This window comes from Rutidosis leptorrhynchoides, chromosome 2 (assembly GCF_046630445.1).
Source record: "Rutidosis leptorrhynchoides isolate AG116_Rl617_1_P2 chromosome 2, CSIRO_AGI_Rlap_v1, whole genome shotgun sequence".
In the NCBI taxonomy this organism is placed as follows: domain Eukaryota; kingdom Viridiplantae; phylum Streptophyta; class Magnoliopsida; order Asterales; family Asteraceae; genus Rutidosis; species Rutidosis leptorrhynchoides.
The window spans coordinates 674,855,498-674,927,586 of NC_092334.1; the positions used below are offsets into that span (position 1 = coordinate 674,855,498).

A 72,089-nucleotide genomic window follows, 5' to 3' on the forward strand; every position below is an offset into this window, starting at 1 on the left:
TATAAACTGTATATGAATTAATGAATTAGTAACTGTGGACTGCTAACTGTGGACTACCAATATTGGACAATTAAAATGAATTAAAATATTGATTATACCATATAAAACTAAACAATTCTTCAAGTTTGCCACTTGATTTCATCTTAAACCTCATTTGTATCTTGACGATTATAATCTGCGTTCAAACCTTTCATGATTCTTGAAAACACCTTAATCAAGAGGATGGACCAACCGCACTTCATCTACGGAAAAAAAGATTGATGCATATAGTTATGCACCTGAAAACACTCAGAACTTGAGTAAATGTTCAACACGTATCTGTACTAGCTCCTTTGACATTGTTATTACCACAAATAACTTTGCAATCCCTTTTCAAATTAGCCAATTTTGTCACAGCTCCAGCAAATCAACTTCAAGTTTTCATTCGGATTAGCCCTATTATAACCGTGATATATAAGTTTCCTTTCGTTATCATTATCGGGGAACCGTTTATATTCCACCACATTAGCAGTAAACTTACCCGCAACTTCATTACTCATCGGCTTAAGTCTCTCTGGAGAACCATTATATTCGTTCATCAAAACCCTATCATATACTCATCCGCATCTTGTAACGAGAATTTCCATGCCAAATACAGGAAATCAGCAATCAATATTTTGAATTTCGCAGCATTTCTATATCAACAGTTATATGTATACATATAATATTTATCTCTTAGAATTATGATATTCCATTCTAACATTCTGAAAAGCACTCTAGTCTATGAATTAGTTCTTTGAATTTTGAGAAAGCTGATAAAGCAGCGAAAAATTGTTGATGACTTTAACAGTCAAAAGTACGATGATAAAGAATGGAGTGTTGGAAACGCTCAATAGAAAATTTAGTACCGAAAAGCGAATTTATGTGAAACTATGAAGGAGGCTGTGGACAAATCACAAGGACTAAATCTGCCTTCAAGGAATCCAAATGATTCAATATCTGCTGAAGTCATTAACGAATGCCTTACTCCTAAAATCTACACTTTTACGAACAAATCTTCATCATCATCCATCGATATTAGAAATCCTAAGATATCATCGTATCTGTTATTATAAATATCCTCGATATTTTTGAAGATATTTTCATAATTATTCTTATCTGAAATCATTTATCTCTTCAAGATATCAGTGTTATAACAGAAAGGAAACTGGTTTTAGTTTCTAAATTCTGAAATATTCGAATCTCAATATGAATGTTATTGAAGTAATGTTAGGGACTGATGCATGAGTTAGTATAATATAATGACACTTGATCAATGTGATTATATTACAGTAAGTCATGCTGAGTTTCTAATGAAACGTGATGATTCACATACCATAACGTCATTAGGTGCCATGTTACACGACTCTTACATTCTATCTAACTTATAAACATATCAAGAACATATTTCTTGATAGTTCTATCTTTTTCCTTAACTTCTGGTAATTTAACCAATCAAGATCGTGCTATTATGTCCCTTTCTACTTAGAACATTAGGATTATTTGAAACTCCATACCTATGAATTCTGGACTATTACTTGCTTGATTTAAAGTCGAGAAGAGAATAAAAAGGGAAAGAGCTCCAAAATATAAGAGAAAATATAAAGCCCAATAACAACACGAATGTTACAAACCGTGGATATTAATACGAATAGCAATATAAAGACACGGTATAATTAAGAATAGTGTCACCCCAAGGTAATAGTAAAAGTAAACAGATTTTTCTGGTGGAAGGTTGAAAAGAAGGATGACAGAAATGAAAATTAGAAAAATATCAAGGATTAGAACGGGATTAAGCATTTTCACAATCTTTTAGATGTATGAACTAAGAAAGAAAGTATATGAATGGTGAGAATAATGGAACGGAAGAGCTTAATTTTTAATGAAAATATCGGACAGAGTAATCGAGGCAGATCACCGTATTTAATTATAGAGATTGTAATTTCCTTATTTGCCGAAGAATCAGATCTTATAGATTTCGAAGATTTCCTTTATATCCCTTGAAATTCCGAAATTCAACCGTGACTACGTCACCGGTTAAGACGAATCTGCATTTACTCATTTCACTCTTTTGTGATATCTTCAATCGTGCTCTTCAAATAATCGAATTGTTTTATCCATATTACTCAATAATGATAAAACTCTATTTATCAACTCATATTCGTCATGAAAACATTTTTATTGTTAACTATGACAACCACGTTCAAATTTCGGGACGAAATTTCTTAAACGGGTAGGTACTGTGACGACCCGAAAATTTCCGACCAAATTTAAACTTAATCCTTATATGAATTCGACAAGATAAGCAAAGTCTGTAATGTTGAGTCACAAAATTTTTGGAAACTATTTACATGAATACAGTTCACCTTTGACTATCCCGACGATTCACGAACAATTGTTTGTAAATAACTAAATGTATATAAATATGTATATGTATATGTATATATATAAAAACAAAAGTATATATAATAATATGAATTAGTATAATATCAATTAATCATTTGAATTAAATAGATAGTGTAATGTACAAAATAAATAAGATGTTATTAAATAAATATATAAATATATATATGTATACATAAGTAACATTATATATATATTGTAATATATAAAATTGATAAATAGTAAATATCCAAGATATGTTATTGTATAATATATCATTAGTAAAGATGATTAACAAGTTGTAATAATACGATATTAAATATAATTACGAGTTGAAAATATAGTTGTTAAAGTAGTTTTATTATTACTTTCATTAACATTAATATTAATATTTGTATCATTACTATTATTATATAATAAAGTGTGTATATATAGATAAGTATATATTGTTAATATTATTATTATCAATAAAATTAATGTTATTATAACTAATAATATTATGAGTACCATTAATAATAAAAATATCATTATTAAAATCAATGTTAGATATATTATTAATACCAATAGAAAATACATAAATGTGTAACTATGAAAATGGATATATATAAATAGATATATTATTATCATTAGTATTAAGGTTATTATTAATAATATTAGTATAATTAGTATTATTGCTATAAATAATATTAATGTTCTATATTTCATAATAATAATTATTATTATCATTAATAATAATATTAACATTATACTTGTATTACTACTAGATAAAATATTAAGGATATTATTATTATTATTATTATATTTTTTAAAAGATTAAATATAATCTATAAATATAAATACATAAGTATATAAAATACAAATAAAGATATAAGTATAGATATATATATATATATACTAATATGCAATTAGATATACAATATATACATAGATACGTATAGATTACATATACATATACAGGTGTATATATATATATATATATATATATATATATATATATATATATATATATATATATATATATATATATATATATATATACCTTATACGTATACAAATACAGATTTGGAAAGGGGTTCAGTTCATTTTCATACTATAGGTAATGTTGAATTCTGTCTAAAACCAGTAAAGATTTATTCCAAACAAATCACAAGAAACAATTTCAGTTAGTAAGTTCGTACGCCTTTTAAATTCTTTATTTTTCTTCTGCTTCTGATTTCAAACGTATCAAATCAATTAGGCTATCAAACAAAATCCAATTGGGTCAAATGATCTGTAATATTATCATGTATCCTCTATACAACTGTCTACTATCACAATTTCAATAAAAACAATGAAATTAAAAATCAGTTTTTAAGAAACAGAAAGAACGTGCCATATTCTTCAACCTTACAGCCATATCTTAAAATCGAATCATAATTCAAAAAGTAAAAATGCAAAAAGGCTAGAAATCTTTTATTGAATCTTTCTGCAAAGATTCAAATCTCAATTCTTTATATCAAGCTCTAATTTTGAAGTCAAAATTAATTTTTTTTGGTCAAACGATGAGTTATCTGTAAAATTCGAGCTTGTTCAAGTGTTTTGTTTTATAATTTTGAGTCAGATAGTTTATAGAGAAGATTTCAGACTTATTTCATGTTATAAGTTTTTTTTAAAACAAGCTAGAATTCAAATATGGATCTTGAGTTCATAACGAGTTCTTACAGTGTATATTTTTATTTTTTTTATTTTTTTATTTTCTTTCCCTATCTATATTATTCCAATCATCAACCACCAAATGATTTTTCTATTTCGTTGATAAGCCAAAAGCTAAAATGATTAAAAACTGGAGTCGATTACACCTCTGTGGAATTTAATAAAAGGGAAGAAGAAGAAGGAGATGAAATCATAAAGGTCAATATATGCAGTTAGTGAATGGGTTTAAAATCAGAAAAACGAGATTGGTGCATTGGTTAAGTGTGTTAGCGTGTGAGCGGGAGGTCGTGGGTTCAAGTCTCGTCTGAGGCAATTTTTTTGGGGGAAAAGCTTAAGGTAATTTCATTTATTATTATTATTATTATTATTATTGTTACTATTATTATTATTATTATTATTATTATTATTATTATAAATTATTATTATTGTTATTATTATTGTTATTATTATTATTATTAAGTATTAGTATTATTGTTATTATTATCAACATTATTATTATAAAGTATTAGGAATATTATTGTTATTATTATTATTATTATTATCATTAGTATTAATATAAGTATTATTTATATAAGTATTATTATTATTTTTTAGTATTATTATCATTGTTAGGATTATGATTATCATTATTAATTAAGGTTATTACTACAAGTATTATAACTATTAATACTATTATTACCATTAATATAAGTGATATGAAAAAATTTTCATTTATTATGATTATAAATACAAGTATGAATGAATATTATTATTACTATCACTAACAGTTGTATTATTATTATTATTATGATTAGGATCATTATTTATTATTATCATTATTATGAAAATAATATAAGTTATCTTTATTTTCATTAATATTAGTATTAGTAAAACTTTTGTAACTATTAGTATTATTATTAACAATATCAATATTATTATTATCATTAATATTATCATAAAGTTATTATTATTATTATTATTATTGGTAAATCATTAATATCAACACTATTATTTTTAAGCGGATAAATATTTTGTACATAAAATATACTTATTATATATACTATATTTATATTAAAATTTCACATAACTATATATATTAAACCTACTAAGATTATTTATATAAATACTTATAAATAACAAACTATCGATTTTTAAATATAATATTAAACAAGTATGTATATAAATATATTAATATAACTATATAAATATTAACCATTTTGAATATATACACAAATTAAATATACATAAGATATAAATTAAGGATATAATAAATAAATTGGTTAAGTTACGATTAAATGTTTTAATATATATATATATATATATATATATATATATATATATATATATATATATATATATATATATATATACAAATGATATAGGTTCGTGAATCCGAGGCCAAACCCACACTTGTTCAATGTCGTCATAGGTATTTTTACTACAAAATACAGTATGGTGAGTTTTATTTGCTCTCTTTTTAAATGCTTTTGCAATATATATTTTTGGGACTGAGAATACATGCGCTGCTTTTATAATTGTTTAACGAAATAGACACAAGTAATCGAAACTACATTCTATGGTTGAATTATTAAACCAAATATCTCCCCTTCAAGTCTGGTAACCTAAGAATTAGGAAAATGGCCCCTAATTGACGCGAATCCTAAAGGTAGATCTATCGGGCCCAACGAGCCCCATCCAGGGTATGGATGCTTTAGTACTTCGAGGTATTATTTAGTATATTAGCTGCGCGCTGTATACTGGGGGATATTCTATATGCATCTTGTTAAGGTCGGTTACCAGGTGTTCAATCCATATGAATGATTTTTATCTCTATGCAGTTTGCGAAATGCCTGATACGAGATTATGTTTATGAAAGATGGAATTTAAATCTTGTGGTCTATTAAAAATATGAAATTGATGGATTATGATAAACTAATGAACTCACCAACCTTTTGGTTGACACTTGAAAGCATGTTTATTCTCATGTAGGAAAGAAATCTTCCGCTATGAATTTGCTCATTTTAGAGATATTACTTGGAGTCATTCATGACATATTTCAAAAGATGTTGCATTCGAGTCATTGATTTCATCAAGATTATTATTAAGTCAATTATAGTTGGATATATTATGAAATGGTATGCATGTCGTCAACTTTCTATGTAATGAAAGTTTGTCTTTTAAAAACGAATGCAATGTTTGTAAAATGTATCATATAGAGGTCAAGTACCTCGTGATGTAACCAAATGTAATGTATTCGTTGAGATGGATTAGGACGGGTCATTAGACCTGTTGCTACCATTATTTTTGTTGTTACTATTACGAATGTAAAAGGCGATAATGGAGATGATCATGTGAAAATAATGATGATGATAAAGGTAATTGGTGTTGAATAATTGAGGTTAACTAGTGGCCGTATTTTTTTATTATTCCAAACGAACCCCACAAATCAAGAATATATCGAGCAGTTTGATTAAAATGTGTTGATGGGCTTGTGGATCCATCGTATTCACTGTTGGGCCGTGAGCCGCTGTTGGACAAAATTGTTTATAGGGCCGAGTTAAATAGTTGGGCTGCTATTAGGCTAGTGATAATATAAACCGTGAACTTATATAATCTTTCGGATGTTATAATTAAGTTGGGCTGAAAACCATTTAGATGATGAGGATAACGATTTGAAGAAGGATGATGGTACGTACAAAAATGATTATGATTATGATCATATTGTTATAAGATGATGATGATGATAATATGATTAGCGAATGATACATAAAATAACACGAGATTATGATGTATGATTTTTGATGAATAATGATAAAGCCTAGATTATGGTTATGGTTATAATGATGATGTGCGTAAAAATAATGAAGAATGATATAAAATAGACATGATAATGATTCATAATCGACGATAATAATGTTAGTCACGATGATGAGGTGATGAAGAAGATGGAATAGAAAATCGGATTAAGTAACTTAAGTCCTTGATATAATCAGAAAAGTTGAGACAAAGGAGTGGTTTGGAAGTGTTATCGGGTTAGCGGGAGGTCGCGGGTTCAAACCCGAACTTGGGCATTTTTTTAGCACTACTTCTTTGAGTTAGTTTACTTACTACTCAATTTTGTTGTTATTATTATTATTATTATTATTATTATTATTATTATTATTATTATTATTATTATTATTATTATTATTATTATTATTATTGTTATTATTGTTATTATTATTATTGTTATTATTATTATTATTATTATTATTATTATTATTATTATTATTATTATTATTATTATTATTATTATTATTATTATTATTATGATTATTATGATTAATGATTAAAATTACAATTAAGTTACAATTTAATGAATTACTAATATTATTATTATCATTACTATATTATTATTATAATAACAAATAAATATTTTTTTTATATATATAAATAACTATATTTATACATATATCATATCTATAATAATATTAAATACTATTATATAATATTGATTAAGTTATATATAATACATATTTTAATATAATCACATATATATATATATATATATATATATATATATATATATATATATATATATATATATATATATATATATATATATATTTAAGTATAAATTTTAATACATTATATGATATTTTTTGAACATTAATATATAATAATTATCATAAATGACATACATTATATTAAACACTTTTATATAAATCTAATATAAATATTAAGTATTTATTTAAAAGATATAAAAAATATAATTAAATTATTTATTAATATAACATATAAATTAATTGTTTAAATATTATTACATGTTTTAATATATATAACTGGTATAGGTTCGTGAATCTGAGGCCAACCTTGCATTGTTCAGTTCCGTAGTATGCATATTTTTACTATAAAATATCGTATTGCGAGTTTCATTTGCTCCCCTTTTAAATGCTTTTGCAATATATATTTTTGGGACTGAGAATACATGCGCTTTTATAAATGTTTGACGAAATAGACACAAGTAATTAAAAACTACATTCTATGGTTGAATTGTTATACCGGATATCACCCTTGTTGAACTTGGTAGCCTAAGAATTGGTGTTTATTATAATTGCCACCAATTGACGCGAATCCTAAAGATAGATCTATGGGCCTTGACAAGCCCCAATCAGAGAATTTGAACTGCTTTAGTACTTCGATGTTTATATGTTTGGGGATATTCTAGATGCATTTTGTTAATGTCGGTTACCAGGTATTCAATCCATATGAATGAATTTTAAAAACTTACGAGTGTATGATTAATTGATTATTGATTAAATGAAATCTTGTGGTCTATTAAAATTATGAAAATGATTGATTACGATAAACTAATGAACTCACCAACCTTTTGGTTGACACTTGAAAGCATGTTTATTCTCAGGTTTGAAAGAAATCTTTCGCTGTGCATTTGCTCATTTTAGAGATATTACTTGGAGTCATTCATGACATATTTCAAAAGACGTTGCATTCGAGTAGTTGATTTCATCATGATTATTATTAAGTCAATTATACTTGGATATATTATGAAATGGTATGCATGCCGTCAACTTTCGATGTAAAGAAAGTTTGTCTTTTAAAAATGAATGCAATGTTTGTAAAATGTATCATATAGAGGTCAAATACCTCGCGACGTAACCAAATGTAATGTATTCGTCCAGATGGATTAGGACGGGTCGTTATATAACCAACGTCAAAGTATTGGTGTAGTGAGTGAGTATAACCTAGTTTCTCAATAGTGGGTGTGTTGGGCTCGTCAAAGCTAACAACAATTGGTATCAGAGCGGGTCGTTCGGGACCATTGCTAGTGGAGGTACTCATCGATAAACGTTGGACGTTTACATCGTCTTGTTAGCACCAAGGCCCTAAGGGAGATTCTGTCGGAGCACAATTAGGAACTGTGAAAGCTCATCGGTTTGGGACCAAGCTTATTGGACGATGGACGTCATGATGGCAGATCTTGCAAGTACGAGCAGTGAAATCCAGAGTCTCAATAACCACAACTATGGTTATTGGCGGACTTGCATAGAATCCTACCTACAAGGACATGATTTATTGGAAATAGTTGTTGGTAGTGACACAATGCCTCCACCGAAAGAAAATGCCGAAGCCTTGAGAAAATGGAACATCAAGGCCGGGAAGGCTTTATTTATATTGAAGACTACAATCGAGGAGGATCTATTGGAGCACATCCGTGATGAGAAAACACCAAAGGCAGCTTGGGAAACTTTTGAAAAATTATTTTCAAAGAAGAATGAAGCATGCCTCCAGCTCTTGGAAAATGAGCTTGCGGGTATCACACAAGGAAGTCTATCTATTTCTCAATATTTCACCAAGGTAAAATCTATTTGTCATGAGATATCTCAACTTTCTCCTGAAGAGAAAGTGAGTGATGCAAGGATGAAGAGAATTATCATCCATGGCTTAAGATCCGAGTATAATGGATTTATAGCCGCTGTGAGAGGATGGCCTACTCAACCATCATTAATAGAGCTGAAGAATTTATTGGCTAATCAAGAGGCATTAGCCAAGCAGTTGAATGAAGTAACCATAGAAGAAGGAGAAGATGCACTCTTCACCAATAAGAAGAAAGCAACATCTCAAAGACAGGAGGCAATGAAAGAAAGTAAGACATATGGGTGGAAGGGTCACCCAAAATCAAAAGGCAACGCTTCAGGGGGAGCTCAACAAGGAAGAAGAGATCATCTCCAACAATACGGAGAAAATGATAAGAGAAAGAATGGTGAATGCTTCAATTGTGGCAAGAAGGGTCATTTTGCTCGAGATTGTAGATTCCCCAGAAGGCGAACTTTCGAAGGAAATGTGGCCGCCGCAAGAGATGAGAAGAAAGAGGTCACATTCGAAGAAACCATTAATGAGGAAACATGGGATGCAGAAGCTGGACTCTCTGTTGAAGCTGACATAGATGATCAAGCTCTTACAACAACTTTAAAGTCAAAAATAAACTACAAAGATGATTGGATCATCGATTCTGGGTGCTCAAATCATATGACCAACGATGGGACAAAGCTGCAAGAAATGGAGGATTACAAAGGAAAGAGAGTCGTGTTGACAGCCAACAATTCAAGGTTATCTATTTCTCACATTGGAAAGACAATAATTCCAAATGAAGGCGACTCTCATAAGCTCCAACTCGAGAAGGTGTATCTTGTCCCTGGCCTAAAGAAGAATTTACTGTCAGTACCACAATTAACAGCAGAAGGGAACTATGTGCTCTTTGGACCAGAAGATGTGTCCGTATTCAAGAGAGTAAAGGTGGTTGGCAATCCAGTTATGCATGGAAGAAGAATAGAATCGGTCTATGTACTATCTGCTGAAACAGCATATGTGGATAAGACTCGAAAGAATGAGACGGCTGATCTTTGGCATGAACGTCTTGGGCATGTGGGCTACACAAGTTAAAGGAGATGATGGTGAAACACATAGTAAATGGGCTTCCTCAAATTGATATCCGAACAGATACAATTTGTACTGGATGTCAATTAGGCAAAGCTCACCAATTGCCATTCAAGGAGTCACAACATCAGTCCAAGACACCACTAGAGCTCATACACTCAGACGTCTTTGGCCCAGTGAAACAAACATCACTTGGAGGTATGAAGTATATGGTGACATTCATTGATGACTTCTCAAGGTATGTGTGGGTTTACTTCATGAAAGAAAAGTCAAAGACTTTTCAGAAGTTTAAAGAGTTCAAGAAGAAGATAGAAAGTGAGCTCAATAATAAGATTAGGTGCTTACCCACAGATAATGGAGGAGAATATTTATCGACTGAGTTCAATATCTATCTTGAGAAGCACAAGATTAAAAGACAATTAACTTGTCCCAATACTCCACAACAGAATGGAGTCGCAGAACGCAAGAATCGTCACCTTGCCAAAACTTGTAGAAGTATACTTCAAGGTAAGAATGTGCCAGGAAGATTGTGGGCTGAATGTATGAGAACTGCATCATACGTGATAAATAGGCTTCCACAAACAAAGTTGGGGCATATTTCACCGTATGAAAGATTATGGAAGATCAAGCCAACCGTCAACCATCTCAAGGTTTTTGGATGTGTATGCTACGTCTTCGTACCAGATCATCTACGAAGCAAATTTGATAAGAAGGCAATTTGGTGCATTTTTGTCGGTTATAATGATTCAAGAAAAGGTTGGAGATGTTGTGATCCAAATACTGGAAAGTGCCATACTTCAAGAAATGTGGTATTTGATGAACTTCTTCATGGTGGTCACCAAAAAAGATAGAGCTTCCAGAATCTCATGAATTAGAAGAAGTCCCAAAAGAAAGAGAAGAACGCGAAGAGCACGTATTGGATCCAACTAAAGAAGGAGATGGGTCGTACTCTAAGGAAAAGAGTCCATGGAAAACTGGTGTACATCAATCTATATCTGAGGAGGTTCGTCCAAGCAAAATGGAAGTCGAGGAGCATGCACAAGAATTAAGGAGATCAACAAGGCTGAGACAACCTAATCCAAGGTATGCCAATGCTGCTCATGTGGATGAATCAATACCTATTGAGCCTTCTACTTATGAAGAAGCAGCGCAAAGTCGAGAATGGCAAAAAGCGATGGAAGAAGAAATTAATGCACTAAAAGAAAACCAGACATGGAGTTTAGTTCCAAAGCCAAAAGATGTAAAACCAATATCTTGTAAATGGGTTTACAAGGTGAAGACTCGATCAGATGGCTCCATTGAAAGGTATAAAGCTCGACTTGTTGCTAGAGGTTTTTCTCAATAATATGGGCTGGATTATGAAGAAACATTTAGTCTGGTGGCAAAGATCACAACAATTCGAGTTCTACTAGCTTTAGCTGCTAGCAAATCTTGGAAGCTGTGGCAGATGGATGTCAAGAACGCTTTCTTACATGGATAACTTGACAAAAATATTTATATGGAGCAACCAAGAGCCTTTGAGAACAAGATCCATCCTGAGCAAGTCTGCAAATTAAAGAAAGCACTATACAGCTTGAAGCAGGCTCCAAGAGCTTTGTGCGGTAAGATTGGTGAGTTCTTGGTACAAAGTGGTTTTACAGTTTCTCATTCAGATTCTAGTTTATTTGTGAAACAAGATCAAGGAAAACTGGATGACTTAATCATCACGGGAGATCACTATGAGGAGATCCAAAGAACAAGAGAGAATCTGTCTATCAGATTTCATATGAAGGAGCTTGGAGAACTCAAACATTTTCTTGGACTCGAAATAGAGTAGAAAAGAGAAGGATTATTTCTGGAACAACAGAAATATGCGCGAGATCTTTTACAAAAGTATGGAATGCTTAATTGCAAACCTATCTCAACCCCGATGGATCCGAATACAAAACTACGAGCAGATGAAGGAAAAAGTCTTCAAGATGTTACCATGTATCGAAAGTTGGTCGGAAGTCTTATTTATCTCACACTAAGCTTGCCAGACATATCTTATGCAGTTGGAGTGGTTAGTCGATACATGAGCAATCCGAAGAAGCCTCACCTTGATGTCGTACGACGCATCTTAAGGTATGTTAAAGGCATTATTGACTTTGGTATTTTATACAAGAAAACAAAAGAATGTCACGTGACTGGATATTGTGATGCCGATTATGCTGGAGATTATGATACACGACAGTCAACAACTGGATACATGTTTAGTCTTGGATCGGGAGTAATATCATGGTGCAGCAAGAGACAACCAACAGTATCCTTATCAAGCACTGAAGCAGAATATCGATCGGCAGCATCAGCAACACAAGAAATTACGTGGTTGAAGCAACTAATGGAAGATCTTCATCAATCAACAGATTATCAAGTAAAGCTTTTATGCGATAACCTATCAGCTATTCGTCTAGCAGAGAATCCAATCTTTCATGCAAGAACAAAACATATAGAAGTGCACTATCATTATGTTCGCGAGAAAGTCCTTAAAGGGAAAATCAAGATGATGTCAACAAAGACAGATGAACAAGTTGCAGATATATTCACCAAGAACCTAAGTAAACCGAAGTTTACAAAATTCAGAGAAGCACTTGGAATGGTCTGCAAGACATCGTTGGAAGAAAATTTGCATTGAGGGGGAGTGTTAAAATGCAATGCAAATTTAGATAATATGGAATTAGTAATGTATGTAAATATCTAGATATTAAAATGTAAAGGAAATATCTAGATATTAATATATATATATATGAGAAAAAATCTAGATAAAAATCTAGATATTTTTATGTGGTAAAAATATCTTGATATTTATCCATGGAAAAATCTAGTGTGTAGAAGTTTTCATGGAGTAGTATAAATATGGGTGTTAATTTCATTTGTGAGTAATGTGTGAGAGTTGTGAGGAAGTAAGAAGAGTGTGAGTTAGAGAAGAGAAAACTTATAAGTAAGTAATATTGTAATTGTATTTTGTATTAATAAAAGTGTTCTTTGTTAAGTTTCCCGGTTAAGCCTTAGTTCGTGTTTGAGTTCTTAGTGCACTTGTGTTATTTTTATTATATGGTCGGCTCTGCCGCCTAAGTGATATATGGTCGGTTATACCGCCTGAATGATATATGGTCGACACTGTCGCCTAAGTATTATTGTGCACTAAAGATTTATAAAATTAAAGGCTAACCAACGTCAAAGTGTTGGTGTAGTGAGTGAGTATAACCTAGGTCCTCAATAGTGGGTGTGTTGGGCTCGTCAAAGCTTACAACAATAAGGACTAATTGTGCAGTTAAAAATGACCAATACATGAGTGCAACTTAACGAACAGTTAACTTTTGTTTGGGTTAAAGGATGTAACTGAGAATAAATATAAATAATGACTTTAAAGACTAACTATACATTTAAAAAAATGGGAGGGATGAAATGAGCAAAAACGACTATTTAATCAATTTTGTCTAATTTTTTTCCTGCTCTAAAATACAAGGCCTATACTTACTGCTTATAAAAATATACTCGTGTCTCGAAATTACTCTTCTTTTTATATGTTTCTTCTACAACTTTAACTTTAAGGTGGCGTTTATATATGCGTTTAGAACTGATAAAATTATAAAAAATATACTCCGTACATTGTATGTTCCTACAACGCTAACAAGTACAGAAGTATTATCGCAATTATTATTATTATTATTAGTATAATCATTAATCAAGTCACTAGTTGTCGTTAAGAATAAGAAATACGTGATATGATTCGTTATGACCAATTCAACGATTGTGATATATTATCCACTAAAGTCGCTATTTGTTGTATATTTTATTAAAGTTTTGGAACCTTTGACCATTTCTAGATATATATATAGCCAAAAGATCCACATATTAGGCAAGATTCCAAGAGCTAGGAGTTGAATTAGTACAACAGAAAGAAACAAAAGTTAAAGACTAACTAGTGATTTCTTTGTAGACGTTTGGGATTATTGTTCGGTTATTTTTCTTTTTGGTTGTGGTATGTCTTTTGCTGTTTGTTTCTAGGTTGTGGTTTCCTTCTTGTTCTTTTAATCCTTCTTTGTTTTCGGCATTGTGGTTTAGTGGCTTGGTGCCTCGTTTTTTGTTTGTTTGTGTTGTTTGGCTCGTCCTTAGTTGGTTGGTGTCTAGATTCGGTTTTTAGAGGCGAGGCTTGACGAGTTATTTTCTTGTATCGTTTTATTTTTTTTTACGTCAATTTATGAGAGATCACTGTTCTAAAAGTTATTATTTATTTTTGTTATTTCATCAGTATTTTATATACATCAAAAATACAAATATGTGGAACTTCTTAATAAAGCAATGAAAAGGGTGGTAATATTTTTATTCAGAATAATAAACGTAGTCGTAAGGACTACGTTAAGCATTTATTATGAAATATAAAATTTTCATATTATAACATACTTTTCACGAGATCATTTTATTTATTAAAATATATAATATTATATTGGAAATATTTACTTAGCAATTAACGTTTTACCATAACTCTTAAAGCTATGGATATCGTTTTCGTGTTTTTACTTTGCTTTTTAAACGAATTTTTGAAAAGCGTACATTATTGGTACAACATAAACTTTTAAAAACATTGTGTTGTAACTCATGTGGTAGTGGTCTGCCTCTCTTAGCGAGAGGTCAGGAGTTCGACTCCCATGGGGTGTAGCATTGCACACAATGTTGCCCCTTTACCTTTGAATTTCACCTAAGGGTGCATTTCGCACATCGCGTTGCGGGGGCAGTGGGGGAGAGGGGTTTTACCGCCATGCCCTCGGATTGGGCCGGGTCTCATCTCGGGCAGCAGTTGGGGCTGGTTATGCAATTGCGGGAAGATGAACGCGTGACTAATTAAGTCTCCCTGGATGATCCCGTACTGCTGTTAAAAAAAATATAAACTTTTAAACTCTTGTCAAAAAATATTTCAAATTATGATAAAAATAAAAGAGAAAGTAAATGCATGTTTACATGATTTTTATGTATTTAATATGCAACAAAAATAATAAAAATATTATTTAATGCTCATATAATTGACAAACAAACTTATGTGCACATTAGAACGATAAATTATATATTTGATTATATAATTAAATATAAATTTTTAAAACTATTTTTTTCAATCTTATTTTTTAATCAAAGTTTATATGTGATTTAATCTACTGATATGTTAAAATCCTTGTAATTTAAAATTCTCACAGTTATTATTTTTTTTTGTTCTCATTTAAACTTTTAGGTATTTTATATATATATATATATATATATATATATATATATATATATATATATATATATATATTGGACAGATCCATGATTAAGCAAATTTTGAAGTACAAACTGGATAAGCAAATGTGGACCACAAATAATCATTCATCATGTAGTGATTATCGATAAATTAATCATTCATCGTCGTCTAATGAATGATAAATTATCATTCATCACTATATGATGAACGATCATTTGTGGTCCATATTTGCTTATCTAGTTTGTACTCTTTTTAAGCTTAGCCATGGATTAGTTTATATATATATATATATATATATATATATATATATATATATATATATATTACACCCATCACATCACCATTTCTAAATTTTATAATCCAAAACACTCATAAGCATTCTTAAAGCCCACCACATCCCATTATTTCATTCCATATTCTTCATCAACAACAAAAAAAAAAAAAAATGCTAAACATGAAATGCATTTTGCTCAAGTTCTTCATGTTCATTGCTTTTGAGTCTTCATGCATTAAATCCCAACAACAATACTTAGCAAATGATCAAATCTTTAACTGCACAAACAAATCACTCTACACTTGCAATCACAAACAACAATCTTCTTGCACTTCTTTTCTCATTTTCAAATCGCAACCACCTTACAACTCGGTCCCAACCATCGCAGCCCTGATGTCATCGAACCCATCTCAACTAGCCCGAATCAACAACGCAACGAAAACAACTGTTTTTCCACATAACAAAGAACTCATTGTTCCTGTAAACTGTTCTTGTTCTAGTAACTATTACCAAGCCTACACTAACTTCCTTATCAACTCACAATTAGACACATATTTTAACATAGGAAATAACACTTTCCAAGGTCTTGCGACGTGTGGTTCTTTGGAACGTGCAAATCGTTATGGTGAATTCGATTTGGAGGTTGGGTTTGAGCTCAAAGTCCCTTTACGTTGCGCTTGTCCTACTAAAAAACAGATCTTGAATGGCACAAAGTTTTTACTTACTTATCCTATAAATTCTGGAGATACTTTTTATTTAACCGCTCGAAAGTTTAATGTAACTGTAAAAAGTTTGCTAGAAGCAAATAAGCTGTTTGAAAATAGTTCTCTGTACCCTTTCACTACACTATTGATTCCCTTACCAACAAAACCGTCGATTTCTGAGACTATTGTACAAGTTTTTAAACCAGAAGCAGTCCCGGTTTACACTTCTGCAAAGAGATCGAACGACAAAAAGACGTTAAAACTTAGAATTTTTGCAGTGTGTTCTTTTCTACTATTTTCGTTCGTTCTAGTTACTGTATTAGGGGTACTTTACATGTGGAGAAAACAGAATAAAAGAACGAAAGAGGATGAGAATTTGCCGGAGGATCTTCATGTGCAAATCGCAAGTTTTGAAAAAACTATCAAAGTTTTCAGCTTTAAGGAGCTACAAATAGGTACCGAAAACTTTGCTAGTAAGCGTAGGGTAAAGGGTTCAGTGTATTATGGGGTGTTTGGGACAGAGACTTTAGTTGTTAAAAGATGTGTATTGGTGTATGCAAACAAGTAAACATGTTGAGCAAGATAAATCATATCAATTTGGTCAAGTTATTTGGATTTTGCAAGCATCAAGATTCATGGTACCTTGTTTTCGAGTATATGAAAATGGGTTCGCTTAAAGATTGGATTAGAAGTCAAAGATTACAAAAAAGTTACAATCTTTGTAAACGGGTAGAGATTGCAATGGATGTTGCAACTGGACTTCATTACCTTCATAATTTCACAAAGCCAGGGTATGTTCATAACAACATTAATAGTAGCAACATACTTCTTGATGAAAACCTCAAAGCCAAGATTTCAAGTTTTGGTCTTTCAAGAACGAGGGATGATGGAAATGACGATAATACCCTCAGTTTAAAAGTTGTGGGTACTAGAGGGTATATGGCTCCTGAGTATGTTGGAAGTGGTTGCATTACTTCGAAAGTTGATGTTTTTTCGTTTGGAGTCGTAATGCTTGAACTTATAACGGGAAAGGATGCCGTTTTAAGAAATGGATGTAATGAAGAATTTCTTTTAACCGAAATGGCACGAATTATGGAGGGAGAAGATGCAGAAAGTGAAATTAGATTCATGGTTGGTTTGGAAAATGACGAAAACGGGTTCATGGAGTATGTTGTTCAAGTGGTGAAGTTAAGTCTGATGTGTGTGAAACATGATCCGGGACACAGACCGAGCATAGATGAAGTGGTTTCTTCATTAGTTAAAATTCTTACTGATTTAGAGACCATTGTAAATCCTTGTAAAACCATCACATTTGATGACGAATGAAGTAAAAAATGTCGGATTCTTTCTTTTTATCGTAAAGAGCAGGGTTATCCTGTCAATATTAAGGTTTCTATTCAATAAGTTAAAAGGAGGCCTTTTGTATACTAAATTTTACGTATATATAAGAATAAGTTCTATAAGTTATATATATTCGTTCGCAAATGCCCAAATCTTTAGAACTAACTAGGTTACACATTGGAGGCAAACTGTTAATTAGGAAAGTTCCCTGTCAAACGTATATGGTGTAAGGTGTTTTGAAGCCCATGTTCAAGCACAGCCTTATTGGCAGCTCTAAAACCATCTCCATATATTTTGGACGTATCATATTCAATCTGATATTTAAAGCACTTTGCAAGCTTCTTCTCAAATGGAGACCTTTTACATTGCGTTGATGATGTAGATGTAGCATGACCCCATGTGGAATCAATTTGGGATATTAACCACATGTGAGCTAACACTTGATAGATTCCTTCTTCAACATATTTATCAAGATTTCGGTAGCCTTCAAGGAAGAAAAAATCATAGAAAAATGATAGAAACATTAGATATGCATACAAAAAATAATGTAATTTGCAAGTAAATTATCAATTTAAATGATAAAACTTTGTTAGGTAACAGAAATTCCTATGAACAAAAGTGATGGCCATACCATTAAGCCACAACCACACATGCATCATTTCGTGAGCTAAAACTGATCCAGTAAGCAAACTGTATATATGCAGCATGGTGATTAGTAATCAAAGATTAGATTAATCCGAAATAGTTGCTGAAAACAATACTTAAGCAGGTCTGTTAACACGCTTGGTTCTTCAAAATGTTTTGAATATGTTTGTGCAGCATTACATGTCATTCCATTTAGGTTAATAAAGAATCTTCACTTTCTTTCCATGGTAGCATAATGTTAATGAGAGGTGACAATTTTAACCCATATACTTATAAACTATTTGAATTGGGTCAGGTTTCATTTCTAATGGGCCAAATGGGTTATATACTTATATTTAATGACTAGCTAAAATGAAAAGGGCCAAAAGGGGTTATAAGTCAAAAAAATGTATTTTTGAGATGTATACAACGCTAGAAAATCACATTTTTCTTTCAAAATTATTTATTCTATGAACAATAAGTAACAGAAAAATTATTTATGTAAAATTTTCAAGAAGTTATATAAACTCCGCTTTGTGTCAACCCGGCTGGTACTACTGAAATACCAACTTTTTATCTTGTTACCCAACCCAAGACCCACCCAATTTACTACCTCAGCTATGGACTATATACGTACCATGGAAGGCCATATAATATTAGAATGGCTTTAACCTCACCGCGAGTGAGCACTTTATATGGCTCTATTAAGATGTCCGGGAGCCAGTTTTCTACAAATTTTAGTTGCCTTACAACCTGTCATCATAATAACAAGCAACAAAGCTAATAGCATTATTCGTAAATTCACCAAAAAAGAATTATTTAACTTAAGAAAACCGTACTCTCTGGATAACTAGTTCCTGATAAAGACAGCATCCTCTGATCTCTGACCCATGGTTATGGCCCTGATAAAAAAAAAAGTTAAAGAATTGAACTGTTTATTTATTTATTTTTAAACTTCGTACGTATATTTTTCTTACATTTGGTTCTCCGTACATGGCCTTATTAATTGTTTGCTTCTCAACCAAAAGCACGTGAATATTTTGTTGTACTTTCATATCCAAACCTTCATAAAAGCATTGTACATCAACATAAAGGGGTAGACATTCGTTAGTATCCATGACTGCAGAATCAAGACATTCAAGGCAGACTTTTCGACCATCTTTAAGAGGAACATATCTTTTTTTCCTTGACTGAAAATGGCAAGAAACGTGCAATACTCACATCGTATTGAAAATAGAAGACTACTAAACGATTCGTAAAAAACTAACCTCGATTCGTCCACAACTATTACACTTGGGAGTCCCATCACATTCATGAAACGGGCAATACTTGTTAGCCCAAAAAGGATGCACCATATAGTTTATCAATGGTAGGTTGCATACATGACATAAAAAAACATTTCCAATTTTATTCAAGATTCTTTTCCATGGTGAAGGTTTAAGTTTCAAACTTCCCTTTAAGGCCTTCATCATATGAAACGCAAATTTTTTTTTTTTTTTTTTAATTCTTTATAAAAAATTCTTTATGTGTTTTCTCGTTACATGAGAACACACTAAAGATTTTGTTAACTGGTAGCCTAATATAAAGAACAGATCTTCTAATTATAGTATGTAGTATGTAACCAATATAAAAAAATGACAAAATGGAGCCGGCTTTCACATTGTTGACTTTCAGGGTCAAAAACAAGAAAGGAGGGCCCCTCTCATGTACATATCTGTACCCATCACTTTACTTCCAAGTATTTTTATTCAAAATTGTAAGTTGACTTGTAAGACCATGCCAAACGGCACGTCTTCATGCCGTCTTCGTGCTTGTTTTATTTGGCACTGATAAGTCTTTCCTCACGTCTTTGATGTTTGACTCCCGAATAAAACCATTAATAAGATTATGGGTCACAAATCAAATTGCCTCCTCTAAAAAGAATTTTGAGAATTAACCTTGTTAGACAACTATTCTGTCTGTCAACCAATATGAGACCAAGCACGCGTTGTGTATACTTTATCTGTTGGTCAAACAATGCAAATGTACCTATCGGAACTTACAATTGATAGTTCAAATTGCCATGTCATGCGGTGTATAAAAGATGCAACTTACAGCAAACACAAGCAAGCAAGCAAGCAGGGCCCCTCTTATGTACGTATCCGTACACATCAGTTTACTTCTAAGTATTCAACAAAATTTGTAAGTTGACTCATAAGACCACGCCAAACGGCACGCCGCAAGTATTCATGCCGTCTCCCGGTATTAAATGTGTGTTAAGTATGATGACATATAACTTATTACTACACATTGATATACATTCAACCAGCTGATTTTACACCTAACCTTTTACTGAGAAGTATAACTAACTAACTAACAATAGTAATACGTAATCTCACAATAATAACTATAATTAACTTTGTTCTATATAATACACATTTGACCTGTTCAAATGATGACATAACCTGAATCAAACCATTAATAATTTTATGGGTCATAGATCATAATTGCCTCCTCTAAAAAGCATATTGAGATAAAATGTTGTTACACAACTATTTTGTCCGGGAAGGTGTTTTACATAGACGAGAAACCAGTATGAGAACAAGCATGTGTTGTGTATACTATATCTGTTGGCCAAACAATGCAAATGCATCTATCAGATCATGACACAATCACAATCACAATCATAATAACAATAACGACACACAGTCGAATAGCCAAGATTATATTAATAAAGATAAACTTGCAATTACTAATCCACGGTTTCCTTGAACACGTTGAATGCTTTGTGGCTATGTAATTCCTGGGATACTAACCTAATAATTATATTAGGGTGTGGTATTTATAGTCCTCTCATACTACCTACCTCAAGTTACCGTTTAAGTCCCTACACTAACGTACAACTTCGCTAACATTTTCACCGTTTCTCGGGATCAGAATCTTCATGTTCATCCAAACTGGGGTGTGTGATCGGTTTTCAAGTGGTATTTGGATACCGTTGATGATGAGCCATTTGAATAATAAGTAACGCAGCTTCTCGAAGCTCATCAAGGTTTTCAAGTTGGCGTGCACGGGCTATGTACAAAGCATCAGGCTCTTGAAAAGTGAGTTGTGATACCGATTTATCTTCAATTGTGGTTGTGCGTTGTGTATCTCCCATTTTCAAATCACGTTTGAGGCCTCTTCTATGGTGCCAATCTGTGAGTTCAAAGGATAAAGCAAAAGTGGCATGGAAATATGTTTGTTCTCCAAAAGACCAAGGTGGTTTAGGCTTAAAATCTTTAAAAGAGTGGAATGAAACTTTGCTGGTAAAACAGATATGGAGAATCTTGACTCAAAAATAATCTCTTTGGGGAAAATGGGTCAATGTGGTTAAGCTTAATGGAAGGTGTTTTTGGGATGTTCATCCCGGTTTTAATGATAGCTGGGGTTGGAAGTTCCTGTTAACTTTAAGAGATAAAGTTAAACCACATGTTAGTCTTGATATAAGGAATGGTAGTGAAGAGTTGATGTGGATATCTAATGAAGGCAAAAAGGTGGTTTTTTCTACTCATCAAGTCTGGAATGATTTCAGGATAAACAGAGATAAAGTGAATTGGCATCATGTTATTTGGTTTAAATTTTTTGATCCTAAGCATGCTTTCGTTTTATAGCTTGCTTTCCTTAACAGAGACTGAATACTCAAGACAGAATGCAAGCTTGGATGCCTAATAAGGTGCTTAACTGCTCATTGTGTGGTAAAGATATTGACTCTGTTAGACACTTGTTCTTTGAGTGTGGGTACACTATTGTTGTTTGGGAAAATTTGAAGAGCAAATTAGTATTTAGAGGGCTCCCTAATCACTTGCCTGGGATTATACGTGGAATGGCTCAATACCCTTATACGAATACTATTTGGTGTATTGTTAATCGCATTGTAATTGCAGCCTGTGTTTACTTCATTTGGCATGAAAGGAATTGCAGGATTTTTACTCAAAAGAAAAGGTTGGCAAATGATCTGTGCAGGGTGATTCAGGAATATATTCAAAAAAGTTAAAAAATCGAATGTTTGTGTTGAAGGTTGCAAGAATGTGGAATTTGAAGTGTGATTCTATGGGCTTTGGGCTTTTGGCCTTGTATGTTGTTGTTTATTTTGGGTTTGGGTATGTCCAGCCTTTGTATGGTTTAAAAATTAATATATTTTCACTTTTGCCGTAAAAAATTAAAGTATTTATGTTGAATATCGAGTGTTGGTGATCCTTTAATCAAATTAATTAGGGCAATTGTGAGGTGGTCTGGGTTTGGTATTGCTTCAAGACAAGCCAGGTAAGCTCTTTGAATCTCTGTAGATGGAACGGAGGTTTTCCATTACTGTTTCAAATCAGCAAAGTAAGAACACAATAATCATAAATACATTTTTTTTTCAAGAACATAAATAAAATTTTGTTTCTAGATCTAGGGTTTAAATCGAGCACAAAAAACTTTCAGATATGTTCTTTATGATGATAAGCCGAGTTAATTAAATCGAACTCGAGCAATAACATCAACAAATACTCAAAAATCGAATTATAAATCATATAATGTGAAATTTTCTTTTTCAATCATATCTGAGAATTTATGAACGAATTCAATCTATTTTAAAGATCCATAGAGATCAAACGAATGATTCTGGGTCTGAATCTATTATCAATTGGAGCAACGAACAAACAGATTGTTTCAAACGATTTCAAGCTCACTTTTTGGCATATAAAAATAAATAAGATCAGTGGATTGTGATTTTGAATAAAATCAAGAGATATGGTATGTGACCTGTGTCTGGCGGCTTACGGCAGTGCACGAAGGAAATGATAAGTAAAACTTACTGTATGAATTTCAAGCAAATCAATGTTGAAGGAAAGAACCCAGATTTTCAAGCTTAAGATCTGATTTCAAAGTTTTATTAATCATGAAACATGTACATCACGCTTAAAGACTTGTACTATAAAAGCCTCTTTTCATAAACTTCAATTCATTTATCTCTGGTCTCATCTCAGATCTAAATATATTATATTTTTTTTTTTTGCAAAATTGCTGAAATAGTCCCTCTGATTTGTATCTAAATGATGGTTTAGTCCCTGCATTTTTTTTGATGGGTTTCATCCCCATGGTTTGCAAATCGTGCTGATTTAGTCCCTACCACATACGGCCATCTAAATCATACGTTAAGTGGCCGTATTACATTTTCCTGACACTTTTGTCTATTTAATCCCTTATCTGTTTTCTTTCCCACAGGTCCATTCTCTTTCTTTCATCTAATCTCCCTCACGTAAAAACCCTAAATCAACGAATTCGATCAGTTTAGGGGTTTTAAAATCACGTAAATTCAAAATGGTGAATTGTGTATGTGGTAGGCTTGCTTTAATTCAAACTTCGTGGACTGACAGAAACCCAGGTCGTCGATTTTACTCATGCCCTAATAAGGTAAATCATGAACATATACTGATGTTATTTTGGTTATATCTAATTTTGAAATTATATTCTTTATTAATTTTGTTTCTTTCAGATGTCGTCTGCATGTGGGTTTTTCATGTGGCTAGATCCGTCAATGGGTGCAAGGGCCATGGATGTTATTCCAGGCTTGCTGATGAATATAAATAGTCGGGAGAAGAAAGTGAGAAGATTGAAATTGATGTTAATGTTTAGTTGGATTTTTTTTGCTTTTTACGTTGTACTAAATTAGTTTGGTTTGGTTGTTTTGGTTGTAGTTTATGTTTGTATTCTAGTGATGTTAAGATAGAAGCATCTTGTGGTTTGGTTGTTTTCTAATGATGTTTTGGCAATTTTGCAAATGAATGAAATGTTCAATTTAGTTTACTTGATTGTTAATGTGATACATGCAATGAATTTGTTTTGGCATTTTACCTAATTGTAAATGTGATACATAATGAAATGGTAAAAACATAAGATGTGGATCCTTAAAAAACATAAGATTCATTTGAAATGGACAAACATTACATCAAGTTCACAACACCTACATAAACTAGATTAACCAACATTATATAAAGTTCAAAATACAAACTACATGTTCAAAAGACACCACCAAATTACATAAAGTTTATAAGAAATACATAAAATAACAAAGACACCACCAAATTACATAGCAGGTTGTTTCCCTTTCTTGTTGCTTGCACTTGTTGAAGCTTCATTTGACATCTTCTTTTTACCTCCACTGACTTCAGGTCCACATCCCCTTTTGTTGTTTCCAAGTGTACTACAATTACCACACTTGACAGTCTTCCCCTTTCTTGACAATTTTCCATTGTTATTAACCTCATCCTTCTCACCCATTGATTTCCTCCTACTCTTCTTAGGCCTACCAGCAGTCTTAATTTTCTTTGGTAGTAACAGTTTAGCAGTGACTGATGACAGCCCACAAATCCCTCCCATTGACAGGTTTAATGGTAAAAGCATATGCTTGTTTCCAAGTTTCCAACTTATAAACGGGGTGCACCCATTTCTCAACATGACCAACCTCAATTGAATTCTCAATCATGTTATAGAGAACTGCTACAACATGCTTACATAGTGGTAACTCCTAAATTATACAAAATTTTGATAACATTTTGAGGAGTTATCTTGGTATTTTCAAACCATTTTAATACTTAAACACACTAAAATGGGTAAAAACGAGAAAAAAATGTATTTTTAATAGTTTGTTGAAGTTATGTATTAAACAGGAGCAAAAACAGTAAAAAGTGCATCAAACTTGATGAAGCCGCCGACATAAAGGCACTGAAGCCGTCGACTTCCCCACCATATTCTAGAATGTTCCAGAATTGATCACGGAAATTGGAGAACTTGGCGACCAAGTAAAATAGAGCCAAACCGCCATGTTCAATGTGAAGATGCCGGCTTATGTCACGCGGTTTAAACTTCTTGCTGCCCAAGTTCAAGTTAAATTTAGAAGTTATTTTCATCTTGATCCGGAAGTAGTCAAGCAGCCGGCTTCACACTGAAGCCGCCAGCTTAAATTATACAAAAAGATTTGACGTATGCTTCAAGATCACGTTTAACTTAGGCCCCACTCCAAGTCATGGGAAGCAGCCGGCTTCCCATCCAAGAAGCCGGCTTGGGTTGGCAGTTTCTGAAACTATAAATAGAGGCCTTGGGATCAGTTTTATTCATTCAGAATTTTTGTACTCTGCATTCAGAGGCAAACTCACGAAATAGTTAGGGTTTTATTTATTACAACATTCAAGTTATTCAATCAAGCATTTGTTTTTCAATTCCTTTATGTCGGTATGATTTCTTCTATTAATTCTTGTCTTTTATTCACTGTTCTTACTTTAGTTATGGGCTAACAGCCTTGCATGTGCGTGAACTATGTTACACCTTGTGAACATTGCTTGGCTATTCGAATTGCATGAAACAAAACAGAAAACCAGATCTGGTGTATGAAGCCGCCGGCTTCATATACCAGAGTTGTCGGCTATATTGTATTAATATGCAGTTTTGTTATGATTTAAACTCAGATAAATTAAAACTGCATTCGGTGAAAATATCCAACAGAGTCAACGAAGCCGCCAGCTTCGTTGACCAAGCCGCCGGCTTTATCCACTAATTACAGAAATATTAAATTCGACAGAATCTCTAGATTAGCTGTTATGTCTTATGTCTGATTATAATACCACTGTTTAGATAGTTTGATTTGAATAAAAATAATTACTATTAAGTTTTAACTAGAACATCACTAGGATTAAAACTTAGTAAACTTAAGCATAATAATAAATCAGATTATTATAATGATGAGGGTTATAGCTAGTAACTATAATCAGGGTTTGGTTAATCATATTGAACCTTCTATCATGTCTTAAACAGGTAGTGAATCTAGACATCTATTCTAGGACTAACCTGATCAACTAGTCTTGGATTAGATATACTTAGATCTTTATTAAATCTGAGTTAAGTTTAATTTCAAATGCAATTGTGAGCAAGGTGTGAAAGGTTCGAGCATGTGTTTTATTTAATATTGTTTACTCCTTTAATTTACTTATATGCAATTTATTTGTTTCTTATTCCTTTGTTAATCAAAACAACCAAATCTTAAAATTAAAATTATATCTTCTGAATCCACACGTTCTCTTGGGACGAACCTTAACTTACTAAATACTATATTACATCTGATCAGGTTTTGTAGCTCGTTAGGGTGTTAAAAGTAAACCGTAAATTAAGGCATTATAAATGTAAAAGTTAGATTAAAAGTTAGGCAATTATGCACACACTTTTGACACATCAACTTTTTGGCGCCGCTGCCGGGGATCGCAGTGGAATCATAAGAATATAAATTAAACTAAAACACCAAAGACGAGTGGTGACTGTCCTCCTTTAGGAAAAGGTTGCTGGGCTTCCGATTTAAAGGGTCCTGTCGGACTCTAGACGTTGACAACCATTTATTGGTGAATAACTTAAACACTTAAAAATATACAATGAATTTTTCAAAACTTTCTATGGAGGATCACTTAAAAGCCTCAAGACAAAATCATGGAACTACTATAATTTCTCCAACTATTAAGACTAATTTCACTATTGAAAAACAAATATTAGACTTAATTAAAGAAGAATGACAATTTAACAGAACTATCGAGGAAGATGCTTACCAACATCTTCGCCAATTTTACTAGTGTACGCTATTTAAATATAATGAAATAGAAGACGAACAAATTTATCTTATCCTTTTTTCTTGGACACTCAAGAGAGAAGCTAAAGATTGGTTTAATCAACTTGCTGAAAGAAAAATATCTACATAGGATCAAATGGTTGAAAAATTCTTAAAACGATTCTTTCCACCTTCTAAAATGATAAGACTACAAAATGATTTTAACTCAATTTAAACAAAGCCCTCAAAAAACTTTATATGATACTTGGACTAGATATAAAAAATTAATAAAGTCATGTCCTCGACACGGATTAAATGCTGTTTAAAGATTAATGCATTTTTACAAAAATATAACAATTACTACTAGAAAAGAAATCGATGCCGCCGTTGGTGGGTCAACTCTTTCTAAAACTCCCGAGGACGTACTACAGTTAATATCTGAGTTAGTCATTCAATCACATGATTGGTATCAAGCAAATAATAATCATCGGGATAATAAAATTGAAGTTAAAAATGAAATAACTACATTACAAAATAAAATAAAAATCCTAGAAAAAGAGTTAAAGGAATGAAAATAAAATCTATTTTAGAAAATGTCTCTCACATCTCGCAAATAGAAATCATAAGTAAAGGATTAGCAGATATGATACAAGGATATATTTATAATCAAACTGAATTAAATAATGTTATTCTATATAAAATTTTCGAGCTATATCATAATCACCAAAACTTGATAACCTAGAAAAAGATATGGGAACTTTATCTAAACAACTTGCTGTTAGAGAAATTGGAACGTTACCATCTAATACACTAGAAAATTCTAGGGAAAGTCAAGAAATTCAAGCTATAACTACTAGAAGTAGTAGAACAACACAAGTTCCTATTATGCCTAGTCAGGAGGAAAGTTAAGAATCACTTAAAGAAACTAATAATGAAAAAAGTATTGATGATATTCCTACTTAAAAAGTTACACCACTCAAAATTGATAAACCCTTAGAACCTGTTCCATACCATCAACAGTTTAGGAAAGAAAAACAACAAAAACTCCTAGAGAACTTCGCTAATATGTTCAACCAGATAAACATTAATATTCCTTTAATAGATTTATTAAAAGAAAATCCACATTATGGAAAATGCTTAAAAACTTTATTATCTAATAAAGGTAAAGATGCTGAAAAATCTTCTAGGTTTATAATAAAAGAATGTAAAGCTATCTTTCAAAAATATGACATAGCCGGAAAATTAGGAGATTCAGTAAGTATCAATGTCCCATGCTCGTTTAAGAACTCTAGAATGTAGTGACCCGAACTTTTCCATGTTTATATATATTAATTGAGATTGATATTTACATGATTAAATGTTTCCAACATGTTAAGCAATCAAACTTGTTAAGACTTGATTAATTGAAATATGTTTCATATAGACAATTGACCGCCCAAGTTGATCGGTGATTCACGAACGTTAAAACTTGTAAAAACTATATGATGACATATATATGGATATATATATAGTTAACATGATACTATGATAAGAAAACATATCATAAAGTATATTAACAATGAACTACATATGTAAAAACAAGACTACTAACTTAATGATTTTTAAACGAGACATATATGTAACGATTATCGTTGTAAAGACATTTAATGTATATATATATCATATTAAGAGATATTCATACATGATAATATCATGATAATATAATAATTTAAAATCTCATTTGATATTATAAACATTGGGTTAACAACATTTAACAAGATCGTTAACCTAAAGGTTTCAAAACAACACTTACATGTAACGACTAACGATGACTTAACGACTCAGTTAAAATGTATATACATGTAGTGTTTTAATATGTATTTATACACTTTTGAAAGACTTCAATACACTTATCAAAATACTTCTACTTAACAAAAATGCTTACAATTACATCCTCGTTCAGTTTCATCAACAATTCTACTCGTATGCACCCGTATTCGTACTCGTACAATACACAGCTTTTAGATGTATGTACTATTGGTATATACACTCCAATGATCAACTCTTAGCAGCCCATGTGAGTCACCTAACACATGTGGGAACCATCATTTGGCAACTAGCATGAAATATCTCATAAAATTACAAAAATATGAGTAATCATTCATGACTTATTTACATGAAAACAAAATTACATATCCTTTATATCTAATCCATACACCAATGACCAAAAACACCTACAAACACTTTCATTCTTCAATTTTCTTCATCTAATTGATCTCTCTCAAGTTCTATCTTCAAGTTCTAAGTGTTCTTCATATATTCTACAAGTTCTAGTTACATAAAATCAAGAATACTTTCAAGGTTGCTAGCTCACTTCCAATCTTGTAAGGTGATCATCCAACCTCAAGAAATCTTTGTTTCTTACAGTAGGTTATCATTCTAATACAAGGTAATAATCATATTCAAACTTTGGTTCAATTTCTATAACTATAACAATCTTATTTCAAGTGATGATCTTACTTGAACTTGTTTTCGTGTCATGATTCTGCTTCAAGAACTTCGAGCCATCCAAGGATCCGTTGAAGCTAGATCCATTTTTCTTTTTTCCAGTAGGTTTATCCAAGGAAATTAAGGTAGTAATGATGTTCATAACATCATTCGATTCATACATATAAAGCTATCTTATTCGAAGGTTTAAACATGTAATCACTAGAACATAGTTTAGTTAATTCTAAACTTGTTCGCAAACAAAAGTTAATCCTTCTAACTTGACTTTTAAAATCAACTAAACACATGTTCTATATCTATATGATATGCTAACTTAATGATTTAAAACCTGGAGACACGAAAAACACCGTAAAACCGGATTTACGCCGTCGTAGTAACACCGCGGGCTGTTTTGGGTTAGTTAATTAAAAACTATGATAAACTTTGATTTAAAAGTTGTTATTCTGAGAAAATTATTTTTATTATGAACATAAAACTATATCCAAAAATTATAGTTAAACTCAAAGTGGAAGTATGTTTTCTAAAATGGTCATCTAGACGTCGTTCTTTCGACTGAAATGACTACCTTTACAAAAACGACTTGTAACTTATTTTTCCGACTATAAACCTATACTTTTTCTGTTTAGATTCATAAAATAGAGTTCAATATGAAACCATAGCAATTTGATTCACTCAAAACGGATTTAAAATGAAGAAGTTATGGGTAAAACAAGATTGGATAATTTTTCTCATTTTAGCTACGTGAAAATTGGTAACAAATCTATTCCAACCATAACTTAATCAACTTGTATTGTATATTATGAAATCTTGAGATACCATAGACACGTATACAATGTTTCGACCTATCATGTCGACACATCTATATATATTTCGGAACAACCATAGACACTCTATATGTGAATGTTGGAGTTAGCTATACAGGGTTGAGGTTAATTCCAAAATATATATAATTTGAGTTGTGATCAATACTGAGATACGTATACACTGGGTCGTGGATTGATTCAAGATAATATTTATCGATTTATTTCTGTACATCTAACTGTGGACAACTAGTTGTAGGTTACTAACGAGGACAGCTGACTTAATAAACTTAAAACATCAAAATATATTAAAAGTGTTGTAAATATATTTTGAACATACTTTGATATATATGTATATATTGTTATAGGTTCGTGAATCAACCAGTGGCCAAGTCTTACTTCTCGACGAAGTAAAAATCTGTGAAAGTGAGTTATAGTTCCACTTTTAAAATCTAATATTTTTGGGATGAGAATACATGCAGGTTTTATAAATGATTTACAAAATAGACACAAGTACGTGAAACTACATTCTATGGTTGAATTATCGAAATCGAATATGCCCCTTTTTATTAAGTCTGGTAATCTAAGAATTAGGGAACAGACACCCTAATTGACGCGAATCCTAAAGATAGATCTATTGGGCCTAACAAACCCCATCCAAAGTACCGGATGCATTAGTTCTTCGAAATTTATATCATATCCGAAGGGTGTCCCGGAATGATGGGGATATTCTTATATATGCATCTTGTTAATGTCGGTTACCAGGTGTTCACCATATGAATGATTTTTATCTCTATGTATGGGATGTGTATTGAAATATGAAATCTTGTGGTCTATTATTATGATTTGATATATATAGGTTAAACCTATAACTCACCAATATTTTTGTTGACGTTTTAAGCATGTTTATTCTCAGGTGATTATTAAGAGCTTCCGCTATCGCATACTTAAATAAGGACGAGATTTGGAGTCCATGCTTGTATGATATTGTGTAAAAACTGCATTCAAGAAACTTATTTTGTTGTAACATATTTGTATTGTAAACCATTATGTAATGGTCGTGTGTAAACGGGATATTTTAGATTATCATTATTTGATAATCTACGTAATGCTTTTTAAACCTTTATTGATGAAATAAAGGTTATGGTTTGTTTTAAAATGAATGCAGTCTTTGAAAAACGTCTCATATAGAGGTCAAAACCTCGCAACGAAATCAATTAATATGGAACGTTTTTAATCAATAAGAACGGGACATTTCAGTTGGTATCAGAGCGTTGGTCTTAGAGAACCAGAATTTTGCATTAGTGTGTCTTATCGAGTTTGTTAGGATGCATTAGTGAGTCTGGACTTCGACCGTGTTTACTTGAAAAATGATTGCTTAACAAATTTTGTTGGAAACTATATATTTTTAACATGTGAATATTATGTGATATATTAATCTCTTAACGCGTTTGATATTATGTGATAGATGTCTACCTCTAGAACAAGTCCCATTGACTCATCTAATAATAATGAAGAGTCAAATGTAAATTGGAATGATTCGTGGACTGATTCACAAGTTCCCGAAGAGGAATCGGAAGAAGAGTCGGAACCGGAAGAAGAATCGGAACCGGAAGAAGAATCGGAACCGGATGAAGAAATAGAACCGGTGGGGGAAATAATAAAACGGTTAAGTAAAAGAAAATCCTCAACCAACCGACCAAGGTTAATTATGGTCAATGGTGTTTCCGCCAAGGAAGCAAAATATTGGGAGGATTACCAATTCTCCGATGAATCGGATTCCGACGAGAATTCCGATGATGTTATAGAAATTACCCCAACTGAATTTAAAAAGGCGAAAGAAAATAATAAGGGAAAGGGCATAAAAATAGAGAAATCTAATTCCAACCCCGATGAACTTTATATGTATCGTCAACCCCCGAAGTCCTTAAGTTGTAACAATGACCCGGGAACCTCTAAACCACCAGGTTTTTCTAAACCAATGTGGAAAACGACGGCTCGTATTAGGGGAACATCATATATCCCTAGAAACTTGGTAAAACGAACCAAAACCGAAGAAGAAGAAACAAGCGAGTCAGAATAAGATAGTTGTATTCGTGTGGTGTAATATATGTAATAAAGTGTGCTTATGCTTTATGATATATGTAAAAATTGCTTGTATTAATAAGTATTTTTTTTATGAATCTAACTCTTGTCTATTTTACAGTTTAAAAACACAAAATGGATAGACAACCCAATATTTTAAGAGACCTACCCGGAGACATGATTGATGAAATCCTGTCTAGAGTCGGTCAGAATTCCTCGGCACAACTATTTAAGGCGAGATCAGTTTGTAAGACATTCGAAGAACGTTCCAAGAATGTCTTGGTTTATAAGAGACTTTCGTTTGAAAGATGGGGGATATCACATTGGGAAACCCATAAGTTACGATGTGTTTACTTTGACGCATATATTGCGGGGAACCCAAATGCTATTTTACGCAACGGGTTAAGAAATTATTTTGACTCAATGTATCCGAATATTGGACTTCGTGATTTAGAAAAAGTGGCTAACATGCAACATAAAGAAGCATGTTATGCTTACGGATTAGTAATGTTCGCTTCTCACCAAAGTGAGAACAAGAACATCGGACTACAACTATTAAACAAAACGTTCCCACAAGTAACGGAGTCGGTAATTGGGGTAAGAAATGAGGTTTTTAGATTGTTACGGGACTGTTGGACATTACGTAACCCTCGTCCCTTTGACGACGTTACAACACGCTGTCTTATCAACGGCCATAACGGTTATGTTCCACAAGACCAAGGATGGGAAGTAATCCTAGTAAAACCAGAATGCATGACTTGTTTCTGGACGTATGAATTACGTGTCTTTATTGCCTTTGCTGAACGACTTGTGTACTAGCTAGAATTATCTTCACAACCATCTTGTATCAAATTTATTGTGTGCTATATTTCATGCTATATGTAAAATAAGCGGTATTGTAAGTTTGTAAAATATTGTGTAAAAGTTTGAACGCGAAATATTATTATAATCAGTTTTTTATATAGAATTGTAGTAGTTAAATTGTATTATAGCTACTAAGTATGAACTTAACGGGTAGGTACTACCCGAATTTAAACTTATAAAAAGCTAATATGAAGAAAAAGCTTTTATAAATGAGTTCATATTATGCTACGAAATACTATTAACTACTCTTAATATTCTGTATGATTAACTTGTTCCATTTGACTATTTTGAAGGAAATGGCACCGACTACTCGACACACCGTGAATATGAATGAAGAGGAATTCCGTACTTTTCTAGCTTCAAACATAGCCGCAGTACAGGCTGCACTACATACCAACAATAACCTTGGATCTAGCAGTACAGGAAATCGTGTAGGATGCACCTACAAAGAATTCACTGCCTGCAAACCTTTGGAATTTGATGGAACCGAAGGACCGATCGGATTGAAACAGTGGACCGAGAAGGTCGAATCGGTGTTTGCCATAAGTAAGTGTACTGAAGAGGACAAAGTGAAGTACGCTACGCATACCTTCACAGGTTCTGCGTTAACATGGTGGAATACCTATCTAGAGCAAGTGGGACAAGACGATGCGTACGCACTACCATGGTCAGCATTCAAGCACTTGATGAACGAGAAATACCGTCCCAGAACCGAGGTCAATAAGCTCAAGACAGAACTTAGAGGGTTACGAACTCAAGGATTTGATATTACCACGTACGAAAGACGATTCACAGAATTGTGCCTATAGTGTCCGGGAGCATTCGAAGATGAGGAAGAGAAGATCGACGCGTTTGTGAAAGGATTACCGGAAAGAATCCAAGAAGATATAAGTTCACACGAGCCCGCCTCCATACAACAGGCATGTAGAATGGCTCACAAACTAGTGAACCAGATTGAAGAAAGAATTAAAGAACAGACTGCTGAAGAGGCCAATGTGAAGCAAGTCAAAAGAAAGTGGGAGGAAAACGGTGATAAGAATCACCAATACAACAACAACAGCAATTACAACAATAATCGCAACAATTATCCCAACAATCGCAACATCAATCGCAACTACAACAAACGGCCCAACAACAACAACAACAACAACAGCAGCAGCAACTACAACAATCATCCCAACAACAATAATAACCGCAACAACAACAACAATCAGAAGCAGCTATGCCAAAGGTGTGAAAAGTATCACTCGGGGTTCTGCACCAAATTTTGCAACAAGTGTAAAAGAAATGGTCATAGCGCGGCGAAGTGTGAGGTCTACGAACCAGGGGTTAATAGAACGAAAGGAACAAATGGTGTCGGAACGAGTAATGGTGGAGCAAGTAGTGTCGGAGCAAGTTATGCCAATGTAGTTTGTTATAAATGTGGAAAACCAGGCCACATTATTAGAAATTGCCCGAACCAGGAGAACACGAATGGACAAGGCCGCGGAAGAGTTTTCAATATTAATGCGGCAGAGGCACAGGAAGACCCGGAGCTTGTTACGGGTACGTTTCTTATTGACAATAAATCTGCTTACTTTTTATTTGATTCGGGTGCGGATAGAAGCTATATGAGTAGAGATTTTTGTGCTAAATTAAGTTGTCCATTGACGCCTTTGGATAGTAAATTTTTACTCGAATTAGCAAATGGTAAATTAATTTCAGCAGATAATATATGTCGGAATCGAGAAATTAAACTGGTTAGCGAAACATTTAAGATTGATTTAATACCAGTAGAGTTAGGGAGTTTTGATGTGATAATTGGTATGGACTGGTTGAAAGAAGTGAAAGCAGAGATCCTTTGTTACAAAAATGCAATTCGCATTATACGAGAAAAAGGAAAACCCTTAATGGTGTACGGAGAAAAGGGCAACACGAAGCTACATCTTATTAGTAATTTGAAGGCACAAAAACTAATAAGAAAAGGTTGCTATGCTATTCTAGCACACGTCGAGAAAGTACAAACTGAAGAAAAGAGCATCAATGATGTTCCCATTGCAAAAGAATTTGCCGATGTATTTCCGAAAGAATTACCGGGATTACCCCCACATCGATCCGTTGAATTTCAAATAGATCTTATACCAGGAGCTGCACCAATAGCTCGTGCTCCTTACAGACTCGCACCCAGCGAGATGAAAGAACTGCAAAGCCAATTACAAGAACTTTTAGAGCGTGGTTTCATTCGACCAAGCACATCACCGTGGGGAGCTCCTGTTTTGTTTGTCAAGAAGAAAGATGGTACATTCAGGTTGTGTATCGACTACCGAGAGTTGAACAAACTTACCATCAAGAACCGCTACCCACTACCGAGAATCGACGACTTATTTGATCAACTACAAGGCTCGTCTGTTTATTCAAAGATTGACTTACATTCCGGGTATCATCAAATGCGGGTGAAAGAAGATGATATTCCAAAGACTGCTTTCAGAACACGTTATGGTCATTACGAGTTTATGGTCATGCCGTTTGGTTTAACTAATGCACCAGCTGTGTTCATGGACCTTATGAACCGAGTGTGTGGACCATACCTTGACAAGTTTGTCATTGTTTTCATTGATGACATACTTATTTACTCAAAAAATGACCAAGAACACGGTGAACATTTGAGAAAGGTGTTAGAAGTATTGAGGAAGGAAGAATTGTACGCTAAGTTTTCAAAGTGTGCATTTTGGTTGGAAGAAGTTCAATTCCTCGGTCACATAGTGAACAAAGAAGGTATTAAGGTGGATCCGGCAAAGATAGAAACTGTTGAAAAGTGGGAAACCCCGAAAACTCCGAAACACATACGCCAGTTTTTAGGACTAGCTGGTTACTACAGAAGGTTCATCCAAGACTTTTCCAGAATAGCAAAACCCTTGACTGCATTAACGCATAAAGGGAAGAAATTTGAATGGAATGATGAACAAGAGAAAGCGTTTCAGTTATTGAAGAAAAAGCTAACTACGGCACCTATATTGTCATTGCCTGAAGGGAATGATGATTTTGTGATTTATTGTGACGCATCAAAGCAAGGTCTCGGTTGTGTATTAATGCAACGAACGAAGGTGATTGCTTATGCATCTAGACAATTGAAGATTCACGAACAAAATTATACGACGCATGATTTGGAATTAGGCGCGGTTGTTTTTGCATTAAAGACTTGGAGGCACTACTTATATGGGGTCAAAAGTATTATATATACCAACCACAAAAGTCTTCAACACATATTTAATCAGAAACAACTGAATATGAGGCAGCGTAGGTGGATTGAATTATTGAATGATTACCACTTTGAGATTCGTTACCACCCGGGGAAGGCAAATGTGGTAGCCGATGCCTTGAGCAGGAAGGACAGAGAACCCATTCGAGTAAAATCTATGAATATAATGATTCATAATAACCTTACTACTCAAATAAAGGAGGAGCAACAAGGAGTTTTAAAAGAGGGAAATTTAAAGGATGAAATACCCAAAGGATCGGAGAAGCATCTTAATATTCGGGAAGACGGAACCCGGTATAGGGCTGAAAGGATTTGGGTACCAAAATTTGGAGATATGAGAGAAATGGTACTTAGAGAAGCTCATAAAACCAGATACTCAATACATCCTGGAACGGGGAAGATGTACAAGGATCTCAAGAAACATTTTTGGTGGCCGGGTATGAAAGCCGATGTTGCTAAATACGTAGGAGAATGTTTAACGTGTTCTAAGGTCAAAGCTGAGCATCAGAAACCATCAGGTCTACTTCAACAACCCGAAATCCCGGAATGGAAATGGGAAAACATTACCATGGATTTCATCACTAAATTGCCAAGGACTGCAAGTGGTTTTGATACTATTTGGGTAATAGTTGATCGTCTCACCAAATCAGCACACTTCCTGCCAATAAGAGAAGATGACAAGATGGAGAAGTTAGCACGACTGTATTTGAAGAAAGTCGTCTCCAGACATGGAATACCAATCTCTATTATCTCTGATAGGGATGGCAGATTTATTTCAAGATTCTGGCAGACATTACAGCAAGCATTAGGAACTCGTCTTGACATGAGTACTGCCTATCATCCACAAACTGATGGGCAGAGCGAAAGGACGATACAAACGCTTGAAGACATGCTACGAGCATGTGTTATTGATTTCGGAAACAGTTGGGATCGACATCTACCGTTAGCAGAATTTTCCTACAACAACAGCTACCATTCAAGCATTGAGATGGCTCCGTTTGAAGCACTTTATGGTAGAAAGTGCAGGTCTCCGATTTTTTGGAGTGAAGTGGGGGATAGACAGATTACGGGTCCGGAGATTATACAAGAAACTACCGAGAAGATCATCCAAATTCAACAACGGTTGAAAACCGCCCAAAGTCGACAAAAGAGCTACGCTGACATTAAAAGAAAAGATATAAAATTTGAAATTGGAGAGATGGTCATGCTTAAAGTTGCACCTTGGAAAGGCGTTGTTCGATTTGGTAAACGAGGGAAATTAAATCCAAGGTATATTGGACCATTCAAGATTATTGATCGTGTCGGACCAGTAGCATACCGACTTGAGTTACCTCAACAACTCGCGGCTGTACATAACACTTTCCACGTCTCGAATTTGAAGAAATGTTTTGCTAAAGAAGATCTCACTATTCCGTTAGATGAAATCCAAATCAACGAAAAACTTCAATTCATCGAAGAACCCGTCGAAATAATGGATCGTGAGGTTAAAAGACTTAAGCAAAACAAGATACCAATTGTTAAGGTTCGATGGAATGCTCGTAGAGGACCCGAGTTCACCTGGGAGCGTGAAGATCAGATGAAGAAGAAATACCCGCATCTATTTCCAGAAGATTCGTCAACACCTTCAACAGCTTAAAATTTCGGGACGAAATTTATTTAACGGGTAGGTACTGTAGTGACCCGAACTTTTCCATGTTTATATATATTAATTGAGATTGATATTTACATGATTAAATGTTTCTAACATGTTAAGAAATCAAACTTGTTAAGACTTGATTAATTGAAATATGTTTCATATAGACAATTGACCGCCCAAGTTGATCGGTGATTCACGAACATTAAAACTTGTAAAAACTATATGATGACATATATATGGATATATATATATAGTTAACATGATACTATGATAAGAAAACATATCATAAAGTATATTAACAATGAACTACATATGTAAAAACAAGACTACTAACTTAATGATTTTTAAACGAGACATATATGTAACGATTATCGTTGTAAAGACATTTAATGTATATATATCATATTAAGAGATATTCATACATGATAATATCATGATAATATAATAATTTAAAATCTCATTTGATATTATAAACATTGGGTTAACAACATTTAACAAGATCGTTAACCTAAAGGTTTCAAAACAACACTTACATGTAACGACTAACGATGACTTAACGACTCAGTTAAAATGTATATACATGTAGTGTTTTAATATGTATTTATACACTTTTGAAAGACTTCAATACACTTATCAAAATACTTCTACTTAACAAAAATTCTTACAATTACATCCTCGTTCAGTTTCATCAACAATTCTACTCGTATGCACCCGTATTCGTACTCGTACAATACACAGCTTTTAGATGTATGTACTATTGGTATATACACTCCAATGATCAACTCTTAGCAGCCCATGTGAGTCACCTAACACATGTGGGAACCATCATTTGGCAACTAGCATGAAATATCTCATAAAATTACAAAAATATGAGTAATCATTCATGACTTATTTACATGAAAACAAAATTACATATCCTTTATATCTAATCCATACACCAACGACCAAAAACACCTATAAACACTTTCATTCTTCAATTTTCTTCATCTAATTGATCTCTCTCAAGTTCTATCTTCAAGTTCTAAGTGTTCTTCATATATTCTACAAGTTCTAGTTACATAAAATCAAGAATACTTTCAAGGTTGCTAGCTCACTTCCAATCTTGTAAGGTGATCATCCAACCTCAAGAAATATTTGTTTCTTACAGTAGGTTATCATTCTAATACAAGGTAATAATCATATTCAAACTTTGGTTCAATTTCTATAACTATAACAATCTTATTTCAAGTGATGATCTTACTTGAACTTGTTTTCGTGTCATGATTCTGCTTCAAGAACTTCGAGCCATCCAAGGATCCGTTGAAGCTAGATCCATTTTTCTCTTTTCCAGTAGGTTTATCCAACGAAATTAAGGTAGTAATGATGTTCATAACATCATTCGATTCATACATATAAAGCTATCTTATTCGAAGGTTTAAACTTGTAATCACTAGAACATAGTTTAGTTAATTCTAAACTTGTTCGCAAACAAAAGTTAATCCTTCTAACTTGACTTTTAAAATCAACTAAACACATGTTCTATATCTATATGATATGCTAACTTAATGATTTAAAACCTGGAGACACGAAAAACACCGTAAAACCGGATTTACGCCGTCGTAGTAACACCGCGGGCTGTTTTGGGTTAGTTAATTAAAAACTATGATAAACTTTGATTTAAAAGTTGTTATTCTGAGAAAATGATTTTTATTATGAACATGAAACTATATCCAAAAATTATAGTTAAACTCAAAGTGGAAGTATGTTTTCTAAAATGGTCATCTAGACGTCGTTCTTTCGACTGAAATGACTACCTTTACAAAAACGACTTGTAACTTATTTTTCCGACTATAAACCTATACTTTTTCTGTTTAGATTCATAAAATAGAGTTCAATATGAAACCATAGCAATTTGATTCACTCAAAACGGATTTAAAATGAAGAAGTTATGGGTAAAACAAGATTGGATAATTTTTCTCATTTTAGCTACGTGAAAATTGGTAACAAATCTATTCCAACCATAACTTAATCAACTTGTATTGTATATTATGTAATCTTGAGATACCATAGACACGTATACAATGTTTCGACCTATCATGTCGACACATCTATATATATTTCGGAACAACCATAGACACTCTATATGTGAATGTTGGAGTTAGCTATACAGGGTTGAGGTTGATTCCAAAATATATATAGTTTGAGTTGTGATCAATACTGAGATACGTATACACTGGGTCGTAGATTGATTCAAGATAATATTTATCGATTTATTTCTGTACATCTAACTGTGGATAACTAGTTGTAGGTTACTAACGAGGACAACTGACTTAATAAACTTAAAACATCAAAATATATTAAAAGTGTTGTAAATATATTTTGAACATACTTTGATATATATGTATAAATTGTTATAGGTTCGTGAATCAACCAGTGGCCAAGTCTTACTTCTCGAGGAAGTAAAAATCTGTGAAAGTGAGTTATAGTCCCACTTTTAAAATCTAATATTTTTGGGATGAGAATACATGCAGGTTTTATAAATGATTTACAAAATAGACACAAGTACGTGAAACTACATTCTATGGTTGAATTATCGAAATCGAATATGCCCCTTTTTATTAAGTCTGGTAATCTAAGAATTAGGGAACAGACACCCTAATTGACGCGAATCCTAAAGATAGATCTATTGGGCCTAACAAACCCCATCCAAAGTACCGGATGCTTTAGTTCTTCGAAATTTATATCATATCCGAAGGGTGTCCCGGAATGATGGGGATATTCTTATATATGCATCTTGTTAATGTCGGTTACCAGGTGTTCACCATATGAATGATTTTTATCTCTATGTATGGGATGTGTATTGAAATATGAAATCTTGTGGTCTATTATTATGATTTGATATATATAGGTTAAACCTATAACTCACCAATATTTTTGTTGATGTTTTAAGCATGTTTATTCTCAGGTGATTATTAAGAGCTTCCGCTGTCGCATACTTAAATAAGGACGAGATTTGGAGTCCATGCTTGTATGATATTGTGTAAAAACTGCATTCAAGAAACTTATTTTGTTGTAACATATTTGTATTGTAAACCATTATGTAATGGTCGTGTGTAAACGGGATATTTTAGATTATCATTATTTGATAATCTACGTAAAGCTTTTTAAACCTTTATTGATGAAATAAAGGTTATGGTTTGTTTTAAAATGAATGCAGTCTTTGAAAAACGTCTCATATAGAGGTCAAAACCTCGCAACGAAATCAATTAATATGGAACGTTTTTAATCAATAAGAACGGGACATTTCATAGAATATATCAAGCGTTAGCAGATACAGATGCTAGTATAAATTCAATGCCATATTCGTTATATAAAAGACTAGGTCTAGGAGAATTAACTCCCAATAGAATGTCCATTTATTTGGCCGATAGTTCTTTTAATTATCTGATAGGGATAGCCGAAAATATACCCGTAAAAATTGACATATTTACTTTTCCCACTGATTTCGTTATTCTAGAAACGAAAGAAAATGCTAAAATACCAATAATATTAGGTAGACCATTTCTAAGAACCCTGCTTTTGAATTTCAAATGCAAACTAATACATATAGCATGGGAATAGGTGATGATAGAATTACTTAAAATAATCAACTTAAACTAGACCTCACTTTTCCTACGATAAAATATGTGGAAACATGTATTGAAGAAAAATTTGATGAATTTTTATTAATGGACAAAAATGAATTTGTATGTGAAATCAAAGAAGAAGACCTTGACGATGAATTCGAAGAATTAATGAAAGATGAAATGAATGAACTAATAGAACAGGAACATAAACCTATAACTGATGAATTAAGAATAAAACACTCTCTCGAAGATCCACCGAAATTAGAATTAAAAGAATTACCTTCTCATCTAGAACACGTTTTTCTAAAAGATAACTCCGAAATCCCCGTATTTATTTCTTTCGAATTATCTAAAGATCAAAAAGAACAACTATTAGATGTCTTGAAAAAACATAAAAAGGCATTCACTTGGAAAACCTATGATATTCCGGGAATTGACCCCACCTTCTGTACTCATAAAATTCTGTTAGAAGAAAACTCAAAACCCGTAATTCAAAGACAAAGACGTTTAAATCCTAATATGGATGAAGTAGTAAAAAAGGAAGTTTTAAAACTGATAGGCGCGGGAATGATTTATCCTATATCCGATAGTCAATGGGTCAGCCCAGTTCAGTGCGTCCCTAAAAAGGGAGGAACCACTGTTGTCTTAAATGAAAATAACGAATTAATTCTCACTCGAACCATTACTGGTTGGCGATTTTGTATAGATTACCGAAAACTAAATGAAGCTACTCGAAAGATCATTCTCCCCTTCCATTTATTGATCAGATGATTGAAAGATTAGCCGGAAAAGAATACTACTGTTTCTTGGATGGTTTTTCTAGATATTTTCAAATTCCAATTGACCCTAAGGATCAAGAGAAAACCACTTTCACTTGTCCTTTTGGTACATTCGCTTACCGAAGAATGTCGTTTGGATTATGTAATGCCCCTGGCACTTTCCAAAGATGTATGACAGCTATCTTTCACGACATGGTGAAAGACTTTATGGAAGTCTATATGGATGATTTTTCCGTCTTTAGAACGTATTTTGACTCCTGTCTATCTAATCTTGATAAAATGCTTGCTCGTTGTGAGAAGACAAATCTTGTTCTTAATTGGAAAAAATGCCATTTCATGATAAAACAAGGCATTGTCCTTGGCCATAAAATTTCTAATAAAGGGATTGAAGTTGATAAAGTAAAAAATCAATGTTATTTCCAACCTTCCCGAACCTACTAATGTTAAATCAATTCGAAGTTTTCTAGGACATGCTGGGTTTTATAGACGTTTCATTCAAGATTTCTCAAAAATTGCTCGACCATTAACTAAACTCTTAGAAAAAGACGACCCTTTTGAATTTAATGAAGATTGTAAAAAAGTTTTATCTATTCTAAAAGAAAACTCACCAATGCACCCATTATTATATCACCCAATTGGTCTAAACCCTTCGAACTCATGTGTGACGTTAGTGATTATGCAATAGGAGCTGTCTTAGGGCAACGAAAAGAAAAATATTTCCATCCAATCTACTATGCTAGTAAGACGCTTGCAGGAGCTCAATTAAATTATACAACCACTGAAAAAGAACTTTTAGCTATAGTCGTTGCCCTTGATAAATTTCGACCATATTTAATCATAAATAAAGTAACAGTTTACACTGATCACTCCGCTCTTAAATATTTACTTAATAAACCCGAATCTAAGGCTCAACTCTTGCTATGGTTTCTACTCCTACAAGAATTCAATATGCAAATTATTGACAAGAAAGGAGTTGAGAATCTTGCAGCAGATCATCTTTCACGTTTAGAAAATCCTAATCTAGACAAATTAGAAGAAATTCATGATAATGAATGTCTAATGATGATCTCATATGAGTCATATCCATGGTTAGCTGACTTTGCAAACTATTTAGCTGCTAAAGAATTAAGGAAAGTTTTAACTTATCAACAAAGAAAAAAAAATTCTCCGATTTAAAACATTACTTTTGGGAAAATCCTTACTTGTTTAAAGTAGGTCCCGATCAAATTACTCATCGTTGCGTTCATGGTAAAGAAGCAAATGGAATCCCATAACAATGCCATAGTAGTGCACCAGGAGGACACTTCGGTCGTAACTACACTGCTCGTAAAGTTTTAGATGCAGGATTTTATTGGCCTACCATATTCGAGAGGCACATAATTTTCTTCAAACATGTGATGCATGCCAAAGAGGAGGAAACCTCTCTAAACGTGATGAGATGCCCCGTCAGCATATTCAAGAATGCGAAATATTTGATGCGCGGGGCATTGATTTCATGGGACCGTTTCCTTCTTCCGAGAGAAATCAATATATTCTTATAGCAGTTGACTACGTTTCTAAATGGGCTGATGCAAAAGCTCTTCCTACTAATGACTCACGAGTAGTGGTTGATTTTATAAAGAAATTATTTTGTCAATTTAGTTTTCCTAAATCTTTAATTAGTGACCGTGAAACCCATTTCACCAATCAACTACTCGAGAGAGTTCTAAAAAGATATGGAGTTAATCATCATTTTTCTACAGCTTACCATCCTCAAGCAAATGGTCAAGTTGAAAACACTAATCGAGGATTAAAAAGGATTCTCAAACGAATCGTTGAAAATAATCCAAAACCTGGTCTCGAAAACTAGATGATGCATTATGGGCTTTCCGAACTGCATATAAGACATCTATATGGACTACTCCTTTTAGGTTGGTTTATGGAAAAGCTTATCATCTACCCGTTGAAATTGAACACCGTGCGTATTGGGCTTTAAAACAATGTAATTTAGATCCTAAAGAAGCTGGAGAAAACTGACTTCTTCAATTAAATCAACTCGGTGAACTTAGAATTTCTGCTCATGAAAATTCACTAACATATAAAGAGAAGACTAAAAAAATGGCACGATGCTCGTATTAAAAACATTAAAAGCTTCCAACCAGGGGATAAAGTTCTAATTTTTCAATCAAAATACAAATTTTCCCTGGAAAGTTAAGATCTAGGTGGATGGGTCCTTTTATAGTTAAACAATCTTTTTCAACTGGATATGTTGAGTTATATAAGGAGACACCTTTAAAATAAATGGCCATCGTTTAAAAATTTACTTTGAAAAAGATGTGTTACTAGGAGTGGAAGTAATTTCCCTTACTACCATTCAAGCTTGAAAAATATAAATAATTACTGTAAATTTTGTAAATTTACTTTACATTCTTTAAATTCGTAAAAATTCAATATTTAAAATTTTTAGAGAAAGCCGCCGGCTTAGGCTAACGAAGTCGCTGGCTTGGTTAATGCAGAGAAAGCTGCAACTGTGTCTAATCATAAATTCTTTTTGACCTCAAAGCAGCCGGATTGGCAGTTGAAGCCGTCGGCTTACCCTTCGAACGGTTTTTAAACCCTAAACCGCCTCACTTTTCATTTTTTACACCCATAACCACCAAAAACGCTCTCAAAGTCAAAAAAATCATTGTTTCCTTCATATACCTTCAAAACATCCATGGCTGGAAAAGTAAGTTTCGATTTTTAATTCTGCATTGTCAAAATCTTTTTATTTCTGCAAAACTGCTATGAACTTTCTCTGCCATGCCATGAAGCCGCCGGCTTCGTTCTCTTCTGTTGAAATTAATGATGTTTGCTAGTTTTTTTATCTAGGAATTGTTAGGAATTGCTTGGAAATCTCTATTGTGATAATTATTGTGAAGATTATAATGAGAAAAGTTAAAAATCTGAATCTATTTAATAGGCATATAAAGCCGTCGGCTTTATATCAAAGCCGCTGGTTTCATCTTAACTGAACACGAATGAAAATCAAATATTGCTGTTTAAACTGATTGAAAACAGGTTGGAGAAAATTGAAAAATTCTTTCGCAGGTTATGAAACCGTCGGCATGGGCAATTGAAGTCGCTGGCTTCATTATAAAAATTTCAATTTTTAATTGTTATTGCTAATGTTTGGTCAAATTGTGTTAAAACGAAGAGTTAGGAACAGGGAAGAACCGGAGCTAGTTGAAATTAACATTGACTGGGCTTCATTGCACGAGTGGTTGAGATTTCCATATTACGATCATAGGTTCCAAACCATGGCTCCGAGACTTAAGAAAATGATGCGCCAAGAGATGTTGGCACCATACGTGATTGATTGGTCAGCTCCGAATTCTGCTGGGTTGACACTTGCTTATAAAGAAATGATGCAAACTGATTACTTGGTTCCTTTGGCTGATGAAGGGGGGATGAATGTGGTTATGGAGGAGTGGTTTAGTTTGTTTAATATTCATATGTCGATCTATCCTACTCTCACTTATGAGTTATTGGCAACTGCAGCTTGTTCACGTCACGCTCAGAGTGTGACAGATACTTCATTCTTTAGGTTTCGACTGGGTGGTCGTGAGTAGTCGATGAGTATGATGAACATTGCTCGTGCGTTGGGGATTTATGGGGAGTTTGCTCAGGCTGTTTGGTTCAAAAAGTTTCTTGCTGGTACTGCTAGACAGGGCTATTCGGGCCCTAATCAGGATGCTTTTGATTATAATGCTTCGTGGAGATAGTTTGATGTTCCTGATCTTAATTTCCTTAACACTGATGTTAAGAGGAAGCACATTGATTTTTCCTTACATGCGATGCTTCCAGGTCTTTCTTTCTCACACTATCTCCTTGCGAAAGGAGAATACAGAGAAGTTGAATCAGCCTGATTGTTGGTATTTGACTCAGATGTTTAACCATCAGCCGATTAATATTCCTTATTGTGTAGCCGATTATTTGAGTGGTACAGCTAAGGGTAGGAAGTAGGACAGTGTTGTTTGTGGTGGTCACTTTGTGAGTTTGATTGCTAGGTGGTTAGGGATTCCGGTTAATAGTTTAGGTACTCTTCAGGCTCCGGTTGTTAATGTGGTTATGTGTGGGCCGGGTCAGAGTTTTGTCTCGTTTAACCAGCCAGTGGGTCACTTGATGCAGGTTGCGCACTAGCAGAATGGGTCGCATACTGAGGCTTCGAGAAATCATTCTAGAGGTAGTCGTAGAGGTGGCCGTGGTGATGCGGTTTATCTGGATCGTGTTATTGAGATAATGACATCCCTGAACACCCGTCAGGGTGATATGACAGAGTTGATGAGGACTCATCATAATGAGTTGATGGCTAAACGCCAGGAGGATAGGACTGAGTTTGATGAGCACATGAGGGAGACTAGGTATGAGCTGGGACGTATGGACTACTCATTTCAGTGGGGAGTCCACAATGATGTGAGGTTTTATGATCATTACCCCAGTACCGAGCCCTTTGACCCTACCTATGACAAGCCACCACCACTGTATGCTCTAAATATTGCATTCCCACCAGCGTGTTATAACCGTGCTTATGCCTTGGCCCAGATTCAGCATGTTGATGATGATGAGGAGGAGATCAGGAGGTTCCCATGATGATCGTTGATTATTTTATGTTATGTTTATTTCAGACACTATTATTAGTAATTTTATTCTGATGATTCGTACTTCTGGTCTGTAATAACTTTGATTATGTTTTATTATCGTATGTGTGTAACTTATTATTTTATTATTATTATTATTATTATTATTTTATTATTATTATTATTATTATTATTATTATTATTATTATTATTATTATTATTATTATTATTATTATTATTATTATTATATATCCTATTACGGTTGATTGTTTGTTATAAGCATACGATGGTGATTTGAAGATCAGATGATTGATGAAGCAGTTAAAGATGCTTCCCAACTACATTTAAAAGCTCGAAAAATGGAAGATTTGCTTTTATTTCCTCACTTATAATTATATCTGTTTGTATATTATTATGCAATGAGGATGAAACGACCCACTTTATCAGAGTGCGACCTACAACTTTTTTTTTTCATCAATTCAGCGGAAGCGTCTACTCTAATATTCTCTCTATCTCATTAAATCTCTATACTTTTCTTTTTTCCCTCTTTAACCTGAGTTGCACAATTTAAAAAAAACAAATATTTTGAGGTCAGCTATAAAGCCTTGTGAGAATCACGGTTTACGCAAGAAGAACTTTTCTAAAACATTTATAAACATTTAACAAACATTTTAGCTAATAGTTTTCAACAACAAATCGGAACATAAACGTTATAGGTATAATTCAAGAATCTTTTTTAAACCATTTTTTTTTATAAATTTTCTTTTTGAAGGGTAACTCGTAGTTCTGCCATTCGTTCACTATTTTTGATGTCTAACTCGTAGTTCTGCCATTTGTCCACTATTTTTGATGGCTAACTTGTAGTTCTGCCATTCGTCAGGATCGCCAACTCGTAGTTTTGCGCATCCCGCCACTATTTTTCACTTTTTTTATTTGATGGCTAACTCGAAGTTTGGCCATTCGTCCACTATTTTTCTGTTTGTTAGGACCGCCAACTCGTAGTTTTGCGCATCCCACAAATTTCCAATTTTATTATTTTTAATATGTCAAAACTCGATAAGCTTAGTAACCATCATTTCATAAAATCACATGATTGCAACAATCACAGTTCAATAAACACTTTTATTCATGAATCACAATATAAAGCATTTAAAATCACTTGAGTAAACAATATATTAAAACGAGTGCAACCCAGTTTAAAAGTCAAGTGAACTCACCTTATGAAGTTCGATTATCTTTTCACTTCTTGCTCAAAGTCAAAAAGATCCTCCAAAATCCTCAACAACTTCTACCTAAAATAATTTAACTAAACTTAGCACCCAAATTCAAAATCTTAATTTCTTAATTTTTACTCCTTTAATATCCATGAAATCCATTTACTAACTGTATTTTAAATAGTCATATCTTAAGCATTGTACATATATCTATACAATATCACCACTCATGATAACTTTTATAAAATACAACTTAAAACCCGATTTGAATAGTTTTGTATGTTATGTACTAGACCATAATAAATACATTTTGTTTATTTATTTGTATATCAATATATACTTAAGGGTTTGGATCCATAAATATAGCATACTATATTATTAAAATTGTAACACTGACCATAGTTTAGGGACTGGAAGTGTAAAATGATAAAATAGACAATCTTCTTCATTCTCGAATTGTTACATACAGGAAAGTTCGACTCATTTTTCTATCATATTTTTCAATCTTTTGATTCTAAAACTTTTAATTAACATTGATACTCACATAACATATTACTATTCTAAAGTTCGTAGGTACGAAATCGCTACTAAAATATATGTTTTGGGACTTGATAGTGTACCCCACCTCCGGCCCGTTTACTAGGGGTGTTCATAATATTCGAATCCGAATCCGTAACCCGAATAATCCGAAAATCCGATCCGAAAATATCCGAAAAATCGGATATCCGGATTTTCGGATATCCGAAAACCGGATATCCGATTTTTCGGATTCGGGTTTCGGATGCGTTTTCTAAAAAAATCGGATATTCGGATATCCGAATATCCGAAATTAAATGGGCTTTCTTAATATATTTATACAATGGGATATTTTGATGGGCCTGGGCTATAACTTTTAAAAGAGATAGAAGAACTCTCATATTATATAGAGAGTATTATACTTTTATTTTTATATACTGGCTAAAAGAATTGGGTAAACAAAAACCCTAGATCTAAACATATACATTTAGTCATTTTTCTCTCTACAGCACCTCATCTTCAATCTTCATCCTTCGATCTCATCTATAATCTTCATCTTTGCTTTCTTTCAACATAGAGTTTGTAATACTCTTTATAAAAAAGAATTAACATTATTAAATGAAAATAATTTGTTTGCAAATTTGGTATGTTGCTGAAAACTGATTTCAAATAATCATTAGCACAGAGCTGGTACTCGTACAATCTAGCTGAAGTTCAAGCAAATGTGAATCCAAAGAAATATTGAATGGGACCCGTTGGCTATGAGAAACTAAAAGTACCAAACTGATTTTCATCACTGTGTTTGCAATACAATATGTTGGTCCTTATGAGTGAATTTAGATATAAAAAAAACTGTGTAACTTTTCGGTTTCAAATGAAGTAAACAAGTAAAGGGTCTCTTCCAGCCAGATTTTGGAGACCACTTTTACTTCTACCATCAGGATCTGTTTGAGACTACACTTATTTTTTCTATTAACTAAAAACAAATTTCGGATATTTGGATAATCCGATATCCGAATCCGAAATTTCGGATATCCGAAAATCGGAAATTCGAAATTTCGGATTCGGATATCGGATGACCAAATTCACTATCCGAATTTTCGGATATCCGGTTTTGAACACCCCTACCGTTTACCAGCTTCGCAGTTTGCTTCAGAGGATCTGGCCACAATATATAGAACGAAGGAAAACGTCAGCTACAGTGAACGAGGTCCTGGAATCAGAGCAACAATAGTGATCTTAGAGCCCATAAAACCTCGGTCAATTACAAAGTCAAGCTAGCGAAACTATTCCTAGCTCGGTGCACGCCTGTACCACAAAGGAAAGGGACAAGCTCACTTTCCTCTGCAGGTTTACCAAAAGGGAAAGTCAACTATTGATCCAAAATCATTGGGAACTAGCGAGCTGGTATAGGAAGCCGCTCCATCTCACTTATAAACAGAATAGAATGCAGGAAACATTCTACATTCTAAACATACACACATAATAACACAATCATGTTATATCATTTGCTTCGGTGGCGTAAAACAGTCCTCTGATTGTTACCTTCGGGGAATCGCCAACGAACATAACCAAAGTCATAATCACCCAATCTCAATCTCTGTGACTTGCATATCTCCATATCAATACTAATCGTCGGTTATTGTACAAACAATTGGCGCCATCCGTGGGACTCACATCTTATTCATTTTGTTGAGCAAGAACCGATGCTATGGCGGACTCCACTCACATACCTCCGGGTTTCACACCACCCAGAATCACACAAATCTCAGATTCAACACAGCTAGAGTTCTCAACTGTGGGAACCTTGACCAGGTTACTCGCGACTCCGACTATATTCGTTTCAAAGAACCCCCATGGCTCGCATTCCGCAGAACCACTACCGTTGATAGATAAGACCTTCGTCTTGAATAATTATGATCACATCAGGTCGGTGATAAAGAGTTTAATGGACACGAGGGTCTAGCAAAGTAGAAGGATGCTAACATACGAAAGTGAGGATTAAGACGAGGAGATGGAAATGGAACCTCCAAATCAAAATTTACAGCCTAGGAACCCTCCAGCGAACTCGTCGGCAGAAACTATGACTCGAGCAGGGGAAACCCCCAGCACATCTCAGGTAACCCTAACTATACCTACTGCACCCCTCTACACTTGTAATACGACAGCTCCGACTGTGTCCATAGCATCCCAAGCGCCAAATAGGCATGTACCACCTCCCCACCCGAGCTGGGGTAGTTTCGGCCAACCAAGCCAATATGTATGGGCCCAAGAAAACTCCCATGTCACTCCCAACATACCATGTGTGGAAGCAACCCCTGTAAGCAATCAACCAAATGCTTCAGTACCACCAGTAACCAACCACGCATACTTCCAAAATTGGAACCACCTGTATATATCCTCCTAACCAAGGGGGAATGTGTTGCGCCCAAGGCCATTAAATACTACCCCCGATCGTAGCCAATTGAAACTTCTGGATAAACCAAAAAACCCCGTTTGTGCCCTACATCCAAAACTGTGCATTCCTCGACGGAATGAAAATACCCTCACACCTAATTTACTACGAAGGAAAGGACGACCCAGATGATTTCCTTAGTATATTCGAGGGTGCAGCATGAGACGACCCGTCCTAATCTATAAGGAAGAATACAATAACATATGATTACATTGTGAGGTATTTGACCTTTATATGATACATTTTAAAAATATTGCATTCGTTTTAAAAGACAAACTTTCATTTACATCGAAAGTTGATAGGCATGCATACCATTTCATAATATCCAACTATAAATGACCTAATCTGTCATTTACTTAATCATAATCTTTATTGAACTCAACGACTTGAATGCAACGTCTTTTGAAATATGCCATGAATGACTCCAAGTAATATCTTTAAAATGAGCAAATGCACAGCGGAAGATTTCTTTCAATCCTGAGAATAAACATGCTTTAAAGTGTCAACCAAAAGGTTGGTGAGTTCATTAGTTTATCATCAATATTCATTTCTATCATTTTTAATAGACCACAAGATTTTCATTTCCATTTCTCATAAATATATATCTCCATACTTAGAGATAAAAATCATTCATATGGATTGAACACCTGGTAATCGACATTCACAAGATGCATATAGAATATCCCCATCATTCCGGGAGATCCTTCGGACATGATAAATTTCGAAGTACTAAAGCATCCGCAACAATGGATGGGGCTTGTTGGGCCTGATAGATCTATCTTTAAGATTCGCGTCAATTAGGGGCCAGTTCCCTAATTCTTAGATTACCAGACTAAAAGGGGCATATTCGATTTCGATCATTCAACCATATAATGTAGTTTCGATTACTTGTGTCTATTTCGGCAAACATTTATAAAAGCGCATGTATTTTCAGTCCCAAAAATATAGATTGCAAAAGCATTTAAAAAGGGAGCAAATGAAACTCACAATACTGTATTTCGTAGTAAAAATACATATGACGATATTGAACAATGCAAGGTTGGCCTTGGATTCACGAACCTATATTAAGTATATATATTTATATAATGGTCAATATCTGACTAACAATTAAGGTTAAGTCATAGTGTACCACAATCCTAATGCTCGAGACCGATATGCAAAAGTTAACAAAATCAGTTTGACCCAAAATGACTTTCAAAATCTATACATGTTTATTATATATCTTAAATATAATCATTTTATATATTTAAATATATTTAACATATTTTACTAGAGTAAATAATACAAGTCATTTATTAATAAATAAAAATATATTAAAGTTTATATATTAAGAAAATATACTTATATATATTTTAAGTAATAAAATTCACAAGGTTCACTTGATATCATAAAAATATAGTGGTATGTATTATTAATGTAATTATATTACGTGTGGTAAAAATATCTTTGTACTACTTATTTATTTGATAAAATAATATTGATAATAACAATAATGAGTAAAAGTAGTATTTTGTAATAATAATAATTATTATAGTTCTACTAATAATGATAATAACAATATTTATCTACTAAAGATGATTATAATAAAATGATAATTCTAATCATGATAATAATAATGATACTTTTTAATAATAAGTATAACGATAATAATATTTTATATAAAAATAATAATTCTATTTAAAGATGACAATTTTTAATAATAAAAATATTAAAATGATTATGATATTTAATAATAACAGTGATATTTCTATTTAAAAATGATAATTTTAATAAAAATGATGGTTTTAATATTAATGATACTTTTAATAATAATAATGACGATAAAAAATAATAAAATGATAGCTTTGATAAAAATATTAATTATTTTAATAATATTAATAATATTAATAATAATCATAATAATAATAATAATAATAATAATAATAATAATAATTAGATAATAATAATAATAATTAGATAATAATAATAATAACGATGATAACGATAACGATAACGATAACGATAATAATAATCATTTTAATCATTTTAACAATAATAATTTAAAATTATAGATAATTCAATTAACGATATCTTTTAATCCGTTCATCGAAATCATACACTTTCTAAATGAAAAGTTATTAATTTTTCGACAGCTTTCCGACGACATGCATATCATATACCTTATATCAGTAATACATGTATTAAACTCATGGTTCAACATATACTATCTATCGATGAAATTAAATATACAAGCATGCATAATCAAATATACTCGAGCACTAGTCAGGGATACACTATTAATATATAAAAGATAAGATATGAATGCTCACGTATCAATATTGAGATTCAATATTGCAGGAAAGTACGTAGACGAAACGGAGATGATAAGCACTAGGTTGACCTCACGAGCTATTCCCCCGAACCATACCGATAACCTCCATAGCTATAACCCATAATTTCCTTAGTTCTATCCCTCTCGAAAAACTTGTTTTGAAAACACGCGAGCAGAACCTCGTCATAGTATTTTATGTAATATTAATAATAATACTTCTAATAATAATATTATTACTAATAATATTAATCTTAATATTAATAATAATAATATAAATAATAAATAGAGTAATACAGAGGGAGTATGTATGTGTGCGAGTGAATGAAAATGGATGAATCACACAATGAATTAGAGCGAAATATAAAGATCTGGCCTCTCCCCTCCTGCCATGCGATCGCATGGCAGGATGGGCAATTGGCCATGCGATCGCATGGCCACCTGGTTCCAGCTTGCATCATTTGTTTTCTCCTGCTGACACTCGTTTATATTAATTTATATAATATATTTAATCTATATAATTAATTATATATTATATTATATTTACGTGCATAGTTAAATTATGATTTTAGTTCCAATGACTCGTACGTTGTCACTCGACTTACGTCCCGGTTTCGGTTTCTCGAGCTCACTTTCGTACGTTTAGAAAACTAGCGTTTTACGTTTCGTGACGTATACCTATCAATAATTAGACTTAATTCACCAAAATTTATATTATAAAAAAAATGTAACTTATAAATTGAAGTATTATGGTCACTTGCTTCTATAAATCGTAGTCTCGTTATTTATCAAAGTATCTTATTTTAAATCTAAAATGTTTTATGACTAAGTTAAAATATATATATATATATATATATATATATATATATATATATATATATATATATATATATATATATATATATATATATATATATATATTATATTTTCATTTAGAATTATAAATTTATACATAATATATATGTTTGAAATATTTATCTAATAATATAATTTTTAGCTTTTCAAAAATAATTATATTTCAAAGATTATTATATATAATCGTTTAAATAATAGAATTTACTATGTCGTATTACGTTTATGTTTTTGAAACACTATATATATACATTTATAATATAAAGCTTAAATTCTTCTAATTCTATATAATCAATTTACCTTTATAAATAATAGATTACAATAACTCAGTTTTTGAAATCGTTTTCTTACTTTTGAAAATAGATCAGTCGAATATTATGAAATTTAGTTCTCCACTAACTTTTGTCTAACCTTCGTCAATTGACACATTTGTTCTTACATGTAAATCAGTTTACTAAATATTCCGAATACCGTTAAAAAGGAAAGGTTTCCTAAATCAAAGTGGACCTCTCAACAAAGACACCTAAATCATATTATAATGAATCTTGATAATTCAATCATTTGGAATTATCTTTTAACTTCGTAAGTAAATATATCCAATAGGTATTCAAACCAAGATGTTTAATGTACGGTGACATATACCCTAAACATTTATTAACATTCTCAAGTTATAATATATATATACATTTATGCACAAAACAAGTTACATATATTGGCTCGTGAATCGTCGGAGTTCGATCGAGGTTAATGAATGCATGAACATATTTTAAAATTTTTGAGATTCAACTTAACAAACTTTGCTTATCGTGTCAGAATAATATAAAGCTGAAGTTTAAATTTGGTCGAAAATTTCCGGGTTGTCACAGTACCTGCCCGTTAAAGAAATTTCAACCCGAAATTTGATCGAGGTAGTCATGGCTAACAATAAGAATGTTATTATGACGAATATAAGTTGATAAATAAAGTTTTATCATCATTGAGTAATATAGATAAAACAATTTGATTTTGTGAAGAGTGCGAATGAAGCTATCGCAAAAGAGTGAAATGAGTGAGTGTAGATTCGTCATATCTTTTGACTTAGATAGTATTGATTTCCGGAGTTCAAGGGATTTTGAGAAAATCTTCGTAATATGATTTGGTTCTTCGATAATTAAGAAAATTAGAATCCTCTTTGGTTAAATGCGATGATCTGTCTTGATTGCTCTGTATGATATTTCACTATAAATCCACCCCCTTCGTTTCCTTATTTCCACAACTCTTACTTTCTACTCTTTCTTCCTCAACTCATATTTTAAAGCATTCGTCAGTATGCTTCATCCAGTTCTGATTCTTGATATACTCCTAACTTTCATATATATCATTCTTCTTTTTCATCTGCCGCCGGAGGAATCTATTCACTTTTACTATACTCTTGGTTTTATAGTGTTTTTAGTTCTCCCGTGTCTTTATGTTGTAATACTTATTGATATACACGGTTTGTAATTTATGTGTTGTCGTCGGGCTTTATATCTTTCCTTATTTTTCAGAGTCCCTGCTTTTGTCTTTCTATAATCATTGACATCCACAGTTAATGCTCTCTCCTATTTGCTGCGATTTATACCCCCATTTCTATTTCGGAGCTTCATGCTCTGTTTTCTCTTCTATCCATTAAGCACCGCATGTAATGGTCCAGAATTTATAGGTATGAAATTTGGAATGAACATAATTAATGTTCTGAGAAAGAAATTGTAATGGCACGATCTTGATTTGTCAAATTACCAGAATACCTCGGAAAAGACCAAATCATCAAGAAAATATTTTCTTGATATGTTTAGAGTTTAAGTAGAATACATGTGACACCCCGTACAAAACCATCGTGTACGATTCGTCAACAACATGATCTTTACACGGTCAAACACTATATGCTGTTTGAAAACCAGTTTTGCATTCATAAAAAGATAGTGTTTACAAAAAGATAACGTGATACAGAGGTTATTACAAAGCCATTATTCAAATAACATAAGTTGTGAATGCAAGATAAAAGTTTCATGATTGATACATCTCTAAGTAATGCAGCGGAAATCTAACACAGTAGGTCCATAACAGCAAGTCTATAACACCAAGATAGCAAGTCTAACAGCGGAAGCAACATCATCTAAGCACCTGAGAAATACACGCTTAAGAGTCAACACGAATGTTGGTGAGCTATAGTTTGTTTATTCCAGTAATGTAATGTAGACCACGAGATTTCGTATTCAAACAGTTATGAAAAGTATATGCTTATCCGTGGGCACCCGGTAACTAATTTAACGTAATAATAATACCCCCTAAAAGTACACTTGACGAGTGCGTATGTCCTTGAAGTATCAAACACCCGTTAAATGCTTGCGCGACTAGCTCGAGTGGGGATGTCAAACCCTATGAATCCATATCTAAGATTCGCGTTCACCGGTTCATAAACCAATGATTAAACGTTACCGTACTAAGGGGAATCTTTGTGTCGTTATGTCACCCACACATATATAAAGTTTAAGTACTCGTGTCTAGTATGTAAAACATAAAAAGCACATGTATTCTCAGTCTCAAAAATAGTTAAAGTAAAAAGGCAAGCTATAACTCACAGTGATAAATGCGGTAAAGTCGATATGCAAAGTATGCAAGTAGTAAGTTGGTCCGAAAGGTTGTCAACCTAATACAAAGGTCACTAGGTCAGTATGTTGTCCCAATAAGTGTAAAAGTGAATAAATTAAGTTTAAGTGTCATCATCAACATCATCATTATCATCATCATTCATCAACACTTCGGACAGCTGTTACGACCTATATAAAAATCAAAAATATGCGTAGTCAGTGGCCATGGCTCCATATGTGAGTTCTCTAACCGCTGAAAAATTTTCAGAACCTAATTCGTCTTCTTTTGACCGTGGCGACGGTTTAAGTGCGAGTAGGTCAGAAATTTCAGCACAACGTTACAAAGGCGTAGTGACTTTCGGAAGGCTATAAATCCTAAACTGTATATCGGATTAAGTCGAGGCCTAAACAAAAAGTCATATACTCGAAACGAACTATCTGAAAATCAATTTTCCAGAAGTCCAGGAGTCTGATCAGACCCTGGAAAACAGCAAACAAATGCTCCGGTGATGTTCTTGGTGCTTGATGCTCATCACGGTTCTCATCCTTGATGCTTGTAAGCTTCAAGTGTACAAGTCTTTGATGTTTTAGCATCACTTTGACCAAGGTTCAACCATAAATACACAACTAAGAGTAAAATCTATCATTCTACAAGTTTTGAACATCAAGATTGCCTCTTTATTGCATAGATCCAATAAAGCTTCAACCTTTGTCCTTTTCACACAAGTTTATGCATCTCCATCATATGTGATGATGAACACTTGATCTTTATCATCACAACAAACACAAAAAGGTTCCAAGTAAGTGAGATCTACAATAATAACTTAGATCTCAAGTTTTAAGAAAACCCTAACCTAGAAAGCTTGGATCCTAACAAGATTAATGAGACCATAAGCTAGAAAGCTAAGATCTTTAACAAAATAATGAAAGTAATGAGACCATAAGCTAAAAAGCTAAGATCTTTAACATAATAATGAAACCCTAAGCTAGAAAGCTTGGATCTTTAGTGTTCTTGAAGATCTTGAAGCATAAAGCTTGGATCTTTAAGATACATGAAGATCATAAACACAAGTTTTGATCTTTATAACAAAACAAAGAAATTACAAGCTAGATCTAACAAGTAAATGAAAATTCCAATCTAGAAAGCTTGAATCTTTCATGTTCTTGAAGGATTCAAACCCAAGTTTGAATCTATAAGATATAACAAGATCAAAAGCTAAAAGCTAGATCCATAAAATGATGATGATGATGATGTCGACTTTATGAAGAAGAACAGAAGAAGAAGAAAATTTAAAACTTACACTTTTTAGAGTGAGAAAGACTAGAGAGAGAATTAGAGAGTAAGTGTGTGTAAATTGAAAATGAGATCAAGTGTAGAATGGGTGAAATAAGGCTTGTATTTATAGGTGGTGAGGAGGTGGGAGGGGTGTGGTGGCCATGGGTATGGGAGGGGGACAAGGGGGACAACTTTTTGCTTTTTGGTTAATGGTTGTCTAAAGTTAGTGCTTATGTTAGGATCCCATGCAACATTAAGGATAATGCTTAACAAAAATGCTAGTATGTTCCCTCTAATAAATGGGCATTTGTCTTTCATTAATATGGGTCACTAACTTATTATAATTGGGCTAATTAAATAGTCCACTAGCTAGTGTAGGGTGAGCTAAAGTCTAACAAGGTAGAAAGTCCTACAAGACCAACTAGTGTGCTCTAGTAAATTACTAAGCGTAATTAAGCATCCAAAAACCCAAGTAATTGTTATTACAAAATAAAAATTAGTATTTCTAGTCGTAATATTCCGGTTACGACAAAAGTTAAACGTGTACACAGTACGCAGTTCGTTCTAAACGTCAAGTGACACTAACGGTCATAAGGGCTTCCGGGGTTCAAGTTAAGTAACCTACGTACTTAAAGGCTCGCTTTAATATATAAACGAAAGTAATCAACATGTACGAATTCCCATAGTATAATATAGCTCAGTACGCACAAATACGCAGTTTCGCAGAAAGTAACAAGCACAAAAGCAAGTCAAAAAAGTCGGGTCGTTACATTACCCACCTGTTAATGGAAATTTCGACCTGAAATTTTAAGCTGAGGTAGATGGTAGAGTTGTGAAGAGGTGAGGATATTTCTGTTTCATCTGATCCTCTCATTCCCAAGTAAACTCAGGTCCTTGTTTAGCATTCCATCGGACTCGGACGATCGGAATCTTGTTGGGTTTCAAGGTCTTGACCTCACAGTCCATAATTTTGACAGGTTCTTCCACGAAGTGGAGTTTGTCATCAATCGTAAGCTCTTCAAGTGGTATGACAAGTTCTGGTTCAGCAAGACATTTCTTCAGATTTGACACGTGAAAAGTAGGGTGGACTGCGCTCAACTAAGTTGGATGGTCCAAACGGTAAGAAACGGGTCAAACACGCTCCAAAACTTCAAAAGGACCAATATATCGAGGATTCAACTTCCCACGCTTTTCGAAACGGATTACACCTTTCCAAGGTGCGACTTTCAACATAACGCGGTCACCAATTTGAAATTCGTGATCCCCGCGTTTAAGGTCGGCATAACTCTTTTGGCAATCACGGGCCGTCTTGAGCCTCGCTTGAATCTGGACAATCTTCTCGGTAGTTTCATGGACGAGTTCGGGACCGGTGAGTTGTTTTTCACCTACTTCGGCCCAACAAATAGGAGAACGACACTTGCGGCCATACAATGCTTCGAAAGGTGTGGCATTAATACTCAAATGATAGCTGTTGTTTTAAGAAAATTCGGCTAGCGGTAAATGCTTCTCCTAAGCTTTTTCGAAATCTATAACACAAGCACGTAGTATGTCCTCTAAAGTTTGAATCGTGTGTTCGCTTTGTCCGTCGGTCTGCGGGTGATATGCGGTACTCATGTCCAGACGTGTTCCCAAGGTTTCTTGCAAGGAACGCCAAAATCTAGAAGCAAAATGGGTATCTCGGTCTGAAATAATCGATAAGGGTACACCGTGTTGAGATACAGCTTCCTTTATGTATAATTGCGCGAGTCTCTCCATCGTATCAGTTTCCTTCATGGCTAGGAAGTGTGCAGATTTGGTAAGATGGTTAACGATAACCCAGATGGTATCATAACCTACTACCGTCTTCGTTAGCTTCGTGATGAAATCCATTGTTATTCCTTCCTACTTCCATTGCAGGATTTCGGGTTGTTGAAGTAATCCAGATGGCTTCTGATGTTCGGCTTTGATCTTGGAACAAGTTAAACACTTTCCAACGTAAGTCGCAACATCCTTCTTCAGGTTCGGCCACCAATATTGAACCTTGAGGTCGTGGTACATCTTACCAGCTCCTGGATGAATTGAATACCTTGACTTATGGGCTTCGTCTAGAATAAGGCTCTGTAAATCTCCATATTTAGGCACCCAAATTCTTCCGGCAAAGTATCGAAGTCCGGTCTCCTTGACCTCGAATCAAGAAACGAGAATGTTCCAGTGCTCATGAGAAATATTCTCCTTCTTGAGAGCCTCATCTTGAGCTACTCGGATTTGGTTATTGAGATTCGTCTGAATGGTGATGTTCAAGGCACGGACACGAAGAGGTACCATTCTCTCCTTTCGGCTCAAGGCATCAGCTACAACATTTTCCTTGCCAGGGTGGTAACGGAGTTCACAATCATAGTCGTTCAATGTCTCGATCCATCGACGCTGTCTCATGTTCAGTTGCTTCTGATCGAAAATGTGTTGGAGGCTTTTGTGGTCGGTGAAGATAGTACTCTTGGTTCCATAAAGATAATGTCTCCACAATTTGAGCGCAAAGACAACAGCTCCAAGTTCGAGATCATGCGTCGTGTAATTTCGCTCGTGAATCTTCAGCTGGCGAGAGGCATAAGCAATAACCTTTATTCGTTGCATCAATACACAACCAAATCCATGTTTTGAGGCATCGCAGCACACAACGAAGTCGTCACTGCCTTCGGGAAGTGATAAGATAGGTGCAGAGGTTAACTTCTACTTCAGGGTTTGGAATGCCGACTCTTGCTCGGTTTCTCAAATGAACTTCTTCCCCTTGTGAGTTAACGCAGTCAAAGGACGCGCAATCAAAGAGAAACCTTCAATGAATCTACGATAGTAACCGGCGAGGCCTAAGAATTAGCTGATATGAGTAGGAGTAGTGGGGGTTTCCCACTTGCTGATAGCTTCGATCTTCGCGGGATCGACTTTGATACCCTGATCGCTCACGATATGACCGAGAAATTGAACTTCCTTCAACCAAAATTTGCACTTAGAGAATTTGGCATAAAGTTGCTCTTGTCTCAAGAGTTCTAGCATGAGTCGAAGATGTTGCTCATGTTCTTCTTCACTTCTAGAATAGATGAGGATATCATCTATGAAGACGATAACGAACTTGTCCAGGTATGGCTTGCATACGCGATTCATGAGATCCATAAACACGGTAGGTGCATTGGTTAAACCGAATGGCTTCACAAGAAACTCTTAATGGCCATAACGAGTTCGGAATGCAGTCTTCAGCACATCAATCTCCTTCACCCTCAACTGGTGATAACCCGATCGTAAATCAATATTGGAGTAAACGCTGGATCCTTGCAGCTGATCGAAAAGATCGTCAATCCTGGGAAGGGGATACCGATTCTTGATCGTCAACTTGTTCTGTTCACGATAATCGATACACATGCGGAAAGATTCATCCTTCTTCTTCACGAACAAAACAGGTGCGCCCCAAGGCTATGAACTCGGTCGGATAAATCCACGGTCTAGAAATTCCTGCAGTTGACTCTGCAACTCTTGTAGTTCGGAAGGTGCAAGTCGATAAGGTGCGCGAGCTACAGGTGTAGCTCCTGGCACTAGGTCGATATGAAACTCCATTGATCTCGGCGGTGATAATCCAGGTAACTCTTCTGGAAAGACGTCGGGAAATTCGTTCACAATTAGCACATCATCCACACACTTCTCCTCAGTCTCTAGCTTCTTCACATGCGCTAAAATAGCAAAACACCCCTTCTTCATAACCTTTTGTGCCTTTATGCAACTAATAAGGTTTAGCTTCGGACTACATCTCTCTCCATAAATAATCAGTGGCTCACCATCTTCGTGAGGTATGCGAAGAATCTTCTCACCACAGATAACTTCTGCTTTCACTTTGGACAACCAATCCATACCTACTATTACATCAAAGCTTCCCAACTTAATGGGTATCAATTCAATCTCGAAATCTACACCAGCTAAGTTTATAATACCTCCTCGGCCAATTTGGTCAACTTTCTCAAGTTTTCCATTGTCCACTTCAACAAGCATACTCTCGTCCAAAGGCACTAATGACCAATCTATCTTAGAGCAAAAATGTCTATCTACATAACTCCTATCGGCACCGGTATCAAACAGAACAGAAGCTAGTAGGTTATTGATAGTGAATGTACCTGTGACCAAGTCAGGATCCTCACGGGCATCTCTGGCATTCATGTTGAAGACTCTTCCACATGCTGGCCCGCCATCCTTCTTCTTGTTCGGACATTCATTCTTGAAGTGGCCCTGCTGGCCGCACTCAAAACACTTCCTTGGCCCATTCGGGTTTGTCCTCACAACTGGGGTGGTGATCTTACAATCCTTACCGATGTGTCCAGTCCTCTTGCACTTTTCACAAACCACGTTGAAGTACCCAGTATGATGCTTATAGCATCTCTTGCACTGTGGAAGGCTACCTTTATAGTTAGGGTTAAAGCTAGGGTTCGGGTTAGGATTCTTCCAGTCGTTGTTTCCCTTGAAATTCTCATACCTCTTAGCTGGGTTTTGATCAAAGACCTTTCCTTTGTTTCCATCCCACTTACGTTTCCCATTACTAGTTCCCAATTCCGATTTTACCTTCTCTGGCTCTTGTTGGGTAATTTGATTCATCAGGGTGTGCGCCATGCGCATAGCTTCCGGGACATCTGCCGGTTTCAAAGAGGTAACATTTCTCTGAATGGTCTTGGGAAGTCCCCACAAATACCGTTCCATTCACTTAAATTCAGGAGTAACCATCGTGGGGCACATCAAAGCTAACTCCAAGTACCTTCGGTTATAGCCATTAAGATCAGTCCCTACAACTTTCAGTTCCTAAAACTCCGTTTCCATCTTCTGAATTTCGGTTCGGGGGTAATACTCTTCGATCATAGCACTCTTAAACTTCTCCCATGATGTCGCATAAGCCTCATTAATTCCCGTAGCCTAGGCGAGTGTGTTCCACCAGGTTAAAGCGCCATCCGACAGCGTATAGGAGGCGTACTTAGTTTTGTTCACTTCGGAGCAGTTACTCACACGAAATACAGATTCCAACTTCTCAAACCATCTCGTCAGCCCAACTGGTCCTTCAGTACCACTGAAATTGTGGGGCTTGCAGCTCTGGAACTCCTTGAATGTACACCCATTCTGAACAGCTGGGTTGGCCGGTGGAGCTGGAGCACGGTTGGCATTCGCCATAGCCGCGGCTACTCGAGCAGCTATCATCTCCTCGAGCCGAGCTGCGGTGGGAATTTCTCAGAGACCTCTTCCATTTTCCATGGATCTTCCAAACAAAAGTTTCGACTTAAGTCAAAATTCCGCATTCAATAATTCATAATGCTATAGCATAAGGTAATCAATTGGGAAACATCACAATACGCGTTAACTAAGCATGGCAAGCTAGTTGCAGATAGCACGAAAACCATCAGGTAATAACTTAAATAGAACACCGTATAATAATTAAACAACATTAAGTTCCATTCATTAATAAGAAAGTTGCATACATCTTCATAAGGTTCGTACAATACTTGAGTAAAACATGAAACTACTAACGAGATTACATAATGAAATCTAATACGATTGCCCTATGGTGATGGTGGGTAAATGATGTCCATCAGGTGGGACATCTGACCCTCGAGCTCAGTTACCCGAGCACGGAGGGTATACACTTCCCTCGTCAGTTCCTGACGACGGGAGATGCTGGTGGGGCAGGTGGTGCAGGTGACGCCGGTGGTGCAGATGGTCCAGATAATGCAGATGTAGCACTGGAAGTAGATGGCACAGTACGGGCGGTCTTACGCACGAATGGATCAGTGGGATAGGGTACAACCCGGTTGCGGGCGGTGACTCTAACCAACAGTCCACGTGCGATCTTGAACTGCTTACCTCCGTTAACCCCTGGAATAACAGTACCACCGAAACGATACCGCTTCTTCGGCGGGGTAGAGGGTGGCTGCACGGGCTCCTCCTCAGGGTCCTCCTCAGAATCCTCCTCGGGATCCTCCTCGCTGGTGTCATCGGATGATGAGTCGTCTAAATCATCTGAGGGTGGATGTGCCTGGCCGGTGGTCATAAGTCGGTATCTGAAATGTGGAATCGGTACAACACGTCCATCAGCGGTGCGTCTAGCCCAATGTCCATGCTCGTTATGGAAAGGACCATCTCCATTCTCCCCAGGGATTACAGTATCACCGGAATGGTGCTGTGGCTCCGGGAGTCTAGGGCTGTGTGGTGCTGGAATATCCTCTGGATCCTCGTCTTCGTCTATGACGTCCATCAGGTCAAGTGCGTGTCCACTATCTCCGGATGAAGAATCGCCAGAGTCACCGGAGGGTAGTGGTGAATCGGCAACAATAGTAGGCGAGGCAACAGTCGTCTCTGAGTCACTCTCAAAGGCAAAGGTCATGGGCAGTATGTCTGACATCTGAACAAGGAAAAATAACTTTTTCCATGTCAGTAAGACATATAGCAAGCACGTAATCAGGCACTACAGCATCCTAGCAGTACATAGCATGGCAATCGTAACGGTATTAAACAAAAGTAACATGCAATCAAAGACAGATAGTAGCATGCAGCAAGTTCACATAGCAGTAAAGGTAAGCATTAGCATGCAGCAGTAGTAAGCAGTAACAAGTAAACGAGCAAGTTGTAGATTAGTCCTATTAGTAAATCATACTCGTTCTGGTCTATACTTACTAATGCAACCTAATTCCCTACAACCAATGCTCTGATACCAAATGTGACGCCTCGTACAAAACCATCGTGTAGGATTCGTCAACAACAGGATCTTTACACGGTCAAACACTATATGTTGTTTGAAAACCAGTTTTGCATTCATAAAAAGATAGCGTTTACAAAAAGATAACGTGACACAGAGGTCATTACAAAGCAATTATTCAAATAACATAAGTTGCGAATGCAAGATAAAAGTTTCATGATTGAGACATCTCTAAGTAATGTAGCGAAAATCTAACATGTGACGACCCGAAAATTTCTGACCAAATTTAAACTTTAATTCTTATATTCTTTTGACATGATAAACAAAGTCTGTTATGTGAGTCTCAAAAAGATTTTTAACTGATTTCATATAGGCAATTACCCTTTGACCAATTCCAACGATTCACGAACAAATGTGTAAAAGTAAATACATAGATATAGTTTCTAAACCTAATTACTATTATATGTATGTTGCTTTAAATATAAATATATAAATATTAAATAAACAATATGTGTTATTACATCTATAAGATGTTATTAAATATTACATACTTAATAATATGAATTATCAATATATTAAACTTACTTACAAAGGTAATGTATAAATGTTATATTAAGTATTATGATCATTACTTTTATTATTATTATTATTATTATTATTAATATTAATATTGGTATTATAATTATTATTATATTCTAAAAATAAAGAGTATATATATAAAAATTGATATGTATAAGTGATTATATTATTATTATTATTATTATTATTATTATTATTATTATTATTATTATTATTATTATTATTATTATTATTATTATTATTATTATCATTAATAATATCAATATTATTATAGGATTATTATTATCATATATTTTTTTATCATTATTAGTAACTAAATTTATTGAAAATTTCCATTTTGGTTAAGGTTAATATTGTCATAGTTTTATTTGTTATTTGTTAAACCCTTTATCAATAATATTAATATTATTATTATTAATATTATTTATAGTATTATTAATAGTATTAATATAATCATACTAGTTAAATATCAAAATTAAGAAATAGATATATATATATATACTGATGCATAACTATATATATATATATATATATATATATATATATATATATATATATATATATATATATATATATATATATATATATGTAAAATACAATTACATACATTTATGAATAGGGATAAATACGTAAATTAAATCATAGGATCCAATTCAGTTTCAATCTTTCAATATAACTGTGAGTGATTCATATCCAGTACAAATCAACTATAGTACAAATAAAAATTTGTTATCCATCATAATCAAACCGCATTCTTTTTCTTCTTCATTCTTGTTTTCGTGTGATAAAGAAAATAGGTACGATCGAATTCAATTATATAAATCAATCGTGGGTAGGCAAGTACTGAAGGAATTTTCTTAATGTATCCATCCTCAATTCATCTTTAAAAACTATCTTCATCTTCTGTTCCACCATGAACCACCACGCCATCTTGCAAACCCTTCACCACCTTTTGAAGACCACCCTCACCACCAACGGCTACCATCACCTTGAACCCGTTAAACCCGTCACCATCATTCACCATAATCGAATTGCCACCCCCATGTAACCGTCTGCAACCACCCAATGAACACCACCATTAATTTCCTCTCTCTCTTATCTTCTAAACCGTAAACCACAATTAAACTCATTATTTTCTCCCTTTTTTTTTCTTCTTCTTCATATATTCCTGCTGCTACAACAGCCTTGTTACTGCTACACTTGCTTAATCTAAGTAAAACGCAAACCCCACAAACCTGCTGAGATACTTCTGCGTTCTTTTTATGTTTCTACTACATAAAACTTAACCGACAGTTACCTAATAGAAAATACCCTCACCTGCTACTTTATTTGCTAGTGGAGATTTAAAGAATTAAAGTTTGGGGCAGGTGAGCAAATAACGTGATACTGCCTTTTCTTTTCTCCTTTTTGTCGGCCAAACTTTGGCATTTAACCAACAGACTACCAAATGTTGTTTAGGATTATTTAATTGCTAGTGGACTGCATGTATATCTTATGTTGGGACAAAATAACCTAAGTGTTTCGATTGGGCTATAGGATTCTTTTCCCTTGGGCCGTGAATTGGGTCACCACAAGCAAAACCACCATGTTTTCTGTCACCTTGTTCGTCAACAACACAAACATACACATTATTTAAATAAATGATTTGATGATGTCGTGATTTGTATAGAGAAGACTGAGATATGATACATGACATTTAGGTGATAATACTGTGATATATAGATAATGAAATGGCGAAGCATGATGATGATTGATAACACGAAATAATGATGATTATGTATAAGGTTGTTAACCGAATGATGTTGATAATGTTATGATTAGAACGATGATGATAATGATATTGAGGATGATGATTAGTTAGGGTCTCAGTATGATTACGATTAAGGATTGATAATAAGTCTCTGGTTGATTTAATTTTTGTAGAGGAAGAAGATCAATAGTTTAAGGTTAAATAAATATAAGTGGCGAATTATTCCAGAAACACGAGACAGAGTGGATGGTTATGGGGGTTTATGATTATCTTTTTAAGGTAGTAATTATTATTATTATTATTATTATTATTATTATTATTATTATTATTATTATTATTATTATTATTATTATTATTATTATAAGTATTAGTATCATTATTTTTACAGTTATGATTATAAATATTCATTATTGTTAAAAATTAACATTTTTACAAAAGAATTATTTATTAAAGTTAACATTTTTATCATTATTATTAAAAGTATCTTTATTTTAAATTTATCATTTTTATTACTATTATTTTTATTATTATTAATTAGTATTACTATTATCATAATAGATAAACATTTTTTTACATATATTATAGATATCAATATAATTATGTATGAAAGTATTAATTTTAATACATAATAGATAAAGATAAAACATTAATAAATATATATATATATATATATATATATATATATATATATATATATATATATATATATATATATATATATATATATATATATATATATATATATATAACACTATTAAATCATAATAAATAATAATTAATAAGAATATATAAACTTGTTCGATTACCATTATATGAGCTAATATATATATATAACTAATATAGGTTCGTGAATCCGAGGCCAACCCTGCATTGTTCAATATATTCTTATGTATTTTTACTACAAAATACATTAGGTGAGTTCATTTGCTCCTTTTTACTCTTTAAATTTTTGGGACTGAGAATACATGCGCTATTTTTACAACTGCTTTATTAAATGCTTTTGAAATATATTTTGAACTGCGAATACATGAAATGCTTTTATAAATGTTTGACGAGATAGACACAAGCAAAACATTCCTCGAATGAATTATTATGCAGACAGAAGCTCTGCGGATTATTATTGAATTATGTGGACATGATAATTGCCACCGTTGAATTATGTGGACATGATAATTGCCACCGTTGAATTATGTGGACATGATAATTGCCACCATTGAATTATGCGGACATGATAATTGCCACCAATTGATATGAATGTTATGTATCGAGAGAATGATTTTATACACAGGTTATGTGTATGTTAATTTGTGCACGAGATATGTGTACGGTTACTAAGATTTATGAAAAATGGATTTCGTACACGAGAAAGGTGTACTGTATTTAAAAGATATCGCATGTACATTATAGGTGGGTGTAGGATTTGGGCCCATTTGTACCATGCAGGATTTAAATCTTGTGGTCTATCAAAATGATGAATTTTATTGTTTTAGGATAAACCTATGAACTCACCAACCTTTTGGTTGACACTTGAAAGCATGTTTATTCTTAGGTATGAAAGAAATCTTCCGCTGTGCATTTGCTCATATTAGAGATATTACTTGAAGTCATTCATAACATATTTTAAAAGACTTTGTATTCGAGTCATTGAGTTCATCAAGATTATTATTAAGTCAAGTATAGTTGGATATATTATGAAATGGTATGCATGCCGTCAACTTTTGGTGTAATGAAAGATTGTCTTTTCAAAAATGAATGCAATGGTTGTAAAATGTATCATATAGAGGTCAAGTATCTCGCGAAGTAATCAACTATTGTGAATCGTTTGTAATCGATATGGACTTCGTCCAGATGGATTAGGACGGGTCATTTCTATTGGTATCAGAGCGGTGGTCTTAGCGAACTAGGTCTTGCATTAGTGTGTCTAACTGATAGTTATTTAGATGCATTAGTGAGTCTGGACTTCGACCGTGTCTGCATGTCAAAAGTTTTGCTTATCATTTAGTGTCGAAAATTATTTGCTTATCATCCTTAAAGTCTAGACACGTCTTACTGCCTCTATTACATAAAATCTGTATAGATAAATTCATATCTTAGCGTATCTGTTATTGTTACCTTTGCCTGACAGTTTCCGTAGATTTCTCCGTAACTTATGGGATTTTAGTATTATATATGCATATGAAAATTATGTATTGCAGGGTACTAATCTACATCCTATAATATATTTCTTATCGAAAATCCTTCATCTGATCGTACGAGATGAATCCCTCAACCAGTTCGAGTCCCTCAGATTCCGATAGCTATTCCGATAGTTATTCCGACAGCTATTCCGACATGGATTTTCACTCGAGCTCTGAAAACAGTATAACCGGAATGGATTAACCATTTAGCTATCATCTATTCTGGGTGAATTGAGGATGGGTTCGTAGTCGACTTAATCCATGGAGACGCGAAGAAGGTGATCCTTTCCATCAACCAAATTCACCTCTTGGTGAAGAACCTGAAGCACTTACCGGTGAACCTATCCGAAACACCATTTTCACACTCATCTCCAGAGTATCTCGCCACGATTATATTCTATCTAAAATTCTAAACCTCATTCATCCGCTCGTTCGAACCGACAATCATTCCGGTATAATAGAAGAAGTCAACGAGCTTCGCGCCCGAGTTGTAGCTTTGGAAAATATAGTACAAAATGTACCAGCTTCAACAACGTCACCGGCACCAACAGTATCATCAATATCAATACCAATACCACCAACAACCCAAGCTTCAACATCACATGCCTTAACATCTCATTCTGTACCGCGAGTATAATCATCGTTCTACATGACGTTCTACATCTTCGCTCTTCATGATGACTATGTAATCTCTAATGTTTTAGAGATTATGTATACTAGTTCTAACGATAAATCAAATGAGATTAATATTATATTAACTCATTTAATCCATGATTACATCTGAGGAAAATATATATATAAGTATATTTTCATAAAGATTGTAATTAAAAATTCTTTCGTACAAACTGTTAATGGTGAAAATATTTTAACGGGTAGGTAATACCCGATGAATATTTAGATTTCACATTAATAAGTTACAATGTACATTCTTCGAATTTGATTCAAAAGTCATTTACTATTCTATTTACAACCACCGATATACGTATCCATTCACCAAAGAATAACTATTTTCATTCAAATTCAATTTCATATTTGGATTTTGATTTATCATAATCCAACAAGTGGCATAATGAAGAAAACATTGGACAAAATAAAATTTATTAGAAACAAACAAATTAACTATGAGAAATTTTGTTAAGAATCCAACCTAACTATTTCCAGCTAACTATTCCTAGCTAACTGATTACATTTTATTTATCGCAGTTTATTTATCGCAATTTAATTGTCGAAATTTTATTTATCGTCATTTAATTTATGTTATTTACTTTACGCACTTTATTTATCGTCATTTAATTTCTGTTATTTACTTTACGCACTTTATTTATCGTCATTTAAATTCTGTTATTTATTTTACGCACTTTAAATATCGGGACACGTATACAAGGTTTTGACATATCATATCGACCCATCTATATATATTATTTGGAATAACCATAGACACTCTATATGCAGTAATGCGGGAGTTAGCTATACAGGGTTGAGGTTGATTCTATAATAATATATATAGTTTGAGTTGTGATCGAGTCTGAGACATGTACACGGGTCACGATACATATTAATTAATTCAAATATTATATATTAAACTATATATGAATTATTGGACTGTTAACCGTGGACTATCGACTATGGACTGATAATACTGGACAATTAAAATAAATTAAAATATTAATTATAACATATGAAACTAAACAATTCTTCAAGTTTACCACTTGATTTCACCTTAAACCTCATTTGTATGTTGACGATTACAATCTGCGTTCAAACCTTTTATAATTCTTGAGAACACCCCAATCGAGAGGATGAACCAACCGCACTTCATCTACGGAAGAAAAGATTGATGCATATAGTTATGCACCTGAAAAACTCTCGAAAACTGAGTAAACATTTAACACATATCAGTGCTAGCTCCTTTGGCGTTGTTATTACCGAAAATAACATTTCAATTCTTTTCAAATTAGTCAATTTTGTCACAGCTCCAACAAGTCAACTTTGACTTTTCGTTCTAAACAACCTTATTATAACCTTGATATATATGCGTGCTCTTTTATTATTACCGGGGAACCTTTTATATTCCATCATATTACCAGCAGACGTACCAGCAACCTCGTTGCTCCTTGGCTTAAATCTCTTCGAAAAATCAATATTTTTATCTATTGAAGTCTCATCATGTACTCATCCGCATCTTGTAACAAGAATTGCCATACCAATTACCAGGGAATCAGCAAATCTGCACTGTGAGTCTCGCAATGTTTCCACATCAATAGTTATATGTCT

At 33.6% G+C, this 72,089-nt stretch overlaps 1 protein-coding gene, 2 long non-coding RNA genes and 1 pseudogene across 3 annotated transcripts; 2 read left to right on the forward strand and 2 right to left on the reverse strand.

Annotated features, from left to right (window-relative positions):
- The first annotated feature begins 16,204 nt into the window (after positions 1–16,204).
- LOC139894651 (lysM domain receptor-like kinase 4) lies at positions 16,205–18,150 on the forward strand (annotated as a pseudogene).
- Positions 18,140–20,209, reverse strand: LOC139894652 (protein DA1-related 1-like). Its single transcript, XM_071878056.1, has 6 exons — positions 19,972–20,209; positions 19,681–19,893; positions 19,543–19,605; positions 19,341–19,456; positions 18,711–18,769; positions 18,140–18,563 (listed from the first exon to the last, which is right to left on the reverse strand). Exons 1-6 carry the CDS (start codon positions 20,173–20,175, stop codon positions 18,271–18,273), a joined length of 948 nt encoding a protein of 315 aa, XP_071734157.1. The 5' UTR covers positions 20,176–20,209; the 3' UTR covers positions 18,140–18,270.
- A 10-nt stretch (positions 20,210–20,219) lies between these two features.
- Positions 20,220–23,658, reverse strand: LOC139894655 (uncharacterized). Its single transcript, XR_011775159.1, has 2 exons — positions 23,471–23,658; positions 20,220–23,032 (listed from the first exon to the last, which is right to left on the reverse strand). It is a non-coding gene; the product is annotated as an uncharacterized lncRNA (long non-coding RNA).
- LOC139894653 (uncharacterized) lies at positions 22,880–24,432 on the forward strand. The gene is made up of 3 exons (XR_011775158.1): positions 22,880–22,987; positions 23,933–24,121; positions 24,204–24,432. It is a non-coding gene; the product is annotated as an uncharacterized lncRNA (long non-coding RNA).
- Positions 24,433–72,089: the final 47,657 nt, after the last annotated feature.

Bases quoted from the DNA above. Each gene is read 5' to 3' on its own strand.
- LOC139894652 (XM_071878056.1), bottom strand. From the start codon at position 20,175: ATGATGAAGGCCTTAAAGGGAAGTTTGAAACTTAAACCTTCACCATGG. The intron at 18,770-19,340 runs GTACGTATATAG...GCATATATACAG, and splicing joins ATATTATATGGCCTTCCATG to TTTGCTTACTGGATCAGTTT. The intron at 18,564-18,710 runs GTATGGCCATCA...TCTTCCTTGAAG, and splicing joins TGTGTGGTTGTGGCTTAATG to GCTACCGAAATCTTGATAAA.